The sequence below is a fragment of the Ostrinia furnacalis genome, unplaced genomic scaffold (genome assembly GCF_004193835.3).
Source record: "Ostrinia furnacalis isolate ACB-3 unplaced genomic scaffold, ASM419383v2 OfSCF0588, whole genome shotgun sequence".
Taxonomy (NCBI): Eukaryota; Metazoa; Arthropoda; class Insecta; order Lepidoptera; family Crambidae; genus Ostrinia; species Ostrinia furnacalis.
The window spans coordinates 1-72089 of NW_021130827.1; the positions used below are offsets into that span (position 1 = coordinate 1).

At 36.3% G+C, this 72089-nt stretch overlaps 2 protein-coding genes across 8 annotated transcripts; one reads left to right on the forward strand and one right to left on the reverse strand.

The window, feature by feature from the left end:
• Window positions 1–3888: 3888 nt before the first annotated feature.
• LOC114366234 (clavesin-1) lies at window positions 3889–30793 on the reverse strand. The gene is made up of 7 exons (XM_028323032.1): window positions 30369–30793; window positions 19589–19742; window positions 8525–8619; window positions 7539–7683; window positions 6779–6972; window positions 5709–5860; window positions 3889–4550 (listed from the first exon to the last, which is right to left on the reverse strand). The coding sequence occupies exons 2-7, from the start codon at window positions 19740–19742 to the stop codon at window positions 4406–4408; spliced, it is 885 nt and encodes a 294-aa protein (XP_028178833.1). The 5' UTR covers window positions 30369–30793; the 3' UTR covers window positions 3889–4405.
• An 11574-nt stretch (window positions 30794–42367) lies between these two features.
• On the forward strand, window positions 42368–67436 carry LOC114366235 (clavesin-2). Of its 7 annotated transcripts, none has more exons than XM_028323038.1 (6): window positions 42368–42940; window positions 47334–47502; window positions 51814–51908; window positions 54765–54909; window positions 55585–55778; window positions 56922–57636. In XM_028323038.1, exons 2-6 carry the CDS (start codon window positions 47355–47357, stop codon window positions 57219–57221), a joined length of 882 nt encoding a protein of 293 aa, XP_028178839.1. In that variant the 5' UTR covers window positions 42368–42940; window positions 47334–47354; the 3' UTR covers window positions 57222–57636. The 7 variants fall into 7 exon arrangements, with proteins under 7 accessions (XP_028178839.1, XP_028178840.1, XP_028178837.1 ...); XM_028323039.1 differs by lacking the exons at window positions 47334–47502; window positions 54765–54909; window positions 55585–55778; window positions 56922–57636 and adding exons at window positions 48927–49098; window positions 62485–62629; window positions 63832–64025; window positions 65399–67436 and having other exon boundaries at window positions 42370–42940; XM_028323036.1 differs by having other exon boundaries at window positions 42370–42940; window positions 47331–47502.
• Window positions 67437–72089: the final 4653 nt, after the last annotated feature.

Here is a 72089-nt window from a genome sequence, read left to right on the forward strand (position 1 = left end):
CCGCTGGGGCAGTGCCGTAACTAGGGCGGTGCCAGCGGTGCCCAGGCACAGGGCGCAGACCCTGGAGGGGCGCAGAAATGACCAGACCAGTATCTAGTTTTGTTTCATGCACGCTCTGCACCTTCAAAAAGGTTACATTTTTTTATATTTCTCGCACCGGGCGCATAAAAGGCTAGTTACGGCACTGCGCTGGGGCAGGAAAGTTCTTGAGTGGCGACCATGAACTGGAAGACGCAGCTTGGGCAAGCCTCACACTAGGTGGACCGATGATCTGGTGAAGGTCGCGTCAGGTGCCTGTATGCGAGTGGCACAGGACCGGTCTTTGTGGAAATTCTTGGGGGAGGCCGTTGTCCAGCAGTGGACGTCTTTCGGCTGAAACGAACGACTGAGTCTTTATTTAATTAGATTGGTATATTTAAGATCTAAAAGTGGGTGCCATATCTTAATTTTTGATTGAATAACAAGCGATCTCAGCAATTATTTTGTAATACTTGTTTCATTTACCCCTTGGTCATTTGGGAAAGTTCAACATGAAAGCGTTATTGGCTTATGATAAGCGCAGTATAATTGTATTATTACTGCGCATTTAAAGTTTTGATAAATTATTTTGATTCACACTCCCACTCATAAATGCAGTAAGTTGTAAAGATACGGCGCATATATTACGTTGTAAGAACTAAAATTTAAATCAATCATTTAACACATGTACCGTAAGTAACGAAAACTACTGATAAACGCAGTAAGGAACAATCATACTGCATTCATGGGTAGTAAGTATCGAACGAAATCTTAGTTAATCCATAACATAAACAGTTTTTTAATAATTTTAAATACAAAATATTAATTAAAATACAAAAACCTCATATCAAAATAAACTTTGAGTTTAGCTCTATAAGCCCATATACTGTCAATATCTTTTTAGCTTTTAACGCAAATCTAGTCTTCAAAGCAGTTTAATCGATTTATTTTATTTTCAAAATCGATATTTTATTGTCTATGATGGCCGCAGGAACATCACTATACATGGACTCCCAGCAATAAAGTACGGTAATGCCTCGTACAGATTTTATCGGCAAAAATTATGGAACTTGATAGGTTTTAGACCATGCCACGCACCAAAACGTCCGGAAGATGTAATAGTATTATAGAATAAACGTTAAAAGACTTATTTATTTAATTTTTCAATGCTTAAGTGTCCATTAGAATGAAAGGGTGCTTAATGTATTAAAAAAAATAGAAAATAATTATGATGGGTTAATGTTTTTGGGCGGTTTTTTAGGCGGTTTCTGACAATGTCCTTTGCATGCTGTGTCATCATAGTTAAATAGGTGAAAGCAACATTTATCTCTTTGAAACACCTTTTTGTAAACCCTATTTATTGCAAATAAATAATTTGAATTTGAATTTGAATATATACCTCGATAAATGAGCTACCGAACACTGAAAGAATTTTTCAAATCGGACCGGTAGTTCCTGAGATTAGCGCGTTCAAGTAAACAAACAAACAAACTCTTCAGCTTTAGATGGGAAATAGGATAATGAAAAACATGAATTAATTTTATAAAAGATCTTATTTTTATCAACTTACACTATTGACTAAAATACATTGGAGCAAATATTCATATTATAGACATTATACAAACATTTAAGGCACATGTGTTAGTATGAACCACAATTTTGTTGCTTATTTTTAAATCAAATGCTAACGGTCCAAAAGAACAATAGCTCTTCTACTATAATTTGTATACTATTTTATTTTTCATTTTATTTTATTAGGGATAACAAACAATTGTACAAACGGTTTTACAAAAAGTCTTACAGATATATCTATACTAAATTAAATAAAATTTTAGCAGATTTATTCATATTCTCGAAATGGTCCCATTTGTTATCCTAATCGTATAATTATATAAAAAATAACGGAGTGATATAACTCACCTTCTGGCGCAGTCGGGTAAAAATTGTGGTGAGTTAGGAACTCTAGTATAGTAATAACCTGCATTATATATTAAACTAGCTGACCCGGCGAACTTTGTTCCACCTTAATGGAAATAAATAAGCAGACTTTTTTATTATTTCGAACGGGATAAAAAGTATCCTATGTCCTTCTCCTGGCTCTAAACTACCTCCCTGTCAATTTTCAGCTAAATCGGTTCAGCCGTTCTTGAGTTATAAGTGGAGTAACTAACACGACTTTCTTTTATATATATAGATAATTGGAACTACCCTGGTACCCCGGCTTTATAACTTACAAATTATTATTATAATGATTTGAAAAGCTTTCATTAATATTATCAGAGCACAGGAACCGCTTAAAATGAAACGGTACCTACGATTAGTCTAAAAATATCTATACAAATATAACTTATAGTTATTATTATAGGTATCACATGAATTTCCACCATATTATTGTACCTATATCACTAGCCTGTTTAATGAAACTATTATATCCTACTAATCCTACTAATATAATAATATATGTAAGTATGTACATTTTTGAAGATGGATGTCGGATTTTCATGAAACTTTAGAGTAGATAGGTATTATTGTTTAAACAATTTATTTATTAAAAGAGGTAAGTTACTAGGACGTCCACTCACAAGGTAGATCGATGTCCTCATAAAAGTAGGAACACAGAACATAGAATTTTTGTCTATGTTCTGTGAGCAGGAAGGCGCTGGTTGCAGGTTGCTACCAACCGGTCATTATGGAAATTATTGGAGGCCTATGTTCAGCAGTGGACGTCCTGTGGCTGAAATGATGATGAGTGATGAAAGGATAACAAGTAGATCCTAATCAGCATAATATCCGAGGCTCCTCATGTCGCTGTCGAACTCCTTGTTCTTGTACTTCCTGATCTTCGTCAGCCACTGCTCCAGCGACACCTCGTCTCGGTGTCCTCCGTACCTCTTGGACAGGGACTCATAATAGTTAATTTGATGTAAGGGAGAGTCCGGTAATTTGGACCAGTTTTTTTTCAATCCCATTTTACACATAGTTTTCTTTTGTTTTTGCTAATGTTCATGGTATATAATTAAAGGGAAATTATTCAACTTACTATTTCATAGGTATTAATCAACACAATTGTTGTATATTTAGCACAAATCAACAAAATACGAGTTCAGAGCTTCGGTCCAATTTAGCCAACCGGTTCGATAATTTGTACCACAGGGTTACTAAATTGGATTTCAATAAATTTCAAGCTTATAAAAAAACTATGGCAAAATATTATACGATACACTCTTAACAAATAAGGTAACAAAAAGGAACAGTAGTTAATAACATAGACAATCGATATTGTTTTACACGTTATCACGATTTTGAGTAAAAGTTTTGTAATTCCAATTATCGTAACGCACACTTGTACCTAATCTACTTTGCCAGTCTTTTGCTTTCATTTATTGTTAGTCAAACATAACTACGCTATTATAACTTCAAAATATGATTTACTAAAAAAAAATTCAAAATCCTTTGGTAAATTTCCATACAACTTGATGTGGTACAATTTAGCCGACTAGGTGATAGTGCTTTTAAAAAATCGGAAAAAAATATAGCTTATAAATACCGAAAAATGTTTCAAATAATTGTAATCCACACTAATTTACGCTTCTAAATAATATATTAGAAACACCCTGTGATTAAATTTAACAAAATTACAAACTAAACTTGCATTGTCAAAAGTTACTTGAAAACAATGAAAAAATACTTTTTAAAATAAAACACACGTGTTTGTTGTCACGGCAAAAACCACATGGCCGATATCAGTTGAATTTAGTTGTGTATCACTGAGTGTTGCAATTACAGACATTCAATAAATACTTTACGAAATATGAGGGTGGTACAATTTACCCGGCGGTACAATATACCGAACTCTCCCCTATAAATTAAACATTACTTTAACGTTTCATCGAAATCCGGAAAGAGTAAGGCCCAGAACAGATGGTGAAACGCAACTGCAACGATACTGCAACTTTCTGAAGATTCTGATGAATCAAACTGAAAGTGAAAGTTTCAAACTGGTCGCGTCATGTGTGGTCTCTCAACGGACGCTATGGCAGAAACTTAGATGCAACTCAAAAGCAAGTAGCAGTTGCAGTTTCGTTGCAGTTGCGTTTCATCGTCTGTTCTGGGCTTAAGAAATCAACATTCATCCATCCATCCTTACTAGGTTAGATTAGTCTCGTGGAGCTGTTTGGCAGTTAGCCTTCCGATTGGGCTATGACGCAGTTTCACTATGCGCGAAATTGATCGAATCGCCCATTCTTCTGTGCGGTTTCTCGCTTCAGTTCGATCAATTCCGCGCATAGTGTAACTGCGCCAGTGGCGCATAGTGTAGTTCGTCATCCACACAAACTTTACATATCGTCATTTATGATATTAGTAGCACGGTTTACTGAAGTAGTTCCTAATCAGCGTAATATCCGAGGCTCCTCATGTCGCTGTCGAACTCCTTGTTCTTGTACTTCCTGATCTTCGTCAGCCACTGCTCCAGCGATACTTCGTCTCGGTGTCCTCCGTACCTCTTGGGCAGGCACTCGGGGGCGATGTGTCTGGAAGTGATGAAATAGGTGAGAAAGGGTCAAAAGTGAATCCTACATGTTAATACACATGCCCCCAATATAATTTTCTGCTACGGTAGCAGACTAGGCGAAGAAAAATGGCAAGACTTGGAGCGAGATCAAACGCGAAGCTCAAGACCGAACGCGATGGAGGACTGTTGTTGACGCCCTCTGCCCCATCTAAGGAACATAGGACCTTAAAAGTCAAGTCAATTATTGAATTTTAAACCTACTAATAAGGGATAATAAGGTAGGCCACTGCTGAAAGTAGGAAAAGAAAGGCAGTCACTTTATTGTCAGAAAAAAAACATCTTTCTTCGGAACCTTGGACGAATAAATCGGAACCCTCATATTTTTGGTACGAAGAAGTTTTCTGAAATTCTGACATCTATGGGTACAATAGGTCAACGCCATTACACCGAAAGCGCCAGTTGCGTTGCAAGCTGAGTTGTGTATTCTAACATATTCGCTAGATGGCATTAGCTGTGGCGCCTTTGTATTATGCGAAGTTTCGAACATTGTGTGAGAAAGAGCATTTTCACGGGAAAGTGATTTTCGAGCTTCCGGTCTCAGTCCAATAGTTTTAGTTGGCCGATAGTTGGGCCTTGGGCCCGATTTTTATTTATATGAAGAATCGGGCGATATCAAATTGGTGTATCTAATGTGCGCATTTTCATACATGTCCATCCCAAGACTATCGGCCAACTAAAAGTCAGTGGTTTGCGCCTAGGCTAAAACAGTATAATTGATTACTTCTTTTATCACAACGTATCCAACAACCGGCGCGAACCGGCGGAAGACGTGGAACTATAAAGCTTATTAAAAAAATTGGACACTATTTACAAAGTCAACCTGTATTTATGAACAACTCACCTCTGCAGCGAGCTCAAGTCGTACCCGTGGAAGTGGACGCGCTTCCACAGGTCATCGGCTGGCGCGAACCGGCGGAGCACGTGGAACTATAGAGCTTATTACAAAAATTGGATACTATTTACAATCACCCGGTATTTATGAAAAAATTACCTCTGCAGCGAGCTCATGTCGTAGGTCGTCGGCCGGTGCGAATCGGCGGAACAGGTGGAACTATAAAGCTTATTAAAAAAATTGGACACTATTTACAAAGTCAACCTGTATTTATGAACAACTCACCTCTGCAGCGAGCTCAAGTCGTACCCGTGGAAGTGGACGCGTTTCCACAGGTCATCAGCCGGCGCGAACCGACGGAAGACGTGGAACAGCGTCTCGAAGATGCGCGAACAGTTGATGACGTGCACCCCGCGCTGGTGAAGCGGGAACGCGAACTGCGGACCAAATGATCATCAGCGTCATTTTTTTTATCCACAACGAGGAAGCTCTTGGCTTGTATCTCACCTGATGGTAAGTGATGATCAGGTGGAAGCGAGCTTCACCCGGAATCCTCAACCACAGACGAACTGGCTATCTTACCTCTAACTACCGGAACACAACAATGCTGTTAACATTGTTGTTATGGCGACAGATAAGATGGTGGGAGCTAGCCAGGCGGACTTAGAACAAGCCCTACCACAAACCGAACAGAAAAATCTTCCCCCACCGGGAATCGAATCCGGGACCTCTGCGTCTGAAGCAGGTGGTCTTACCACTAGACCACAAAGGCGGTTACTAGACCACAGAGGCGGTTTCATTCCAGCCTATAAAGTTAATATTCCTTCGGAATAGAGCAACAACCACGAGCTGTCAAACGAAACCAATTTTGCGTGAAACTGGTGTGTCAGTGTCAGGATTATTTCACTGTTTTGTACAATAAATCAATCACTGAACCAGACATCACGTTTCTGAAGCACTTTTCTCATAAACATCCACGATTTCACTCACGTAAAATCTGAAAATATCTGAGAGTTCAAATTTTCAGCCTGCCACTGCATGCCAGTTCAGAACTGTCTCTGAAAAAAATGTTTCTGTTTGACGTGACGACGAAGGCAACACGCATCTCTTCTTATCACACAGTGTTGCTGCTAGTGACATCTCGCTCGCTCAGTTCTTTGTTGCTCTATTCAACCGCCTTTGTGGTCTAGTGGTAGGACCACCTGCTTCAGACGCAGAGGTCACACATTTTCCAGCAGAGGATGTCCTTTGGTGAAGACGAACAAAACTAAAATATTTTTAATTTTTACAATTATACACAGTACTTTTAGCAGCAGTAAGCAGCCGTGGATTAGCCTACAAGACACAGAACTTACGCCCATAACGTTCATGGCCTGCAGAGCGATGGCGGGCGAGAGTTGTCTGAAGTGTTTCATGGTGATGCCCTCGCAGTCGATCAACGCCGTTCCTCCCAGCACTTGCAGCTTCGGCTGCATGATGCCTACTTCCAGCAGTAGTAAGCAGCCGCGGATTAGGTCGTCTACTGGGACCTTGTCGGGGTCCCATCGGCCTGGAATACAAGCAGGAGATTTCAGAAAGGTGCAGCACTGAATTAACTTATCCTATAACAAAAATGAATGCCAAGCTTTTAAAAAACGTCTCTTCAAAAAACTTTTTCTCTTCTAATAACTAAAACAATAACTGCGGTTACAATCTTTGCCCTACAAGGTATGGAATATTTCTATTCTGACAGCCAGGTTCAAGCAGTAGTATCCTCCAGCCGTATAAACATATTCCGAATTTCTGAGAAATCCACTAGACTACAAAGGAGTTAAGTAAGTTAGCATAGACCTGTATGTACGAGGGGTGTCGAGGCAGTGTCCTTTTTAGGCCTTTTTGGAGAGTCAAGAAAATCATCAGACTGGTCGTGGTCAGGTGAATGTAATTCTTAAACGCAATGGTGAACTTAAATGAATTTTTTTACCAGTTTTTAGTTAAGAATTAAACTACCTGCCCAATTTTTTTCAGATTTTTGTGATGGCTTGAAATATCCCATATTCATTACTTTCAGAACACAACTCGTAAGTATCAGAAGATTCACCATCACCACAAAAACAGCGTTGAATGCCAGCTCACCTAGCCTGCAGATGATGAGCCTGCCAACATCAGGTCTGTCAAAGAGCACTCCCTCGTAGACGCAGCCCAGTCTCGTCAGGCTGAACCAGTCCACCTCGCGCCATAAGTGCGGATGCTGTTCCCGGAAGGTGCAGTAGCGGACCAGCTGTTGGAAAAGTAAGAATTTGAATTGCTTCTTTATAATGCCTCCACCACACCAAAGCGTGCAGATCGCCATCGGCGGCGCGATCACGGCGCGATCATAGGCCAATGACAGGTCGCGCGGACAGTCATGGGTCGCGCAACCTGTCATTGGCCTTTGATCGCGCCAGCACCCGTTGGTGTGGTTGAAGCTTAAGATTCATCCATACTAAAGCCTGGTCCGTGAGCACGTAGAATCCCGTCCAATGACCCCAAGCTACCCATCCTTATCGCTCGCGCGTAATTATGTTGCTGTCGCGCTCGCACACTCACTGCGGGCGCGCGTCGCACAGTCGCGACAGCAATATAATTACGCGCGAGCGATAAGGATGGGTAGCTNGCTCGCGCGTAATTATGTTGCTGTCGCGCTCGCACACTCACTGCGGGCGCGCGTCGCACAGTCGCGACAGCAATATAATTACGCGCGAGCGATAAGGATGGGTAGCTTGGGGTCATTGGACGGGATTCTACGTGCTCACGGACCAGGCTTTAGTAATTAAAAGCGATGCGAGGGTGATGGAGCGTGCTATGCTCTGAGTTTCCTTGATTTAATTTGAATTATTGAGGATATCTGCAGGGAAACCAAAGTAACCGATATAGCCCGCAAAACTGCCAGACTTAAGTGGCAGTGGGTGGGGCATAAAGTTCTCGAGTGGTGATTGCATCGGTGGGTCGACAATCTGGTGAAGAGAAGCTCCTGGATGGGGGCAGTGAGGGCCAGTCGTTGTGGAAATAATTGTGGAGGCCTAGGCTTTTTCCAGCAGGGAATGTTCTTTGACTGAGAATATTAATATGGTGTCACTAACCAGTCTGTGCGCCCGCGCGGGCACAGAGCGTCGCGCGCGCAAGAATCGCAGCAGAAATGCGTCGTCCATGCGCGGTGGCTGGCATTCTCCTCTTGCTGGAATATGAAAGAATAGTCTGATTGAAAAACAACATCATTATAATAAATGAGTATAAAATCGTAAATACAAAGTTCGGTCGTTCAAACAAAAGACGGCCACTGCAGCTGACGAAGGTTTCAAGGATTTAAGTACAACGACCGATCTTGCGCTGGTTAGTATCTTAGTAGGCTGGACTTTTTCTTGATTCTAATAATATCCTAAAGGGTGTAGAATAAAATTAATAAATCATATAAAATTGAAATACCAGCATAGGTAGGCTTATTAAAATTAAGGTGTTATTTAAATATTTCTTAAATTCTATTAAAAAATAAATTAATTCTAGAAGTTATTACCAAGATGTTCTGCACAATAATTACGTAATGTACCAGTTCAGTTGCCGTGTCCTGGATATTGCATAAGAATTGTATCTTTTAATTTATTTCTTCGAAGCTAAAAGTAGTGCAAACCCATTCCTTTGAAATTGGCATCGTAAGTAAGTCAACTGATTAGTTATCGAGTATTAGCTAATTATCTTTGGTTCATTACCTCTTTATAAAGTCATAATATTTATAGGTCTCTATAAAATCTTAATACAGAATCTTTGACTCCATCCAAACTATTATTATTTAAAGGGCAAGAAACATGGTGCAAAATAAACACCTAGGCGATGAAGGTTGGATCATTTCATAAGTTGGGGAAATTATTAATTGTGCTTTTAAAGTTTTTACGTGTGACTAGTAACACTTTTGGGAAACTTCCACTTTTTCTGTCCAAGAAATAGCAACGCTAGTAAGAGCTAGTGTTACATACTCGTAAATGATTAGCAAGATTACGGTTAAATTCCCTGCTTGTAAAACTTACGCCCGTATTCACAAACATTTAAACTAACCCTAGAGTAACGTAGGTAGTTCTACTAATTAATAATGTTGTAAATTACTGGGTTGTTTAAGTGAATAAATATTTATTATTAGTTTTCCTAATTTTGTTTATCTCAGCACGGGGCTGGTGTGTTTTAAAACCATTTACGGGCATTGCCAAGTATATGGTCTTACTCTTAAGTCATTGTTTGTGATAGCTCTGAAGAGATTGTCGGTTCATCCTGAAGAAATCGGCGCACTATACTACGAGGTTTCACAGTGCGCTTGGACGTACTGGGTCACATAAATTCAAATTCAAAATTTTTATTGCATATTAAGTGTTTACAATTGGGTCACATACGAACAAATCACAGAGCCCTATTCAACGCTGTGCGTTCGATTTGCTGCTTCACTTAAGCAAGCATCGTTTGTGAATACGGGTGTCAGGCCATTGCACTTCCCTCAAGTTATGTAAGCAGGACGCTACTTCGGAGGTTCATAACTGCACACATCCTCTCGCTGTGCATGCTGTGGTTCAATAACAATTCTATAAATAGCTAACCCAGAAAACCAATCTCAGTCGATGATTATCATTAATTAGGCTAATTAGTCACACGAGATAGTAATGAATTCAAATTGCTTATAATGGCTGATAAACGCTCTAAATTGTGACAAAACTTCAGCATTGGAAGATTTTAGGGAAAGGGGTTCCTATTCTAAGTATAGAGCCCGTATTCACAAACGATGCTTGCTTAAGTGAAGCAAAAAATCGAACGCACAACGTTGAATAGAGCTCTGTGATTGGTTCGTGTGGCACCCTGTGCGTCCACGTGCACTGTGAGACCTTATAGTAATGTTTGTGAATAGGGGCGTATGGCATCTTGTAATGATTTAAGTGCTATTTTGTCAAATAAATAGTATCATGTGCTAAAAACGACTGTCCATTCATCCAAAACCTAAATTACTTTGCAACGCAATGTTCGGGTATTTTTTGAGACAACGAAATTAGTATTCATTACATAGTGACCATGAAAATGAAAACAGTCATCCGCGAAAACATGCAAGAAAAATACGCTATATTATACAGTGGGTTACAGGTGGAAAATGAAAAATTGTATGCGGTTGACTGTACATCCATTTGTTTGATTTTTTGTATGAACGCGAGTATATGTGGTAAGTGCCATTAGTACGCCTACAAAATAATGTTTGCTTTGTGTTATTGTTGAAATAACACTATATCAACAGTTTCTCTGCTGGAGAGATACTTGAATAGAAAATGTTATGATGGTCGGTAAATAAATAAAAACTACTTTCTTTTATGGGCTGTGTGAGGTAATATCAAAGAACGAATGAAGAATGTTTAATACAAGTCTTTTTCCATTTAGCATTTTATCGTTTATAGTATTTATAATTGAGTTGAGTTGAAAATAATATTATAAAACGTCAAATTTATTCTTTAAAGTTATTACATATCTGGAGATCGTTTTCTTTTACATTTTAGTTGTAAAATTTATATGTGAAAATTAGGAAACATGATAAAATACCCAGTGTATTTTTTTGTGTGTATTTTACCGCAAAGAAAAAGGGTCGATTATTTAGAGAAAAGATTATTTAGATAATATTTTCTCTAAATAAGCTTCAAAAGTACCTGACCTAGCTTTATGAAACAAAACATACTTAAGTACTGGAATTTTCCTTGTGGTCTAGTGTACTTGTACTTCATTGAATATCATCACAAGATTTAGTAGTTAGGAATGAAAATTATAATTCTTTTGTGAATAAAAAAAATTCTTAAAAAATCTGATGACACTTTGTCACCGACTGTCCGGATTGCTTTTCTGACATGGATGTAATGTTTGCGCTAAACGCAAAAAACTACAGCGATTTAAACTGCCATCAGACTTGCGCAAGTGTCTAAACGTTGCACGCATACTTGGCCATGAAAAACCTAAAGTAGTGAAAAAATATTTGTTCATAGTTTTTTTACTGTTAAAGTCCAAAACCGAAACAGCACTTAGCATTATTCAATTCTAATTCCCAGATAAAACTTCCTTAAAAACCCTTTATTCTTGCCCTGAAACAGCAATGTCTAAAATCTGTAGTTGAGGATTCCAAGTGAACGTCGCTTCGAACTTCGGCCTGACTTTCCATCGTGTGAGTTGTGGTGTGAGATGCAAGCCGTTTCTCGTTGTGGATAAAAAAAACTGTTTTAGTAATTTTGAAATCAATATGATGTCCATCAAGTTCTCTACCTGACGACGATATAGAGTTACCAATGCAATACAAAATCTTTGGGAGAGTCGCGTTTTTCTTACAGCTCTTAAAAGATATTCAATATCATTACTATTCGTACTTTTCAAAGAACCAGATGGAAGTTACATAACATGATGATAATAATAGTACTGTGTAAAACAGCTCTTTCTAGGACGCATTGTCGAAGCGCAGCGATGCGTTTGACACGGCAACGATATAAATAATTCAGGCAGGGAATGTCTCGCCATTACTATGTATAGTTAGACACCTTTCTGCGCAGTGTGCTTACCATGATACTCATAGTTAGGTATGCTTGCTAGCGAGTGCGTAGCGTGGGACGTCCACCCACAAGGTGGACCGACGACATCATAAAGGTAGCAGGAAAGCGCTGGACGCAGGCCGCTACCAACCGGGTAACGTGGAAAGCATTGGGGGAGGCCTATGTTCAGCAGTGGACGTCCTATGGCTGAGATGATGATGATGATGAGTACGTCAATAAATCTATGAAGATTTTAGTTCTTGAAAGTAACCGCTACGGGCGCTGTACATTACCATACTTATTTACCCAGTCGCTAGCGAGCACACCTAATGTAAACTCACTGATCACGTATTCTTGCAGCCAAATTTGTATTCGAACAAGTGTTTGTTTACGTTACGCTGTTTGTTTAGATGCCAAGAATGAATTTCTATAGTATTGGTTTAGTCATATTCCACCTTGATAACAGGGTTAAGGAATAGTTTTGAGAGAGCCTAAAGTATAGCTCTAGTGTAGCATTTCTTTTTTTAGAATTTTTAAAGGAAACAGTATTTTATTCACATGGCATATACTCGTAATTTATAAAATAAGGGAGGGAATTATCATAATTCATTTTACAATTTTTCGCCAAATTGTCACAAGCACACTGAAATACATAAAAAGTGATTTTCATTTGAAATGTTTCCCCAAAAATGAATAGAATAAAAAGTATTTATTTGTCTCAAAACAGGTTTCATTTACAGTTTACAAAAAGCATAAGAGACAAAAAGGTCTATGACTCAGTGATTGCAGGAAAATACTTGAATTATTTTTATTCGTAGTATTCATTAAAATGTCTACGGAAATAAAAGTATCTTATTTTGCCCCTGGGGACACCCGGCCGGGGACAGAGATTGATGGTCGAAGGTTCTAATGGGATTCTAACGAAGATGTCCCAAATAGTTCAATGTTGAGGGACACTTTTCCCTTTTTGCTAGTCCTAGCTTAATATGAGGATTATAGGGCTTGGTAGGTCGTTTTTCTATTAGATTAGACCCATCAAAAACATAAATGTGAAATGAGAGCCAAGTTCAATATTTTATATGCCTTGGTTGTTGAATTAAACGGCAAAAAAGTGAGACCTAAATGGGTGCCAAGTACAATGGTCAGTCCTGAAATTTATTTATAACAACATATAAAATATGTTTTCTTCTTATGACTTAGGATAATATAATTTGTAGCCTAAGGTCATGGCTAGTTCTCATAATTATACGAATTATTGGGTTCGATGGCTAGTTTCTACCAGCAAGCCAAATTTTCGGAATAATAAATTAAGAACCGGAAAGTAACATGTTTAGAATTTGCGAAGGCAATTTAACGTACCTCTAAAAAACAACCGTTAGATACTTATAATATTAGAGTCGTCCTCCTGCAGTGGAGTCTTAGGCTCAGTTGCACCACCTAACTTTAACCGTGACTATAACGATAACCGGTGTATTTTGTATGGAGTTTGACAGATTTTTGACGTTTGTTAATGTCAAAGTTAGATGGTGCAACCCTGCCTTAATGATCTTATGATAATCGCGCTATGTGAAAGTAGGTAAGTTAGTAATAAAGTATCAAAAGACCTAGATTTGCAAGTTTTGTTTGTTTGTCTAGTTTTGTCTAACGTTTGCGTGGAACTCGCATATTTATAGAAACGTGTAGGTGACAGCTTTCTAGCTTTCTCTGTGTTTACGATAGTGCCACTAAGGCCATTGTAATTTCTGAATAAATATTTGAGATTGTATGGATTCATGAATGGCTGTCGCAAACAGTGTTTATTGGATACATTTACAACCTGGTGGAATTTGAAAGCTACTGCCCACAAAAGTCTCTTACCTTATTTGCTTTATTTTGTCTAATTGAAAGTTACAGGACCCGTAACGATATTAATCTTAAGAAAATATGGTTAGATACAGATCAAGAGTTTATCCGTTTAAAAAAAGAAATTCAAAGCTAGAACTACGAGGTCCCTTCGGTGCAAAGCATAGCTATACATAAATGTTCAACCAAGGTTATAAGTAAGTCTTCAAAAGAGAGAATTACATAATATAGCTAATTTTGCATTGTAAATAATCAAAATTATGTTTATCATCGTAATTTTAGTCTATGGCAGTCCACATGTAAGGACACACACACAAGATCCACAGCTAAGCTTAGATTAGCTTTTCAGCTTGAGCTTTTAAGATTTTCAAATGGAGTGGGCGCCCTACACATCGTGAATAAACACCAAGATGTATTTTCATTAAAAACTTATTTACTCCGCCATATTGCCGTTGCTTGCTTTAGCTTTGCATATTTGATCTTATATTGTTTTAAACTCTCATGGTCATATAGAATAATTATTATTGACGGGATTGCTACCATGTAGGTACCTCCGTGATCATGGCGCTTGCAACAGTGCCGAAATATCGGAGGCTCGTAAATAAGGTACGTGGTAGCAATCCCGTCAGTAATAATAATTATGCTTGATTATAGTGATATACCAACCATAGATCATGTTCCTAAGGTCCTCAATATTCCTGGCAATGGTCTCCGGCCTCTCCCCGCAAAGCGCGTAGGCCACCTCCTGTCCTTCAGGGTCGTCATGGCGGTCCAGCTCTGCCTTGTACGCGATCTCCTTGAACCAGTCCGATAGTACCATCTGGAAGACAATGAGGAAGGTTTTAAGTGAGGAGTTAATTTTTAATTAGAACCATGCTAGTCACTGCAAACTAGTGTTTCGCGAAATACAACCAGCCGGGATAGGATGCGCGCCATGATATAAAATCCTATCGATGATTTTAGACAACAAATGTATGGGCTTATCGCGTAAAATCTAGCGGGCCTACTGGGCAAAGTGACATATTTCGTAACAGTTTTAATTTCAAATTAGCTTCAATAAGCACTGTAACTGCCTAGTTAAAAAAACAACAGAGGTAAGCAATTCCAGAATTCTAGGGCCATTGGACTTCTAAGTCAGAGGTCGCGGGTTCGAACGCCGTTACATCAGTCATGTGCATCGAATCTCTTAATGGTTTCCACGCATCAAAGGGATACCATGGCAAGTTTACTTCAATCAAGGTAGCGGTATACCAAGACAATTGGGTAGTGGAGCCGACCAATTAAAGAAGTACTATTTCAAAACATGATTGTCCTCTATACTTTGTATAGAAAGAGGAACATAGAGTATTAATTGATCCAATATCAGATGCACTGGTTCAGATAATAATATAAGAACAAATATTTAAAAAAAAATGACAGTCCACGGTTGGACCTAATTGGAACTGATTAAATAATCAGCTTTGTTGAGATGAAGCGGATTAAGCGCCAATTTCCTTGATGGGTCTGATTTATTATCGTTTTGAGGTTTGTGTGTGTTACAAATGGCATGAACCTGGTGAAACAGTGTCGTCATCATTTAACTTTTTATGAAATCACATTAGAAAAACAAATAATGACACTATAAAAAACCCTTAATTACCGACATCGTAGGTTTTAGGGTGTCTTAAGTCGTTAAATAAAAATATAACTATTTAGTGACAATTCGACAAGCTACTATCGCCACAATGGTGCAATACTAGTGCATAACCATAGCTATTAAAGTAATTTGTGGCACACCAGCATGGCATAACACTTTATTACCTGCTAATGCCATAATAACCGTGGATACTGTACAATTTACTGTATTATGATGTAATTGTGAAGGATACTCATTAGTTTTATCGTTATATATCATTGATGGCCAAGCCTGATGGCTTCAATGTGAGCTACAGTCGTGGATTTTGATCCTTAATGGCGCAAAATTTCGTTATAACCAAAGCCGAGGTAATTTTTATAATGTTGTTTATTTCGTTTGTTTTAGCCAAATGACGTCCATCATCGTCATCATCATCATCTCAGCCATAGGACGTCCACTGAACATAGGCCTCCCCCAATGCTTTCCATGTTGCCCGTTTGGTAGCGGCCTGCGTCCAGCGCCTTCCTGCTACCTTTATGATGTCGTCGGTCCATCTTGGTCCCACGCTGCGTTTTCCGGTACGCGGCTTCCACTCCAGAACCATGCTGCCCCATCGGCCGTCAGTTCTGCCGTCTACTACTGGATAAAGACCAACCCCAAGGATTCTCCGTGGTCGCCACTCGAGAACCTTTCTGCCTCCAAGGCTAGATCTATATTAAGAGTATTTAGGTACCAGTAAGAAAGGGAGCACACAAAAGTCAAATATTAGCACTTTTCGTTCGTTCGTTTGTTTCAGCCAAATAACGTCCACTGCTGGACAAAGGCCTCCCCCCAAGGTTTTCTACAATGAACGGTCCTACGCTGCCCGCATCCAGGCTCTTCCCGCGACCTTTACTAGATCGTCGGTCCACCTAGTAGGAGGCCTGCCATTTTAGTTAGGTGCTATTTTAGAAAAGTTTGACGTACTGTCGACGCTAGACGTTCAGCTATGTAATTGGCTGACCTTGAAACTTTTTTGTGTCTGAGTGTGAAGTTCAGTGGAATTAAATACATAGATTTAGTACGAGAACAACATCAATGCCATGCCATAATGTGATTAGATTAGGAATTCTAAGAAAATAATTAAAATGTACTTAAGCACTGTCACGACGAAGGCTTTTTGCCTCTATAGCGCTACACAGTCATTAAAGAAAGAAAGAAAAAATATTTATTTGGTATCAAAGATATTAAATAGGATTAGTAATGTATTTTACACATTTAAGGCTCTATTAACCTTTGTTAATGAATATTTGGAAAGATTGTGGGAATAAAGCAATGCTTGCTTGTTTTAGACACATAAAATATTTTTTTGGATTGCTTCGAGTTTGACTCTACAATGTAGAGATCCTTTTAAAAACTTGTATTTTGCTAGAACTCGTTTTTCGTTAACCATTTCGGACAATCAAATTAAATTGTTACAAAATACAAATGTTTCCTCATCAAGCCCTTATGTTTTACAACATGTAATTACTTATGTAGTTACGACCGAAACGAAATGATATGTTTAGCGCAATACACATTTTTCTTGTAGTAAGGTTTTTTCAAATTGCACATCAGTGATTCTCAACATATGGCCTAGACGTCCCCAATTTAAAAATCATATGTTAGGTTTATTCTGTACACCTTTGGATGAGAATCGCAGGCAGAACTACTTGTATAAAACGATTGTAATCATGTTTAGCTCTTTCTCGTAATCTAAATGGGATTTTCTACGAATTATAGTGCATAGATATTTGTTTGGTTGTGTCACTAAAGGCCTATGTGAATTCGTCGATAAAAAAACATAACCCCTGGCGCATACAAAAAACGGGCAGTTACTATATTTTGTTGTTGAAATCGATACATTTAACAACCTGAATAGGATTTGTGGGGGAATTGAAGACGTGACTCGAAATGTTGAGAAGCTATGAAATTGTATCAAATGTGTATTACATGTTGCAAGATGCAAGCAAGGTCTGTCCGAAAGTCAAGTTAATTTATTAATTGTATTACAACAGAGTAGTTACAATTTTGGTTAACATAACAAAAATTAGATTAGCGTATCTGTATACGTACATTATGTTGTTTTAGAAATAAAATAAATGTGTTGTTAGGTATGAGTAGGATGATGGACACAACTTTTCCTTGCAAATTTAAAACCTTACCATTAATTTTTCGATCGTAATTGTAGCGCTGTGAGTGGTGTAATAAAATACATTGCTTGTTATTCAGTATCTAGAATTCTAGAGCTCTACAGACAAAATAATTTTTTTGTAGCACTTTTACATGGCATACATAAAATATCATATACTTATCAAACGACTTGCCACGTATAGTCTGGCCGCTTCGAAACCCGTTCCACTATACTTGAACTTGACACGCTACCATCTCTACGCCCGGAAGGCAGGGCTACCAACTTCTTAGTTTAGACTCTACATTAATACAGACAATTTTGTACCAATAGAAAATAAAAGACGTTTAGGACAAACCACGCAAATGAAGTCTTAGGCTGAGTTGCACCACCAAACTTTGACCGTAACTATTATAACGATAAGCGGTGTTTTTTGTATGGAGTTTGACAGACTTTTGACGTTTGTCAAAGTTAAGANATAAGGCTTAGTAAGTCTTTTTTCTTTAGATTAGACCTATCAAAAATATAAATGTGAAATGAGAGCCAAGTTCAATATTATTATATGCCTTGGTTGTTGAATTAAACGGCAAAAAAAGTGAGATCTAAATGGGTTCCAAGTTCAATGATCATGGTCAGTCCTGAAATTTATAACAACATCATTTCATTTCAAAACTTAGGATAATTAATTATAATGTATATTGTAGCCAGTAGTTTGACATGGCTAGTTCTCATAATTATACGAATTATTATGTTCGATGGCTAGTTTCTACCAGCAAGCCAAATTTTCGGAATAATAAATTAAGAACCGGAAAGTAACATGTTTAGAATTTGCGAAGGCAATTTTAACGTACCTCTAAAAAACACCCGTTAGATACTTATAATAGTAGAGTCGTCCTCCTGCAATGGAGTCTAAGGCTGAGTTGCACCACCTAACTTTGACCGTAACTTTGACGATTACTGGTGTTTTTTGTATGGAGTCTGACAGATTTTTGAAGTTTGTTAATGTCAAAGTTAGATGGTGCAACCCTGCCTTAATGATCTTATGATAATCGCGCTATGTGAAAGTAGGTAAGTTAGTAATAAAGTATCAAAAGACCTAGATTTGCAAATTTTGTTTGTTTGTCTAGTTTTATCTAACGTTTGAGTGGAACTCACGTATTTATAGAAACGTGTAGGTGACAGCTTTCTAGCTTTCTCTGTGTTACGATAGAGCCACTAAGGCCATTGTAATTTCTGAATAAATATTTGAGATTGTATGGATTCATAAATGGCTGTCGTAAACAGTGTTTATTGGATACATTTACAACCTGGTGGAATTTGAAAGCTACTGCCCACAAAAGTATTTTACCTTATTTGCTTTATTTTATCTAATTGAAAGTTATAGGACCCACAACGATATTCATCTTAAGAAAATATGGTTAGATACAGATCAAGAGTTTATCCGTTTAAAAAAAGAAATTCAAAGCTAGAACTACGAGGTCCCTTCGTACAAAGCATAGCTGTTACATAAATATTCAACCAAGGTTATAAGTAAGTATTCAAAAGAGAGAATTACCTAATATAGCTAAGTAGAATTGCATTTTGTTATTGTAAATAATCAAAATTATGTTTATCATCGTAATTTTAGTCTATGGCAGTACACATGTAAGGACACATACACAAGGTCGTTAACTAAGCTTAGACTAGCTTTTCAGCTTGAGCTTTTAAGATTTTCAAATGGAGTGGGCGCCCCACACATCGTAAATAAACACCAAGATGTATTTTCATTAAAAACTTATTTACTCCGCCATATTGCCGTTTTAGCTTGCTTTAGCTTTGCATGTTTGATCTCATATTGTTTTAAACTTTCATGGTCACATAGAATAATTATTGACGGGATTGCTACCATGTAGGTACATCCGTGATCATGGCGCGTGCAACAGTGCCGAAATATCGGAGACTCGTAAATATGGTACTTGCTAGCAATCTCGTCAATAAAAAATATTGTATTTGATTATACTGATATGCCAACCATAGATCATATTCCTGAGGTCCTCAATATTCCTGGCAATGGTCTCCGGCCTCTCCCCGCAAAGGGCGTAGGCCACCTCCTGTCCTTCAGGGTCGTCATGGCGGTCCAGCTCTGCCTTGTACGCGATCTCCTTGAACCAGTCTGATAGCACCATCTGGAAGACGATGAGGAAGATTTTTAGTGAGGAATTTATTTTTAATTAGAACCATGCTAGTCACTGCAAACTAGTGTTTCGCGAAATACAACCAGCCAGGATAGGATGCGCGCCATGATATAAAATCCTATCGATGATTTTAGACAACAAATGTATGGGGTTATCGCGTGCCTACTGGGCAAAGTGACATTCGTAACAGTTTTAATTTCAAATTAGCTACAATAAGCACTGTAACTGCCTAGTTAAAAAAACACCAGAGGTAAGCAATTCCAGAATTCTAGGCCCATTGGACTTCTAAGTCAGAGGTCGCGGGTTCGAACGCCGTTACATCAGTCATGTGCATCGAATCTTTTAATGGTTTCCACGCATCAAAGGGATAACCATGTGAAGTTTACTTCAATCAAGGTAGCGGTATACCAAGACAATTGGGTAGTGGAGCCGACCAATTTAAGACATACTTTTTCAAAACATGATTGTCCTCTATACTTTGTATAGAAAGAGGAACATAGAGCATTAATTGATCTTATATCAGATGCACTGGTTCAGATAAAAGAAAGAAGAATGTCAGTCCGTAGTCTTTATTGTTCTTTGCTGATTAATCAGCTTTGTTGAGATGAAGCGGATTAAGCGCCAATTTCCTTGATGTGTCTGATTTATTATAGTTTTGAGGTTTGTGTGTGTTGCAAATTGCATGAATTTGGTAAAAAGTAACTTTATATGAAATCACATTAGAAAAACAAATAATGACACTATAAAAAACCCTTAATTACCGACATTGTAGGTTTTAGGGTGTCTTAAGTCGTTAAATAAAAATATAACAATTTAGTGACAATTTGACAAGGTACTATCGCCACAATGGTGCAATACTAGTGCATAACCATAGCTATTAAAGTAATTTGTGGCATACCAGCATGGCATAACACTTTATTACCTGCTAATGCCATAATAACCGTGGATACTGTACAATTTACTGTATTATGATGTAATTGTGAAGGATACTCATTAGTTTTATCGTTATATCATTGATGGCCAAGCCTGATGGCTTCAATGTGAGCTACAGTCGTAGATTTTGATCCTGCATGGTGCGATTTTTATACCCGAAGCCATAGTAATAAATTATTATAATGTTGTTTATTTCGTTTGTTTCAGAAAAATGAGTCCACAACTGGATAAAAACCAGCCCGAAGGATTCTCCGTGGTCGCCACTCGAGAACCTTTCTACCCCAAAGGCAATAATAAGTATATCTACCAATACGGAAGGCGGCACACTAAAGTCAAATATTGTGGCATCTTTAGCACTTTTCGTTCGTTCGTTCGTTTCAGACAAATAAAGTCCACTGCTGGACAAAGGCCTCTCCCAAGGTTTTCCACAATGAACGGTCCTGCGCTGCCCGTATCCAGGCTCTTCCCGCGACCTTTACCAGATCGTCGGTCCACCTATTAGGAGGCCTGCCCTTTTAGTTAGGTGCTATTTTAGAAAAGTTTGACGTACTGTCGACGATAGACGTTCAGCTATGTACTTGGCTGACGACCTTGAACGTTTTTTGGTGTCTGAGTGCGAAGTTCAGTGGAATTAAATACAAAGATTTAGTATGAGAACAACATTAATGTCATGCCATAATGTGATTAGATTAGGAATTCTAAGAAAATAATTAAGACGTACTTAAGAGGGCTTTTTGCCTCTATAGCGCTATACAGTCATTAAAGAAAAAATATTAATATTAAGGCTCTATTAACCTTTGTTAATGAATATTTGGAAAGATTGTGGGAATAAAGCAATGCTTGCTTGTTTTAGACACATTAAATATTTTTTTGGATTGCTTCGAGTTTGACTCTACAATGTAGAGATCCTTTTAAAAACTTGTATTTTGCTAGAACTCGTTTTTCGTTAACCATTTCGGAAAATCAAATTAAATTGTTACAAAATACAAATGTTTCCTCATCAAGCCCTTATGTTTTACAACATGTAATTACTTATGTAGTTACGACCGAAATGAAATGATATGTTTAGCGCAATACACATTTTTCTTGTAGTAAGGTTTTTTCAAATTGCACATCAGTGGTTCTCAACATATGGCCTAGACGTCCCCAATTTAAAAATCATATGTTAGGTTTATTCTGTACAGCTTTGGATGAGAATCGCAGGCAGAACTACTTGTATAAAACGATTGTAATCATGTTTAGCTCTTTCTTGTAATCTAAAGGGGATTTTCTACGAATTATAGTGCATAGATATTTGTTTGGTTGTGTCACTAAAGGCCTATGTGAATTCGTCGATAAAAAACATAACCCCTGGCGCATACAAAAAACGGGCAGTTACTATATTTTGTTGTTGAAATCGATACATTTAACAACCTGAATAGAATTTGTGGGGGAATTGAAGACGTGACTCGAAATGTTGAGAAGCTATGAAATTGTATCAAATGTGTATTACATGTTGCAAGATGCAAGCAAGGTCTGTCCGAAAGTCAAGTTAATTTATTAATTGTATTACAACAGAGTAGTTACAATTTTGGTTAACATAACAAAAATTAGATTAGCGTATCTGTATACGTACATTATGTTGTTTTAGAAATAAAATAAATGTGTTGTTAGGTATGAGTAGGATGATGGACACAACTTTTCCTTGCAAATTAAAAACCTTACCATTAATTTTTCGATCGTAATTGAAGCGCAGTAACTTAGCCTAGGCGCAGACCATCGATTTTTCGTCGGCCGATAGTTTAGTCGGGCAGTTGATCAGTATGGGCATGTATGGAAGTGCGCACAATACGCAGATTCGATTTGGCCGATTCTTCATACAAATTAGAATCGGGCCCAACTATCGGCCAACTAAAAATCGATGGTTTGCGCCTAGTCTTAGTGTAATAATATACATTGCTTGTTATTCAGTATCTAGAATTCTAGAGCTCTACAGACAAAATTATTTTTTGTAGTACTTTTACATGGCATACATAAAATAGCATACTTATCAAACGACTTGCCACGTATAGTCTGGCCGCTTCGAAACCCGTTCCACTATACTTGAACTTGACACGCTACCATCTCTACGCCCGGAAGGCAGGGCTACCAACTTGACCAACTTAGGCCCGATTCGACCAAACTTTTATTCGAGAATAACTCCTGGTATAACTGGCACACTGACATTTTCAGTATGGGAAATATTATGTCAAAATGTAGAATAACTGACAATTTATTCTGAGATTTATATTTACTCTTGTTTGGTCGAATCTACCCAAATACAGACAATTTTTATACTTATAATGTAAAGAATTTTATGTGACGTTTAGGACAAACCACGCAAATGAAGTCTAAGGCTGAGTTGCATTACGACTTTAACAATTACTAACGATAACCGATTTTTGTATGAAGTTTGACAGATTTTTGACGTTTGTCAAAGTTAAAGTAAGATGGTGCAACCCAGCCGTAGTTTTCAGATTTTTCAAGATATAATTTTTAGAAAGGATGGATTTATGACGATATGGGCTGATGCATTCGATGACCTGTTTGCTACCACACATCTTGTTGGTGTTTCGTTACTAGTGCGGGTAGTTATCTACTTATTATAATATGGTGATAGCTAGTTAGATTCCCGTACATTTACTTATGTTATATCTTTTGTCCGATACCCGATATCCGATAGTACAAGTTTGCTTAGTCTGGGACTAGCCGACGCTGTGTAAAATTTTAATAAAATATTTACCATTGTTTATTACTTGAACAATGAAGAGGCAACCCTAAATAACGCCTGCGGTAGTTGATTAATGTAACCAGCGATGTTTGGTGAAAGTATCATAACTGTGCTTTCTAAAGTCGACTCTATCTTCATAGGTGAACTCGTAAGTACTCGTGGATCTTCCCAGGTCGGATCGGAGGTATTTGGTGTAAAACTTTAATATGTCGTTATGTTGAGGTAGGTCGGAATACCGAGGGAACCAAGTAAAAGATGAGCGCATTTTTTTTTTCGTATGCAACTTTACTTTATTCAGAACAACAAACTAAATTTGTACAGGTATTTTACAAACTTAAAAACTATACTATATACAAAAAAAACAATATTTACATATTATGTGGAACGTAGTTTTTAAACAAGCATTACAAACTTTGTTGTTCATCGAATAATGTTGTAAATCAAGTAGCTCTAGAATTATGTAACTTTTGTTGTTTGGCCGAATCCACCCTTTTCGGCCAAACAACAGTAAAAATTAATCTCAGAATAAAGAGTCAGTTTTGACTTATTTCCCATACTGAAACTGTCAATGTGTCAGTTAGTTATACCAGAAGTTATTCTCAGTTAAAAGTTTCGGGCCTAAGTATTAAATGTTACAGGTAAAGTCTGAACTAAAGTATGTAGGTACTTTATATGTAAATACGTAAAGCTTGTGTGTGTGGTTACTAATACGAGTATGTAACATATACTTTCATCTACAAACGACAGAAAGTTGCAAAATGTATTGTTGCGGTATGAGAAGCAACTTTCTATAGTTTTGTGTATTCTCACGACACTAATAATTTACGAATGCCACTTTTTTCACAATAACGAATGGCAAATACCTGATCCCCTGAACTCTTCAAGCTATGTTAATGACTTTGGCTTCCTTTTACACAATGGAGCTATGGAAGTGCTATTTCCTACTTCAATATGGTTGTAGCGTGATGTGAAGATGGGAATAAGACTTAAAGTTTTTAAGTGCGTTCGATGTTCAAGCTAAAAATCTTGTAGTCGTTTTTATTTAAAAGTCAGTGTTTGCATTAGTTGATTTTTTATGCAGGACAAGGCAGGTATTTGACCGCAATCGTACTTGGTGTTAAGTAAGTGATCGATGACCTGATAAAGGTTGAATTGGTTTAGATCCACCTACCAAATGATGATTCTTTCGTCTCAAATCTAGAAGACAGACTAGTTCAAAACGCAGTAAGTGATCCATTTTAACAGTCATAAGTAGGTATGTGATGTGAGCGGCGAAGGACCGTTCGTTGTGGGAATTCTAGGGAGGCCTTTGTACAGCAGTGGATGTCATTCGGCTGAAACGAAGTACGTATGTAGTGAAGTTGATGGGCCTAAATCAATTATCTAATAGGGTGAAGNAGCCTTAGTTTTAATTTAACGAGTATCCAGATTTATCAAGATACAATTTTTAGAAAGGATGGATTTATGACGATGTGTGCTGATGCATTCGATGACCTGTTTGCTACCACACGCTTATTTACTTGGTGTTTCGTTACTAGTGCGGGTAGTTACTATTATTTGGTAGCTATTTAGATTCCCGTACATTTACAGTTATATATTTTGTCCTGTACCTACATTATAAACTTTGCTTAGTCTGGGACGAGACGACGCTGTGTAAAATGTTAATAAAATATTTACCATTGTTTATTACTTCGACAATGTAGAGGCAACCCTACAATAACGCCTGCGGTAGTTGATTAATGTAACCAGCGATGTTTGGTGAAAGTATCATAACTGTGCTTTCTAAAGTCGACTCTATCTTCATAGGTGAACTCGTAAGTACTCGTGGATCTTCCCAGGTCGGATCGGAGGTATTTGGTGTAAAACTTTAACTCTATGTTATGTTGAGGTAGGTTGGAATACCGAGAGAACCGAGTAAAAGATAAGCACAGTTAGGTATGTGGAAGGTTGTTTTAAGCAAGCATTACGAACTTTGTTGTTCATCGAAGTACAAGTAGCTCTAGAATTAGCCCGAAACTTTTATCTGAGAATAATATCTGGTATAACTGACACATTGACAGTTTCAGTATGGGAAATAAGTCAAAACTGACTCTTTATTCTGAGATTAATTTTTACTGTCAATATGTCAGTTATACCAGATGTTATTCTCAGATAAAAGTTTCGGTCCTAAGTATTAAATGTTACAGGTAAATTCTGAACTAAAGTAAGTAGGTAATTTATATGTAAATATACATAAAGCTTGTGTGTGTTGAGGTGGTTACTAATACGAGTATGTAACGTATACTTTCATCTACAAACGACAAAAAGTTGCAAAATGTATTGTTGCGGTATGAGAAGCAACTTTCTATAGTTTTGTGTGTTCTCGTGACACTAAAATTTCTAATGCCACTTTTTTCACAAAAACGAATGGCAAATACCTGATCCCCTGAACTCTTCAAGCTATGTTAATGACTTTGGCTTCCTTTTACACAATGGAGCTATGGAAGTGCTATTTCCTACTTCAATATGGTTGTAGCGTGATGTGAAGATGGGAATAAGACTTAAAGTTTTTAAGTGCGTTCTATGTTCAAGCTAAAAATCTTGTAGTCGTTTTTATTTAAAAGTCAGTGTTTGCATTAGTTGATTTTTTATGCAGGACAAGGCAGGTATTTGACCGCAATCGTACTTGGTGTTAAGTAAGTGATCGATGACCTGATAAAGGTTGAATTGGTTTAGATCCACCTACCAAATGATGATTCTTTCGTCTCAAATCTAGAAGACAGACTAGTTCAAAACGCAGTAAGTGATCCATTTTAACAGTCATAAGTAGGTATGTGATGTGAGCGGCGAAGGACCGGTTGTTGTGGGAATTCTAGGGAGGCCTTTGTACAGCAGTGGATGTCATTCGGCTGAAACGAAGTACGTATGTAGTGAAGTTGATGGGCCTAAATCAATTATCTAATCATACTGCCTACCTAAGCTGAGCCCCTGCGATGACATGGGTACGTATTGTGTAATATGGACTTGACAACCTCAAACTAATCTAGGCCGAACCCTTTGGGAACTAAAAGACTACTTAACCCAAAACACAAAGGTCAAGTAACGCTAGAATATAAAGTGGCCCACTTTATGGAGTCCCACGTTTAGAAAACTTCATAAAACTTTACCTTGCATGTAGAGGTCAAGTTGTACGTTCAAGTAGCAAACCTAAGTTCGTGTTATTTGATTGCGACAATTGCAGTGTTTATTCCTTCGTTTCGGTGTCGAAATGTTTTGCTCCTATTGTAAACCTATTGCCATACTAATTTAACGTTTAAGGCGCTCGCTCGTTTGAGCGAATATGCATAGATTTATTTAGTAGTGCAAAAATTGAATGCAATTCTAAATTAAACTTATCTATTCATGACTGCGATATTATGTACTATGGTATATGACTGTATTCAAACTTTTTTAGGACTTTACTTTTTAGGTTCAATGCAGTCACAATGTTTGGCAGTTATTTAAACGTAAAAATTGCATACAGATTTTTAACTTGCTAATTAGCAAGTTCAAGAAGCGCTAAGCAAGTAACTTACTAAGGCTGGGTTGCACCATCTTACTTTGACTTTAACAAATGTCAGAAATCAGTCAAACCCCATATAAAATACACCGGTTATTGTCATAGTTACTGTTAAAGTTGGGTGGTGCAACTCAGCCTAAGATTTGCACAACAATAAGTTTGAGTTAGTACTTATAGTATGATAAGTCTGGTTCAAGTACGAAGTTGCATTCCATCTAGTTGAAGGCTACTGAACCTGCGTGTTCATATGAGAAGGTTAGGTTGTTGCACTATACAATGTCCCGTTCATCACTCCTACTTTAAGATAGGTGGTAAAAAGTTGCAGTGGCACATTAATTTTAATCGTGAGTATGGCATATCGGGTAAATAACATTCATTTTTAAGTTTTCTTAAGTTTTTGTTAATTGTCTTTGGTCATAAAAATGGTAATAAAACAAAATTCCTCTTAATAATACTCTTAACGTTACACTTCTCATCGTATTTTGTACCGATATTCTACATTACACTTCAGTTGACAGTCACCTTTTGTTACTTTTATTCAGAAATTCCGTCACGCAGCTGTTACGGAAGAGTGATAGCAATTACGAACTATATTTTTGAACTATTTCAATGTAAATTCGCTCTCATAGACCCTTACCTCTACTTAGGGATNACTTTAACTTTGACGAACGTCAAAAATCTGTCAAACTCCATAAAAATCACCGGTTATCGTTAGAGTTAAAGTCAAAGTTAGGTCGTGCCATTCAGCCTAAATGTAGAGTTAGTCAGAGTTAGCCTTTAGGGTTTTTATGCCGTTTAATCAAAATGTGTAAATTAACACTTTAGAGTGCTTTATCTAAGTAATTACACATTTTAGATTTATTTTATAGCGTAGTAGAAGGCTAATAGGCAATAATATTAAAACATTGCCTGTGGTTCATTAATTTTCATACAGGCATTCATTTGATCTTTAACATGTTTGTTTGTGGAATCATTAGTAATCGAATATCTGTTATTTTACCAAACCTTATAACTTTGCGAATTTTAAAACTCTGGCTGGGTTGCAAAATCTTACTTTTACTTTGACAAACGTTAAAAATCTGTCAAACGTCATACAATAATCTATAACTTTTAAAAAAAATATAACCGACTTCAAATGCGTGAACACAAAAAAAAAAAACTAAAAAGCATCGTTTATTTTCATTGTTACGGTTAAAGCTAGGTGGTACAACTCAGCTTTCGTGTTGACAATGTTTTGGATTTTAAATACGAAGATCAAACAAGTATTACAGGCAGATATTAACTATCAATTGGCTATTAATAGAGTGTTAACTTGTAAAACTAGTTGGCNAAACTTAATGGCGAATTAAAAAAGTATGCCTTAGTTGTGTTATGGTAGCAATTAGGAACTCTATTTTATTTAAATAGCTATTGCAAAATAAATACGCGGCCACAGGACAAGGCCCTCTTATGGAGTGCCTGCCTGGCCAAGCCTAATGGTGCATTAAAAAATAGTAGATGCTTAAGTCTCATGACCTACTGTTAACCCAAGATTCTTCGACAATTATTGTCGCAAACTAGTTGTGCGATCGCTATCGAGGCATAACGGTATGAAACCACCATTGGCAAACTGTTTCTGTGCGGCAACGTAATACAAAAAGTAGATAAACATTAGGCCTTCAAAATGTACGCGCCTGAGTTTGCGTCAAATCTTAGATAATCTGTCTAATTTGATAAAAAAATTTACCTATTTCGTTATTGTTAAGTATTTAGACATAAAATCAAAACTACATTAAGTTTATTTACTAGGGCTTCGCCCTGTCAGATTTTGATTAATTAAGACCTACATAGTTCTTTCTGATGTTTAAAAGATAAAACATTGTAGAGTCTCATAAGAATCCGTCTAATAGTTTTGAGTGAAAAGTAGCAAACTATCCTCTTTACAAACTTTCTTATTTATTAGCATAAGTTAGAAATGCACGCTAAAGCTAGCCTTCGTAAAATGATTTATCTTAGTATCATTATATTAAAGTGAACGTACGCAAAAGGAATTAATTTAATCTCTAATTGGATCTAGATAATGCTTTAGACCAGGGTTTCCCAAACTATGGGTCGCGACCCAGTATTGGGTCGCGAGCGAACATTGAGTGGGCCCTGCCTGTAGAACGACACACCACCCTACCGATCCAACCTTTTGGGCAGCGGGCGAAATTTCCTATAGGTCGAGTTTGGAAACCTGTATTAGATTAATCGTAGCCCAGACAACTTTGGGAACCACTGCTTTAGACTAAATGTTAAATACGCGTTTACTGCGTGCTAAAATGAGGCTAATGGTAGTGCACCAGGAAGACTATGGGTTGATTGGATCCACTGAAGTTAGATTACTATGATGCGATGGTATAACTACATAGAAGGCAGCTCTAGGTGTGGTGCCAATCAAGATGAAATATGTCTTTCTAGCACCATCTTACTTTAACTCTAACAAAAATCAAAACAGATTTCCGCCAAATAAAAAGTCAAAAGTCTGTCAAACTCCATACAAAAACACCGGTTATGATTAGAGTTACGGTTAAAGTTAGATTGTGCAACTCAGCCTAACACAGTCACATAATCTTCCAATATTGAAATTGATGTTAGTTACGTAGGGAGGCTGAAAATTAAATGATATTAATTAAAGCTTGCGTGAAAACAGATTATTTTTAAGCCTGTCTGGGCGGCTCTGATGAAAGTTTAAAAAATAATATGGAAATAAAAAAGAAGTAAAGGTAGAGTTAGTCTGTTAGCCTTTAAGGTTTTATGCCGTTTAATCAAAATCTTAAAATTAACACTAGAGTGCTTTATCTAAGTAATTACACATTTTAGATTTATTTTATAGCGTAATAAAAGACTAATAGGCAATAATATGTATTAAAACATTGCCTGTGGTTCATTAATTTTAATAAAAGCATTCATTTGATCTTTAATACAATAAAGTTTGTGGAATCGTTAGTAATCGAATATCTGTTTTTATTTACCAAACCTTATAACTTTGCGAATTTTAAAACTCTTAGGCTGGGTTGTACCATCTTACTTTAATTTTGACAAACGTTAAAAATCTGTCAAACTCCATACAAAAAGCATCGTTTATTTTCATTGTTACGGTTAAAGCTAGGTGGTACAACTCAGCTTTAGTGTTGACAATGTTTTGGATTTTAAATACGAAGAACAAACAAATGTTATAGGCAGATATTAAGTATCAATTGGCTATTAATAGAGTGTTAACTTGCAAAACTAGTTGGCGAAGTTTCATCGAAAGACGTCAGTCGAACAAAAAATAATAAGATGATTTATTGCTGTACCTATTGATTGCGATTATTTTCTTAATATTCAGTCAAGTGCCAATATGTTCTGATCTTGCTTTAATAATAAAAAAAATTACCTTGTTTTATGATAAATCCAATTCGTAAACTAGTCCACAGGTCAGCACTAGCTTAGTGTCTAAATAACTAGCTGAGCCCTATTCCCTAGGACCCACACAATCGCCTTTCAAATCTGCGCTCCTGGTAATAAACTAAATTGCACAACACATTTTACTCCGATTTTGTTGCAACAACACTAGCACTATAATAGATCACAGATAATCAAAAACTATGGCCATTCCCGCCAATTTGATTTTATTTTTCACGCACAGTGCAGCCAGCCAGCAATTTTTTAAATAAAAACTTATCGAAGAGTAAAAACTTTTTTCTTTTTTTCTGGCTTCGCAATTCACGCGCGAAAACTTTTTTCTTTGTCTTACTTTTTTTTAAATAAAGCAATGAAATTAAAGCTGCTAGCCGATGACAGTAGTCGGCCGCGCGCGCGCACGATAGATACGATTATAGTGCACTACTATAGCCTATGAGCGGTTGACGACCCGTTAGGAGTGTGGTCCATTCATAAGCGGATAGATATAGTACATAAAGACTCCGAATATATTGAGACAAAAGGGAATATCGCTTTGTTAAACTCTATAGGAAATAACAAAGCAATATTCTTTGTTTGCGACCCACTTACCAGACTGTAAGATGACCTTACGCGTACATGTAGCGTCATCTCAGTGGTTACTAAATAAATAACTAATTTAATTGATTTAAATATAATTAATTGAATGATAAATGTAGAGCTCGATTGTTTGTATAATTTTATTTATGACGTGGCACATGATATATTCCTTTTGCAGCACTGGAAAGCGTCCAGTGGACGGGGCATACATAGTTGGAAAAAAAAAATTGGCCATTGTGTCAGAAAGTTTCTGAGCAGCGACCACAGACTGGATGACGTAGGGAAATACCTGGATGCAAGTAGTGCGAGCGCCAAGACCTGTCGTTATGGAAATACTCAAGAGGAGGCTTTGGAAAAATGATATAAGGAAGTACGAATAAAATAGTGTCGTAAACAAGAACGTAGCATCAATAAAAAGTCTACCTGATGAAATTGAATGTTTAAGAACTGTTGAGATAATAAGTAGTTAATTAACAGCCGCTCCGTTCACATAACTTGCACCGCCACCACGAACAGCTCATAGAAAACCACAACAAAGATAAAAACAGTTAATATCCACACGCTCTCTTGTGCTGATTTTATGACCAAATTGCCATTCTCGGGGAGACTTTTGAAAATGAAGAAATTGTCAACGATATAAATGAGCATCGTTAAAGTTTCATCGCTTAATATAGGTAATATTCTATTTTATAGACCTTTCCACTGGCTTTCGTTTAACTCAATCTAAAACAGGTTTCTTAGCTAGGTGCCACCATCTTACTTTAACTTTGACAAACGTCAAAAATCTGTCAAATTCCATACAAAAACACCGGTTCATTAAAGTTACGGTTAAAGTTAGATGGTGCAACTCAGCCTTAGGATATTACGTTCGTTGATCTAATTCTATATATATTAACTTATTACCTCTCAGTGTCTTGAGGCAACTTAAAAAAGTACATCCTGTGTTTTTATTATTATTTAGGCAGTTAAATACTGCACAGTATTTAGTACACCATTTTCTTTATTTTCTTCCATCATACACAAGANGCCTTAAGGCTGATGTACACGTGTTAAGTAGTTATGTAGGTAACTTTTTTACTTGATTTTTCTGTCAAGTTGGTGGGCGGGGCTGGTCACTTGACACGTTTTGACAAGCAGTTTCATAGTAAACAAGAGTTTGACGTTTGAAATTAAGTTAAAATTTAGTTAGGTACGATACAATTTGATCACTTAAAATTAAGTTAAAATTTATTTATTTATTCATGAATAGAACGGTAGTACCAATTACACTATTCAAACAAGACGTAACAAAGCTCAGAATAACATTTAAGTAATTAAAAACAATTTAACTTAAATTAATTTAAAAATGTCGTACGTGTAAACCAGCCATTAAAGACTTACTTGTTAATTCTGCCACGCAACTGTTACTCAGTGATTAGCGATCAGGTAATTAGTAATTCTATTTTTAGTATAGCTATTTTTAACTGTTTCAAAATACTGTCGCGGTCACAGTTCCAGTCTAGACACTTACTAAGCTAACACTAGATTGTAAATTGTGAAGTGACAAATATCAGTATCACCAAGGACAACGTTTCAGTAGAGCTATATTTGATACATTTAGTAGAAAATATACAGAGGGAATCGCTTTTGGCTAGTTTATTTTAAACTCCCAAGTTAATCTTTGGTGGTGTTCTTTGCAATCTTAAGTAGTAAGAAACTCATAAAGGGATCATAATCAACACAAACGCGTGGAAATTGTTTGAATATCATTTCCCGTTTTTGCAAGATTTTTCTTTACTGCTCCGCTCCTATTGGCTGTAGGGTGATGTTTTAACGATAAAATGACGCAATGAAAGCATACCACGGCGCGCATCTTGGGTCTACCCTGCAGGTCGATCGTCAGATCTACATATATTATTGGAATGCCAAACCCCATATACAGCGCCATTTTTGAACAATGGCCTGGTCCTGTGGGGCAATTTTGTGGATATTGAAAGGGTGTTAAGCTCTAAAAAAATGCATACGGCCTATGACCTATGCACTGCCTACGGACAGCTGCAGACCATTATTTAGAAAACTTAAAATTCTTCCGCTGACTTGTATGTTTATACTGAAGGCGTGTTTAATGGTAAAATCACACCCAGAATACTTTCAAAAAGTAACAGAGGTCTCTGTCCGAGCGCAAAGAGCGCAGTACAGTTCGTAAATCTCCTGTACCAACCACCATGTCGTTCTTATATCTACAAAAGAAATGCATATAACTGACTATATTAAGCTGCTACAGGGTAGTGAATTTAAAATAGGGTTGACAAATTGGTTGCATGCAAATTGTTTTTATTCACTTAAGGAATATTATGACTGGAGGGGATTATTCTGACTAAAAGCAAATTATGTAGATATTATTTAAGTAGAAACTAAGTAAATAAAATTATGAACAAAATTGACTTGTATAGAACATTTGCATGCTAGTTTAAATCTGGTGAATGTGTGCAGAATACTTATTATGTAACATCTAATGTACCACATTCAGCAAATAAATAATTTCATTTTCATTTTTCGTTTTCATTTTCAACAATATTTATTCATAAAAATCCAAATAAAGTGCAACATTAATTCTTTCTGATAATCTGAATAATAACTAATTTTCTTTCTTTCAAACGAAAAGATACTTTTCTTTTTTACCAAAAGCACTATTTACCTAATTGGATTTTCATACCTAACATGAAAAAATATTTCGCAGGTATTTTTTTAAAAACTGTAATTGAAGAAAAAGAATTAATCATTATCACTTGTGGTTTAAATACTATTTTATTGCAGAGCTGTTATTTAGCTCTTATTAATCTTACAGGCGTTAGAGAACTTCACCAGCAACTTCTTTAGCAGATGAAATGTTACTGAATTTATTTGTAGGCGTTCGATCAATAGCGCCTTTCATACTTATTTGTACTTTTGTCGTAACTTTTTCAGTATTTAGTATATTTATTTATTGCAATGAATATATTGTACATTAAGGAACCTAAAACAAGTTTAGGTAATTTAAATACAATGATGCACACTCGGTTATTAAAATTTAAACATTAAGGAGTTTTAGCTCACAAGATATTTTTTTTAAAACGATTGCCATTTTTTTTGTTTGTTCGTTTCAGCCAAATGACGGCCACTGCTGGACAAAGTCCTCCCCCAAGGCTTTCCGTAACGACCACGGTCCTGCGCTGCCCGCATCCAGGTTTTTCCCGCGACCTTCACCAGATCGTCGGTCCACCTAGAAAGAGGATTTTTTTTGTAATTATCTGTATTTGTTGCCCTATTTATTTTATTTCATTTAAAAAATCGTAATTGGCTAATGGAAAGCGACGTAAGTGACTTTTTGTGTTGGTTTAGATTGTAGTACTCAGAATAAGTGGGAACGAAATTTGGAGAACATGTTTTTCCACTCGCGTGAATAATTAAATTAATGAACACCTACATAATTGTTAGGTATTTCATTAAATGAAACTCGTGTAGAGATGCCTACTCATTAAATAAGACAAACACGAATAAACACGAAGATAAATATTTAATTTGGACTAAGAGAATATAATTTAACTTTTTTTTCTGTAGATAATAATATGTACAGTCCTGTCGTCAACGTAAACACTGTGGTATCTTTCTTCTTCTCAGTAGGTACACTCTTGTCAGAGTGGTCGTGGTCATCATTGTGAATCACGAGTCAGAGTGATGTTCCTCGTAATACGGCGCCATTCCTCGCGGACTGCAGCTTTCCGGGTACTTTCGCTAACCGAGCACTTAGTTGCGGCCATGATCTGGTCCGTCCATCTCATTGGTGATCTACTGTGGTATCTTACGCAGTTGAGATAGAGACGACTTTGCAACGAAAATGTATAGCTTGATGTGCTGTCGACTGTACCTATGTTTAGTCTTAATCATAATGTTTTAATGCATATAATGTAAGCACACACAATTAGGTCAAAACATGAGCCCTGTAAGGGTATCGCAACATTTAAATAATTAATTTATTATAGGATCTGAAGAGTTGAATATGAAGTTTCAAGTTCCATAGTTATTATGTTATTATTATATTATGTTACATGTCATTTCGTTCTATAAAGTTCGGGTCCGAGCTTAAGATTAGTCCAAATTATGTTAATTAGCTCAATTCGGAGTTCTGGTATGGGACTAATTTCAGCAACAATATAAATCTACTGCTTAAAATTAACAAATTAAGGTTTAAGTAAGTCATGAACTTCAAAAATTCAAATTCAAATTGTTTATTGCATGTCACATTACAAAAGGTGTTAGTGGGTGTTAGTACTTATATTAAATTAACTCAAAATTTTAATTAAAGACTGATGATTTATAATAAAGAATTTGAATTTGATGACGAATAATGAATATTTTCCACTAGATCCATTCATTAGCTTCATGGTCAGGGCTCATTACCTACTGTCAGTACTTCTGACATAACACCTGAGACTTCTTTTTAGATCCCATTTTAGACCAGTTCTAGTTATTCTAGAATAGTAGTCAGCCCTCAGTAGAGTCTAGACCTTTGATTACATAAGCGACATAACCTAATTGCAGACTTAATGTTTACTTTGAACGAATATTCTAGAAACGTTTATAATTTAGTAATTAGACATGATTATTTTAAACTGATAGCTAAATGCTAAGGGTCAAACCGCGACTGACACATTATCCTAGTTAATAAATAACGTTTGCTAATAAATTTTAATAAGAAATATAATTTACACTTGCAGTGCATGCACAACAATGTTGTCATCCATCCACTTGAAAAACGTAATTTACTTGAGAACTAGCAAGTAACTTAGCTCTGGCCTTAACCTAAAGTTTACAGAAGACTACATAAACCTTCCTGAATTTATAATTTTAAAATTCACGACAATGCCACGTGCTCTTTTTGATATCCAGAAATAGGGGTATATTCTATGAATCAAAACTAGTTAAAATGTCTTAAGGAACATGTGTTCCTAAACGCATATTTTCGAAGATATATATCATTAATCTTAGAGTTTTTTATATGTCGAAAAAATTGTTGAAATGAAAAAAAAAATTAGTGCCATCCGATTGATTGATTTTTGATTTCTTTGATCTTATTAATACCTTAGAGTTCCAGGAAATAAAATAGAGCACGTTGTATTAAGCTACAATTATTATAAAACTAGCTGTGCCCGCGACTNTTATTTCATTAAATCAAACTCGTGTAGAGATACCTACTCATTAAATAAGATACACGAATAAACATGAAGATAAATATTTAATTTGGACAAGAGAATAATGACGATTTTTCAAGGAATTTCTTCTACGATCTGGACAGTTGAATATGAACTTTCAAGTTCCATTAGTTATTCCTCCAACCAAAGGTTCACGTGTTTTTGTAAGCTCTATTACTTAATGCGGAGTTTTGGTAGAGCAAGTAAGTAGGTCGATACATCTAAAACTTTTTTATTTTAAGAAGTTAGGCGTGGGATTCGTTTCAGCAACATACATCTACTGCTTTTCATTGACTCTACCAATGATTTCCAGATTGGACGGTTCTAAATATAGATTTAAAGGCTTATTAAATAACTGGCAGCTGCCCTCGACTTCGAACGCGTGGACCACGTTTTACCCCCTTAGAGGTTAAATTTTGGAAAATCCCGTCTTAGTGAGCACCTACGTTCTAAAAGGAACCCACATGCAAAACACCAGAGAGAGAGTTAGTTTAGTGCGTTAGTACCTATCTTAAATTAACTCAAAATTTTAATTAAAGAGTGATGATTTTTAAATAAAGAATTTGAATTTGATGACGAATAATGAATATTTTCCACTAGATCCATTCATTAGCTTCATGGTCAGGGCTCATTACCTACTGTCAGTACTTCTGAGGTAACACCTAAGATTTCCTTTTAAAAAATTATCCTTAACACTGAAAAAAAACCGGTAAGTATTTTTTAAAGAACTTTAAGAGAATATGTATGTGTTTGGAACCATCTATTTTGTTATTCAAGCTATACTGACTTCGGGGTCGACGAGCCAGTTCAGGCCCATTTTAGACCAGTTCTAGGTATTCTAGAATAGTAGTCAGCCCTCAGTAGAGTCTAGGCCTTTGATTACATAAGCGACATAACCTAATTGCAGACTTAATGTTTACTTTGAACGAACATTCTAGAAACGTTTATAATTTAGTAATCAGACATGATTATTTTAAACTGATAACTAAATGCTAAGGGTCAAACTGCGACTGACACATTATCCTAGTTAATGAATAACGTTTGCTAATAAATAAGAAATATTATAATTTACACTTGCAGTGCATGCACAACAATGTTGTCATCCATCCACTTGAAAAACGTAATTTACTTGAGAACTAGGAAGTAACTTAGCTCTGGCCTTAACCTAAAGTTTACAGAAGACTACATAAACCTTCCTGAATTTATAATTTTAAAATTCACGACAATGCCACGTGCTCTTTTTGATATCCAGAAATAGGGGTATATTCTATGAATCAAAACTAGTTAAAATGTCTTAAGGAACATGTGTTCCTAAACGCATATTTTCGAAGATATCATTAATCTTTGAGTTTTTTATATGTCGAAAAAATTGTTGAAATGAAAAAAAAAATTAGTGCCATCCGATTGATTGATTTTTGATTTCTTTGATCTTATTAATACCTTAGAGTTCCAGGAAATAAAATAGAGCACGTTGTATTAAGCTACAATTATTATAAAATAGAGAGACACGGGTCTCAACGCGACATTTTTCCTATGAGCTACAATTATGCAATCACGTTTGAAGCTATAATTAATGCGAGCACGTGAGCTTTAACTATTGTTGATCAACAAACGTTTCTAAGGCTGAGTTGCACCACTTAACTTTAACTATAACGATAACCAGCGCTTTTTGTATGGAGTTTGTCAGATTTTTGACGTTTGTTTAACTTTTAAAGTAAGATGGTGCAACCCAGCCTAAGAGCCTATTTAACTTTTTTAAAAGAATTAAATTCCTAAACATTCGGAGTCAGGCCTTTCTCACCAGCCAGGAATTTCTTGGGCTTTATTTTTTCATAATTTCTGTTATAACCTCCGTCGTTATTTTCTCACCAGCCTGTATTATTATAATAATTTTCATTGTTTTCCGTAATAGGTATTCCAAACAGTCACGTGTCGAGACACTCGCACGGTAGATTTTAGATACATAAATATTGTCTTTTATTCTATTATTATTTCACTACAAATTATTATTTTCAAAGAAGAACGGTCATCTGTGACCCAGGCCCGACAGAAACGAGACATACCTCAGTTTATTTGTCATGTCCTAATAAGTTAAATTATATATTTTTTATATTCGAAATCTATGTATAACACCAAAATATTACCCTTTGTTTTTGTTCAGGCGTTATACAAAAACTAATACAAAATGCCTATTTATCACCAAAATTAGTAAATGTATGTACCTAAATGTCTATTACAACTGCTATGGAATTTATCTAGGTGACCTGGAGATACAACCGGATTATACAGGGTGGAAACGAGAAGTTACAAAATTCAATGTTACCAGCTTCCATAATCTGTAACCTATTATTGGTACCATTTTTGAAAGAGCTCGTGAAGCACTTTCAGTATAACCACCCTGTACAATTCGGCTGTATCTCCAGGTCACCTAGATACATTCCATAGCAGCTGTAATAGACATTTAGGTACATACATTTACCAATTTTGGTGATAAATAGGCATTTTGTATTAGTTTTTGTATAACGCCTGAACAAAAACAAAGGGTCATATTATGGTGTTATACATAGATTTCGAATATAAAAAATATATAATTAAACTAATTAAGACATGACAAAAAAACTGAGGTATGTCTCGTTTCTGTCGGGTCTGGGTTTTTTTTGTATGGGGCGTGACCGTTCTTCTTTAAAAGACGTGTACATAGTAGATAAAACAATTTTATGATAATTATCATCGTAAAGAAAAATAAAACGATAAATAACAATCATGTTGTCTGCTTAAAGAAAAATCGTTGTAGGAAAATGGTCGGAAAAGGCCGAAATTACAGGCTTATTCTATCATAATCAAACTAGACCATTAAATTCGTCTACCAGTACAGTTTTTTAGTAATATTATATTGAAGACTAGCTTTCCGCCCGCGGCTTCGCGCGCGAGGTCCCCTGAACCCTATTTTTTTCCAAAATAAAATTTAGCCTATGTTACTCGTGGATAATGTAGCTTTCGAATGGTGAAAGAATTTTTAAAAACGGTCCAGTAGTTTTTGAGCTTATTCATTACAACCAAACAAACAAACAAACAAAGTTTTCCTCTTTATAATATTAGTGTAGACAATATACAGAGTCTTTCGTAGCAATAAGTGCGTGTAAGTACTCTTCAATAACGTCTTAAAATAATTGTATATGCCGATCGTATGTACCCTTTCGCTTTCATACAAGATCATAGACTCGCCTAGACCACGTTTGTATGGTTGTATGTATGTATGGATAGATAAATAGGCGGCTAAATGCCGTGGAGTACCAGGCGAGCATAGGCGCCGAGAGCTCACGCGGTAAGGTCCAAGTCAAGGTGAGGCAGGCCATAGGGTTGGCAACACCAAGCATCGATCAACAGATGGGTGTTAAAACTGTTGAGATCAAGTACCTAAAAGATGAGGCGACCTTCTTTCGAATGAAAGAACGCATCGAATGAGAATGTTATTGTAACAAAGATAAAACACCGATAAAACCCCGACGCAGTACCCAATTAAAAACAATATTTTGTTGACAACACATTTTATTGCAAAGGAAATTATCTACCATTTAGCTTCGTCAAAATCTGTTTCGTCTAATTCCTTGTATAGTTTCTCTGACTGGAACGTAACTAAATTCCTCTTCGATATAATGAAAGTAATGAAGTCACATACTTAATCGGAATTCCTACTAAAGGTTTAATCTACAATTCTTGTGTCAAAAAGTTACAAGATCAGAGGACAACATCAGGCTCCCCCCCCCCCCAGCCCGTCTGGATAGCATAGGGAGTGTAGGCAAAATCCTTCGCTGGACGATCACTGCTGAACATAGGCCTCTCCCAATGATTTCCAGATTGTACGGGACTATTCCCACCTCTCGTTCCCACCGCTGCAACTCCTGTGTACTTGTAGTCAGGATCTAAAGCTTGACCGCCAATAAAAACCCAACCAGTGATGGTCTTTGTCCCGGGGGAAAATTAAACTGTCATTGGATCCTCAACCAAATTAATCAGAAGAACATAGGAGGAGTTCGAAGTTAAGTTTCGACTTCTCTCCATTGCAAAGCGGATGACAGGTGACAGCATTGTTGTATTCTGGCAGTTAGAGGTAAGATAGCCAGTTCCTCCGTGGTTGAGGATTCCGGGTGAAGCTCACTTCCATCTACGGCCTGATCATCACTTACCATCAGGTAAGATACCCAGGCTAGGATGCACGCCGTGATAAAATCTTATCGACGATTTTAGACGGCAAATGTATGGGCCTATCGCGTAAAATCGATAAAACGGCGTGATAAAAGCTTATCACGGCGCGCATCCTAGGTGAGATACAGGCTTTTACCCGTATTCACAAACGATGCTTGCTTATGTGAAGCAGCAAATCTAACGCACAGCGTTGAATAGAGCTTGTGATTGGTTCGTGTGTGACCCTGTGCGTGCACGCGCACTGTGAGACCTCATAGTAATGTTTGTGAATACAGGCGTCTTCCTCGTTGTGGATAAAAAAACCATGATTTAATAACATTTAAGAAAAGCTTTCGCCTTTATAGTGGGATTTTTATTATTTTTGCAGGTAACGGCAGCCCTGCACTCACCGGGCTATGACCCCGTTGGCCGGGCGGTCAGCGTGTACCCAGCCAAGGGCGTACGGCATTCAATACACCGTAGGTTGTGTAGCAACTCATGCGCATACACACGTTTTGTGGCAAAATAACACGTATTACGACTGGGTAAGGTTTTAGGTTAGGTGCCATCCATCAAAAGAACTGTAACGGCTTCGAACGGCTGATAAGTACGAGTAAATTATTTACGGCACGATGTGTTACCGTTTTTTTTAAAAAATGGTTGTAAGAAAGCCAAGGGTCTATTTGATTGTTTTAATATAACATGTTTGTTTGTTTCAAAATAATTGAAATAAGAGATGAATGTCAAGGCTCCCTTTATAAAGTCGGATGTTGAAGGTAGTTAAAGTTCCGCCACTAGGTACTTTTCAGCACCAATCGATATGCTGTACCGAGTAAAATATAATGTCACGGTTATATTATTATTTTACCAGATCGTCGGTCCACCTAGTAGAAGGCCTGCCCACGCTACGTCTTCCAGCCCGTGGTCGCCACTCGAGAACTTTCCTGCCCCAACGGCCATCGTCTCTACGAGCTATGTGCCCCGCCCACTGCCACTTGATTTTAGCAATTCTGCGAGAAGAGCCTGGATGCGGGCAGCGCAGGACCGTTCATTGTCCGTCTCTTAAAGGAGCAGAGCAATAAAGCTCCCGCCACCCATCTGAATCAGACGCAGCCGGAGCGGGATGATTTTACGCGTGACATCATCAAATCAATCAATGCATTTAAGTCTGATCGCCAACGCTCCACGCCGGCTGATCGCGTGTATTCGCGTTGGTTTGACTGAACCTTAAAACGAAATGGAACGCGAAAGTTTAAAAAATATAGGAGGAGTTAGAAATATGAATTATTATACTGTATCTTATGTTGTTCTGTTATTGTGATCACACAGCTCAAGGAAATACCTGTTAATACTAATTGGCATTAGCACTTTGACTCAGTGACGAATGAATTAGCAATGACTGGCGCATACATTGTTCCGGACTGTGATTGTTATTTTATAAGACATCAGACTTAAGTACCTATGATTTATTCACAAACAGAGAAAACGAGATGTGTGTTTGAAAAATAAAAATATCAAAGTTAAAGGCTTCTAAAATATGAAATGTACAGTGGGGACTGGGGACAACAAATTTTTTGTAACAAAATTTTTGGTAACAGATTTTTTGTAAAAAAATCTTAATGTGCCGTACTAAGTCTGTGTCTATTATTATGGCTTTACAAATGAAGGATTTAAAGCCCAAGGGGTATCAAAAACCAACAACGTTTGCCATCTCACGATGGAAAAAACTCCCTGAAANCCCCCTGAAAAGGAATTTCTACGTTGAACGTGAAAACCAAAGAAAATCTTATGTAGCTTATGTAACTAAATAAATGTATTTATACTGTAAATTGTTAGTCCAACAACTTGAATACACAACTTATGATAGATTTACTTAGCGTGTAGGATATTTATAGTACACATTAAACGGCAATGGGACGAGTGACGTAACGACAATTTGCCGATACGCTTTATCATCTCGCGGAAAAACAGTCGCTTGTCAACAACCGTAATATCCATACGTATCATTTTAAAAACAATAAACAAACTGCTTTTAAAAAGTACGAACCTGAAAGAAATTAACACTGGCCAGATAAAAGATGTGAGGAAAAAATAAACAAAGAACGAGGAACGTCAAAAAAGGCGCCATAATTTTCTCCGTTCGAAACAATTGAATTGCAATCAACAAATTAATACATCATTTTAAAAATAAAAGACTCGCGATGTCAAAAAAGGCGCGATAATTTTCGCTGTTCGAAACAATTGAATGACAATTAATAAGGTTGTATTTTAAAAAATAAAGAAAAGACGCACTGTGTCAAAAAAGGCGCGATAATTTTCAACGTCCGAAACAATTGAATGGCAATTTAGTATTTAAAGTAACGGCAAGGCGTTGCAGTAACATACGAGGTTATTATGGCGAGTTTTTGAGACGGACCGTGACGCGAACCGGATTGGTCATAGTACTCGTATCGCTATGAACTTGCGTCGGTGTAGTAGCGATTAGATAGTTTTTGTTGTGGATCGCGCATGCGCGGGCGCACAAACAATGCTGTGACACAGTGACGATTTATTTGGATTTTGTTTGACACTGGTACGTATTTTTACTTTGTTTTATTTTTGAACTATTTTAATTTTCCTTTAATACCTATCGCATTTTTCGGTAGTTAAAATATTGCGTTATTTGTTGTTTTACTTGATAGATAACATATGTTACGAAAAAGATAATGATACCGAAAAGTAGCCTAGGTACTTCATTTTTATTTATTTTGACTGTTATCAATAGTTTGATAATAAACACGATTCCAATGATGTTAGTTCATAGTTATTTAATTTTTAGCGTTAAGAGTCACATCTCAACTATTCCCGCCTTAGGCAATTCGATTTTTTTCAAGTTATTTATAATTTTCATATTAGTTCATGTCGAATGATTTTACCGGGTGAAAATATAAGTTAAAAATGGATTACATTTTTCGTGATTAATAAATATTATCAAATTCTGGAAGAAATTTATTTATTACTAGCTTTCCGCCCGCGGCTTCATCCGCGTGAAAAAGGGCTGTTTCTAGGGTTTTCCCGGAAATTATTCGAATTTTTCTCGCCTCAAAAACCATCCTTAAACTTCAACGAACATTAAAAAAAAGAATTGGTCCAGGCGTTGTTGAGTAATGCGCTTACCAACACATTTTTCGATTCATTTTTATATTATAGAAGATAATAAGGTCACATTTACTATTTTAGCTTTTTCCTTAACTAGTGCATTAAAAGTACTTAATGATTCATATTATTTTATCTTCGGAGTGTTACAATTCTGCTCTACTTACTCACGACATTAGTAATTTCTGCGGTCATGACATGTGGTCATCTAAAAATAGTTTTAAAAACATCAGGGACGTTCAACTTGAAGCTTTCAATATAGTCACTTTAGCTATTTTAAAAGGCAGTTATCTTGGACCAGAAAATATACGTCACATAATTTTGAAGATGTAGGTAAAAATTCCGCCGCGTACCGGAAAACGCAGCGTGAGACGTCCACCTACAAAGTGGACCGACGACATCGTAAAGGTAGCAGGGAAGCGCTGGACGCAGGCCGCTACGTTAAGCACTATGTTCAGCAGTGGACGTCCTGTGGCTGAAATGATGATGATGATGATGAAAAATTCGGAATTTTAGATGCGATTTAAAAAGGGAAGAAATAGTAACGCTTTAAACAGAAAGGGGAAAACAAGGTGAGAAAAACACAAGGTAAGTAATTGTCTGGGGTCACATCGGTTAACTAACTATAAAAATAACACATTAAAATCTAATTACCGTGTCTAGACGCAAATTATCTTCATACTTTCCCATTTATGGAAGGTTACAATAATAAAGTTGACCATAAAGTTGTCTAAGTACCATACGAAATACGGTTTTTTGGTAAAACTTAATTGAATGTCTCTTTTCTATTTCTGTTTAGAAGTTTCAAATCTACACTTAATCTGACTAGACACTAGCCACGGTTGTAATTAAATAATGATTTTACATGTTTAGGTAGACAAAGGTAAGTAGGTAAATTCAGTGATAGAACTTTAGGCCCGGTTTCCACCAAGGCGGAGCAGAGCGGAGCGGAGAAGTGTTTTGAATAACCAATCAGATTTCATTATTTCCACTTTCCTCTCCGCTCCGCACAGCTTCGCTCAGCGCTGCACCGCCGTCGCTGTTAAACTTTATAGAAAAAGTAACGGCCGCCCGCGACTTCCCGATCCCGTTTTTCCCCCTTAGGGGTAGTGTTTCGTAAAATCCTATCTTAGCGGATGCTTACGTCATAACATCTACCTGCATGCAAAATTTCAGCCCGATCTGTCCAGTGGTTTGGGCTGTGCGTTGATAGATCACTATGTCAGTCAGTCAGTCACCTTTGAGTTATATATGTCACCGTAAAATTGTGAATTCCGTCAGATTATACTCTGATGTAGTTAAATTACAATCTAACTTAACCTAACCCACTGTTAGTTTACAATCTAACGCGTTATATTATAAACTGACAGAGTTCACAATTTCACGTTGACATATACATATATTTAGATTTTACGGCGCGACACTTCTCTGTTCTGCTCTGCTCCACCTTGGTGGACACCGGTCCTTAGTTAATATCAATAACAAGCTTATTGTTTAGACACTAAGCTTCATCATCATCATCATCATCATCATTACCAACAGACCGTGATGTACCACTTATTATATTACGCAACAAACATAAACTCCGTCTATATGTTACACAACGACTCAAAACGTTTTCTTCACTAAATATACGGCTATAGTCAAATTCATCTCATGCTATAATATGAAAGGCGATATAACCTCTGGTGATCGGATGAGTTACGAAACCCGGCCTAGTCCAAGGCAATCAAATGCACTCTCGGCTAGAACTGACTGGTTATAAAATAGGTAGTAGGTAAGTAGGTTAGGATCATTGAAAAATAAGAACTAACTATTTGGAACTTAGTAGCTGGTAGAAACAGCTAAGATCAAGGAAAGCAGCAGTAAGTACACATACTATTTGCTACCATGTACTACAGTGGGCCCGTGGTAATGGCCCATGGCTCAAACGTTTTGCAGGGTGGTGTCGTACTATAAGACTGCAATACGGATTTTGTCGAAGAAAAGTATCCTTGGACATTTCCTTGGACATTTTTTACACTGCGCCTCTAGTCCCAAACTAAGCAAAGCTTGTACTATGGGTACTAGACGACGGGATAAACATACTTATATACTTTTTTTTTTGTAAATACATACATATTATACATAGAAAACACCCAGACCCGTCACAGAAATTTAAATTCATCATTTCAATTTCTGCCCGGCCGGGAATCGAACCCGGGACCTCACGGCTTAGTAGTCCGTTCTGAACCACTACACCAAAAGAAAAATAAAAAAAAATCAATGAACAGTTATGCACTCTACATGTTGAAATCACACGCAAGTCGCAATTCGTACTGCTTGTGGTGGTATAGGTATGCATTTTCTGCTTTCATGCTGCTTTTAATCCATCCGTTTCCATACTTAACTCGATACAAATAAATAAAATCTTTCCAGAGCTTCGCATTGATATTTGCTCGCCCCAATTGAGTGTAAATAAAAGTTCAAAATATTTCACGGACGGCGCGCACTTGACCGCGTTGTATTTCCGAAGAGCGCAGTTTAAAGGGCGCCATAATTATTACGGGTCGAGCGCGATTGTCCTAAGTACAGTCAGCTTCGTAAACAGTCAACTTTAGAACAAAAAGGCCCCTATTTTTGTGAAACGCTCAAAAGTCTATTCAAATCCTATTAAAATAGATCCATGTGGTTTAAGATGACTTGTTATAATATTAATATTGAGACTAATCATTCGTTTGAATATTTTCTTTTTCTTGAATGCAGATTCATATTTATTTATATTTATCATTACATGAGGGGCAATAAATTCTCGCAGTAATTATATTTCATTTCTGAAGTTATAAATGTTCAAAACGCAAATGAAATTCCATAAATGTATTAAATCCTTTGAAGAAATTCGTCATTTTCTTTGATCTGCATACGTTGTCCCCATCTGTATCTTATTTCTTATTTTTTGCATATACAGGGATAGATAGATACCTACTTATTGTTTAAGATTTGCACAGTTCTCAGCACGTCATCATTTAAGGTTTTCGTGTTCTGATGATATTTTCCTAATCTGACTGTACTGTAGCTCCAAGCGATGATCTGGATTCCTCTGATGATATTTAAAAATCTTGGTGAAGGAAAACCGCGTCATTGTTAAGAAATTAACAATAATATGTTGCATGTCAATATGTCACTTTAGTCCGAGTACAATTAAGAATTAACGCGGTGTGTAGTAGTGGAAACCTTTAAATGTAGAGTCGTTTTCAGTCATTATGTAGTTGGGAACCATCTCGGGCGAGATTCACACTTATGTGATATTAAGTTTATTTTAAGAAAACTAATAATATACTAAGTTTCAATGTCATATGACTCCTAGCTAAGAGGCAAGAATATTTCCTTTGTTAAATTAAAATTATGTTTGTCTTAAGATAGTAACATTGTAATTCAAAAATACCTATTTCTCAAGTTTCATGCCAATTCAATAGTTGTAATTTTGTAAACAGAAAATCTTTATAATTAATGACATTGATATTTTTCGTAGCATATTTGTTTAGTTTGAGGTCATAGGCTGTGACTAATTGGAAAATTCCAATAAATAACTATGTGCACGAAAACTTATTATCACGTCAGTACAAGTAACAGTGCGTTCTGTGCATTATACATATTTTCCAAAGTATACAGATGCCTATATAGTCGGGTCAAGACGGGTGTAATGTGTAATATAACACGAATTCTACGAGTGGACGACACTACGAACATTGCTTGTAATGCTGCCCATATTATTTCCATTACATTACACTATACATTCCATTACGCGTTACACTCGTCTGTACTGAGAATTTTAACTTTGATTACAGCAGTAGAAGTACCAGGACCCCATAATGTACGATCGGTTCCTGGAAATAGGCTTCGAGGCCGAGCTTAACACGAAGGAGGACCCTGAGCTGTACGAGCTCGCGTACGAACACTGCCATGAGGACCTCAACACCAGGGAAGCATCCATTGAGGAGCTCCGTTCTATGATATACGGTAAGCAGAGAGAAGTTATTTTTTAAACCAGCAGACAGTGGTGACTGAATTTGATGCGGCGCTTTTTTCAGCACTTGCTAAATGTTTCTCTCGAAGCACTGGTAGGGCAAAAAATAATGAGACATACATATAAAGGCTCCTTAAGAGCATTTGACGATTTATCTGTAGTTCTATACTAATAAAGATACTTTTTATTCTTATTTAATAGGGAATTGCTGTAGCTTGTAATGTCTTATGTTATGCCCACCATTATTCAGAGTTATTATTCAAAATCCACAGATAAAGGCCNACAGAAGTTCAATTTCATGTGTCCTCCATCTAGGATAGTTTCCATCGTCATCATTGGCTGCGGTCTCAAATTTGGGCTTAATTGAGGTATTTTTTGGGTGAGAGGCATAAGAACTAATGCCGTTTTATATCAAAAATTCATACTTAGAGGTACTCAACCAGGTACAAAGTATTTCCTTGTATGTTAGTCTGCCACTCTTTAGTAAGTCCCTAAATCCCCGCTTCGGCTCCCCTACTAACCATTCTAACCATTGTACACAGATAATATCTTACATGCAGCTTTTCATGTTACTACGTCACATTTTCAAAATCCGCGCGGAAAATCGCTCCTAGCGGAAGAGCACACTTTGAGCTTGAATATTTCAGTCATTTTTAAAGATATCAAAAAAGTAAAAATACAGTATTCATTCAAATTTTTTGTAGTTTATTTTGGCATCTTCAACAAAAATCGTGCGCCATGTTAAGAATTAACGCGGTATGTAGTAGTGGAAACCTCTAAATGTAGAGTCATTTTTAGTCATTAAGTAGTTGGAAACCATCTCGGGCGAGATTCACACTTGTGTGTTATTAAGTTTATTTTAAGAAAACTATAACATACATAAGTATGAAACTACATAGTTTCAATGTCATATGACTCCTAGCTAAAAGGCAAGAAGTTTTCCTTTGTTAAATTAAAATTATGTTAGTCTTTAGATAGTACCTAACATTGTAAGTCATAAATACCTATTTCTCAAGTTTCATGTCAATTTAATATTTTGTAAATAGAAAATCCTTATAATTAACGACATTGATGTTTTTCTTAGCATATTTGTTTAGTTTGAGGTCATAGGCTGTGACTAATTGGAAAATTCCAATAAATAACTATGTGCACGAAAACTTATTATCACGTCAGTACAAGTAACAGTGCGTTCTGTGCATTATACATATTTTCCAAAGTACACAGATGCCTATATAGTCGGGTCAAGACGGGTGTAATGTGTAATGTAATCTACCGTGCAATGTAACACGAATTCTACGAGTGGACGACACTACGAGCATTGCATGTAATGCTGCCCATACTATTTCCGTTACATTACACTATACATTCCATTACGCGTTACACTCGTCTGCACTGAGTATTTTCACTTTGATTACAGCAGTAGAAGTACCAGGACCACATAATGTACGAGCGGTTCCTGGAAATAGCCTTCGAGGCCGAGCTTAACACGAAGGAGGACCCTGAGCTATACGAGCTCGCGTACGAGCACTGCCATGAGGACCTCAACACCAGGGAGGCATCCATTGAGGAGCTCCGTTCAATGATATACGGTAAGCAGAGAGAAGTTATTTTTTAAACCAGCAGACTGAATTTGATGCGGCGCTTTTTTCAGCACTTGCTAAATGTTTCTCTAGAAGCACTGGTAGGGCAAAAAATAATGAGACATACATATAAAGGCTCCTTAAGAGCATTTGACGATTTATCTGTAGTTCTATACTAATAAAGATACTTTTTATTCTTATTTAATAGGGAATTGCTGTAGCTTGTAATGTCTTATGTTACGAGTATGCCCACCATTATTCAGAGTTATTATTCAAAATCCACAGCTAAAGGCCTCAACAAGAAAAAAAATAAGCAATGGGAACTCTACACGTAACAATGTCTCATTTCGTATTTGATGCTAATTTTATTTATTTATCGATAGAATTAAATTTAAAATGCAGTGTTTAGCTAATTGAAGCATTATTATTTAAGAGGTTCGTTCCTTCCTTGTTGTATCATCTTTATTCTGTTGTTATACATCTTGATATTTTGGTCGAGATAGATATTGTATTTTCTACTCTCAGTTCGCCTAAAAATGTAAAAAAATGTAAATAATTTATTTTCAATCATCGTGGTAAAGTTTATTTTCACTTAATTACCTTTATCTTTCACAAAATCTCTATAATATTTTCGAATCAACCCATTAACTTCTGCTCTTAAATTCATAACATGATTGTTATTTCTGTTGCCATCCCTATAAGAATCATGACCCAAGATCATCTCAAGAATATCTTTGTCAAATTAATTCTAAGTCAGGCGTTATTGTTCATCACTGACCCTTTGACTCTAAAATCCTTTGTTTAGAGTTTTGAAATGTGACAGCACATATTAATATGGATGTTAATTTCTGCGTATTGCATATTTTTTCACGTGAAAATGTAGACAAACCATATTTTGATGTGTGTTTACCAGTTCTACAGTAGTGAAATCACTGGGTATTGCAATATTTAAAAGAAGCATTGAAACATTTTTTAAATATGCAATAGTACCGATACCAAAGTAACAAATTCCAATCAAAGTCACCTACGATTTTACTGAATTTTGTATTTGACCGAATCACAAGCTTCAATTTTGTTTTTAGTGTAGATTCTTAAACCATCGTCGTCGTCGTCGGTATGGTTTAAAATGACTCCGAAAAATCCATGACGAATCGGTAAAGAATCGGTTTTTGCTGTGTTGCGAATACGCATTATGGCCTTGCCAAAATTGGCTGCCTGATATTCTGCGTTGAATACAGTTTTTGATTCGTTCGTTCGTTCGTTTCAGCCAAATGACGTCCACTGCTAGACAAAGACCTCCCCCAAGTTTTCGATTTAAAGGCCTCAACAAGAAAAAAAATAAGCAATGGGAACTCTACACGTAACAATGTCTCATTTCGTATTTGATGCTAATTTTATTTATTTATCGATAGAATTAAATTTAAAATGCAGTGTTTAGCTAATTGAAGCATTATTATTTAAGAGGTTCGTTCCTTCCTTGTTGTATCATCTTTATTCTGTTGTTATACATCTTGATATTTTGGTCGAGATAGATATTGTATTTTCTACTCTCAGTTCGCCTTAAAATGTAAAAAAATGTAAATAATTTATTTTCAATCATCGTGGTAAAGTTTATTTTCACTTAATTACCTTTATCTTTCACAAAATCTCTATAATATTTTCGAATCAACCCATTAACTTCTGCTCTTAAATTCATAACATGATTGTTATTTCTGTTGCCATCCCTATAAGAATCATGACCCAAGATCATCTCAAGAATATCTTTGTCAAATTAATTCTATTTTTCATTGGCGTTATTGTTCATCATTGACCCTTTGACTCTAAAATCCTTTGTTTAGAGTTTTGAAATGTGACAGCACATATTAATATGGATGTTAATTTCTGCGTATTGCATATTTTTTCACGTGAAAATGTAGACAAACCATATTTTGATGTGTGTTTACCAGTTCTACAGTAGTGAAATCACTGGGTATTGCAATATTTAAAAGAAGCATTGAAACATTTTTTAAATATGCAATAGAGTACCGATACCAAACTAACAAATTCCAATCAAACTCACCTACGATTTTACTGAATTTTGTATTTGACCGAATCACAAGCTTCAATTTTGTTTTTAGTGTAGATTCTTAAACCATCGTCGTCGTCGTCGGTATGGTTTAAAATGACTCCGAAAAATCCATGACGAATCGGTAAAGAATCGGTTTTTGCTGTGTTGCGAATACGCATTATGGCCTTGCCAAAATTGGCTGCCTGATAGTCTGCGTTGAATACGGTTTTTGATTAGTTCGTTTGTTCGTTCGTTTCAGCCAAATGACGTCCACTGCTGGACAAAGGCCTCCCCCAAGTTTTCGATAAACTTTCAATAAAATTATATTTAATTATTTTTTAAATTTATCGCTACAATTTCGTATCTTCGTTAGCCTCTTTAGATTTTAAATTACTCATCATCATATTCTAGTATATCTAAAAATAATAACATGGCAGCACCAGAAAACGAGGAAGTATTCCAGTTAATATGGTTAGTTATTTTTCATGAACAAAGCTCATCATGTTTCTGTTATAGAGAAAAGTTCATACAATATTAATAAAAAATATAATGCTTCACAGCTATTGCCCTATTAGGCACCGAAGGATGCTTTAGAATGAATAAATTTCAATGATCTTAACATTCTACCTGTGTACGCGCAGGTTGAGGTTAACTATGTTTATTTGCATGCGTTTCAGAGCGAGGCGAGTGCTTGCCCTTCAGAATGGATGACTCGTTTCTGCTGAGGTTCTTGCGAGCCACCAAGTTCATAGTTCCTAAGGCTCACAGACTGGTAAGCATACAAACTCAACTAGTCATTTAGCTTCACTTAGCCTTTCCTTTGACAAGTCAACAATTCCTAATGACAAGGATTTCCACAACGACCCGTGCTGGCAAGACGGGTTGCATGCACTTGTCATTATTACTATTTAGTCATCATGCAGGTGCTAAGACATCTTGTTAGTTTCATACACTCGACTTTGCTCAGCAAATACAAGTGTTTTGTCAAAACAAACATTATGTGCAATTTACAAGCTTCATGACGTAACAATGTAAATACAAAACTTTCCACACATATTTATAAATCATTCAGTAGATTCAGAAGGTTATTTAAGGGGACAAATGAACTATTAATAATATGCCAAAAGTGTAGCAAATAACACATGACAACTTTTATACTTCACCGTATGCGAACAGTTAATATGAACTCCAAATGTTATTCAATCTTTGAAGCAGTTAAGTTATCTGAAAAATCCCAACATTTTGACCAAATTTTGTGAATATAGGCAGTCGCGATTTACACTCCAAAGTCTATGTAATAGAGTCCAAAAAAGATAGACCATCGGAGAGTAAGCGACCGAGATAATCATAGAAGAATATAGCATGTTATGTCGATTTACTAGTACAGTTATGAAAATGTAAGTTACATTTCCTGACGGATAGTTACTATACAATTATGGTAATTGCATACCAAGAAGAGAATAATATTATAAACTAAGAGAATAATGCCCGTTTTCACCATCAATCCCTAATTTTTAAGTGACCTCTAGGTATGGTGACAAATAACAGGAATTTTGTTGACATAGGGGTCACTCAAAAATTAGTTATTGATGGTGAAAACGGGCATAAGAATAATAATATAATTTATGAGACTGAGGATAAATTACTTTTTTACGTCTGAATGAATCGATTTAGATTCAGAACCATAGTTTAGGTTGAGAACCAGGAAAAAATATAAGCTCGTTACTATCCTGATTTTTTAAAAGGATAAAAACTTGCTTAAATTATACAGTGTGAGTCACGTTAAAGTGTACATATGAAAATAGATAAAACTAGACCTATTTTTATCGACAAAAAAGAGGTCAAATTTTTTTTTTATTTTTTTTTAATTTTTTATAGAATTTTTTTTCTTCCAATTACTTATTGTAAAGAAAACGTAATAACTTTTAAACTAAGGGGTATATCCTGATAAAATAAAAACATTAATAATGCTAAATAACAGGCGATACTGAAAAAATACATAAAATACCCAGAAAAAGCCAACAAATAATAAAAAAATAGACTTTTTGAAAAAAATCTGCTAAAAATTTCGTATTTTTTTGGTTATTTGATAAATTTCTCAAAAAATGCCCCTATAACAGGTGGTTTTTATTACTTTGTATTATTTTCCATCGTATTATCTTTGTAAAAAAAATCGCATGTCTCTACCCCTATCACAACATTTGCTATGATCGTTTGAACAAAGGCCTGCCACAACATTATTCTCCGCTACAGGTAGAGACAATTTTAATTTTACCTAAAAAGCTTATTTTACTTCGAAATCTTTTGTTTTTATTTGCAATCTAACTTGTTTTTATCAAAATTACAAATCTAGAGCCATTTTCATTTTCGTTGTTAACGAAGCGTTGAATGGCGCGCCCGGAGAGGCTTAGTTCAAACAATCATTGCAAACGTTGTGATAGGGATAAAGACATGCGATTTTTGGTTTTACGAAGGTAATACGATAGAGAATAATACAAAGTAATAAAAACCACCAGTTATAGGGGCATTTTTTGGAAAAAATTATCAAATAACCAAAAAACACGAATTTTTAAGCAGATTTTTTTCAAAAAGTATCATTTTTTATTATTTTTTGGCCTTTTTTGTGTATTTTATGTATTATTAATATCGCCTGTTATTTAGCATTATTACTGTTTTTATTTTATCAGGATATACCGCTGAGTTTAAAAGTTATTACGTTTTCTTTTCAATAAGTAATTGGAAGAAAAAAAATTCGATAAAAAATTAAAAAAAAATCTCAAAAATTTTTGACCTCTTTTTTTTACCTAATTTCATATGTACACTTTAACGTGACTCACACTGTATACGCGTGCGTAATAAAGAAAAGTCTTTATTACGCACGCGTGTATAATTTATAATGTAGTTGTGAGTGCTGTGACAGGCGAAAACTTATGAGCCGATTAGCTCCGTAACCATTCAACACAACAAAGCTGCTTCTACACAACAAAGCTACTTCTATGTGTTGTCGTACACAGGACATACATTGTATAAGATACAGATATTCGCCGTTAGAACGTGTGTCAGCTGGCGCCCATATTACGTATAGACCGGTTTGTTGCATAACTGACCTTAAACAAATATGCAACGGTACGATTATTCTAATAGCGACCTCTAAGTACACAACCTGTTCGTATCCTCGGCATTTTATGACACATGTGTTAGATCTTTCTAATTAGCAAGTTTTTGGGATTGCGTTTAATCACAAAAACCAGCTTGAGCAATAGCAGGTTCAAAGATTTAGTTAGTTTGAGAGAACTTTTGAAATATCATGGTATTTTTGACTGCTTGCGACAAATGCCTATAGAAGCACTTTTTATGTAGTTACTTTTTTACCCGATTTTGTTTCGTAATTTTTGGCACTAGATATGTTATATTTCATTAGAAAATTAGGTACTTCATTACTCTTAAATGAATTATGATATAAATTAACAACTAACAAGTATATTTCTCAATACTGCTGAAAGGGATAAATTGTAAATACATTCACACAATACGTTACCATTTGGATTTCTATAATCCAAATGGGAAAAATGTTAACCTTAATTTGTTTCATACATTTATTTTTATTTACCAATTCGTTTGTTTCCAGGTAGTCCGATACTGCGCGTTCAGAGACCAGTACCCATACCTCTACAAGGATGTGGACATGTGGGAACTGGTGAAGGTCAAGGATGCCTACGAGGGCTCCATGCTGGACCGGCCTGACGTCGGCAGACTGTCCATCTTCAGATTCGGTGAGAGATCCTCATATGTAGAGTTTATTTGCTAATAATTCAGCGAGTAGTAGAATTACAAAACATACCTCTACAAAGATGAAGACCTGCGGAGACTAGTTTAGTAGTCGGTTGACTATAAACTGATAGATGGATTTTGAGTCTATTGCACACCACATGAAACTGCAAGACCTATGAGGATTAGCCAATATTAACGACGTTTGATATTGAGAGGCTTCTTCTTCTTCTTCCGAGTTGGTTCTCCTTAAATTCTTGGTATCGTATACTTTTATACAGATGATAAAAGTAGACATGTGGACATGTGTAGGCTAATCAACGTCATTGCAAGACTACGACGGTCTCAGCGGACTCTCTATCTGCAGAATCAGAGACTTGAAAGCAAAATATGTTCCAGAATCTACTTTAATATGCTTTTTACAACCTCTCAATGCCTTCATTAAGTAAAAGGCCTTAAGTAAAAGATGATCCATAAGACTTTCCGATGGTTGCTTTTCATTCCGTAAGGCTTTTACAACTGTTAGAAAGTAGTTTGAACACCAAATAAACTATAGACTCTATAGAATGTATTGTCTATGTGGATTATAAAATAAAAGACACTCGATCTTCGGTTTTCACAGAAATACGTTATTTCATTTCAATTATTCCCATTTTAATAACAACCTCATAAATGTCCAGGAATGTGGGACCCCAGCGAGTTCCCTGTGGAAGACCTAGTCCGTGCGGGCATGCTGATGATGGAGATCGGACTCCGGCAGCCGAAGCTGCAGGTGATCGGCGGCACCGTCATCGTGGACTTGGAAGGCATCACTTTAAGGCACGTGGCTACCTTGACGCCAACTGTGGCGTACCAGATCGTAGGATTACTTGGGGTGAGTCTATGGTATTTAATTTGATTCGAGTATAATAGAACCACTCTTTTCTACACTATCGGCCGTATGGTGTAGTGGTTCGAAACGGACTACTATTCCGGAGGTTGCGGGTTCGATTCCAGCACAATACAAACATTTTTGTGCATGAACATATTTGTTTGTATTGGACTGGGTGTTTTCTATGTATAATATGTATGTATTTACAAAAAAAAAGTATTTAAGTATGTTTATATCCGTTGTCTAGTACCCATAGTACAAGCTTTGCTTAGTTTGGGACTAGAAGCGCAGTGTAAAATGTCCAAGGATATTTATTTATTATTATTATTTATTTTCGTGGATGTTTTAAGAAGCGGCTAAGAGACAATGAGGGCTATCGTTTTAGCGCTCACCAGTTGGCGCCACTGTAGAGGAAGGTCCTGTCACTTGCTAGTAGCGAAGACAGTGGCACCAACTGGTGAGCGCTAAAGTGGTAGGAGGACTATCGCATTTGCACTCATCAAGATGGCGCCACTGTAGAGTAAGGTCCTGTTAATCGCCAGGGGTGCCAACCCAACTGTTAAGTATAAAAACGATAGCTCTCATTATACGAGCATCAGGCCTCTAACCCGTCCGTCTAGTCAGCGTGCAGAGAATAAGCCAAATCCACCTCTGGTAAATTAGAGAGTGTCATCATACATTGGAGAGCAAATAACCCAGTAATACAATAATTTATAGCCACGATAGCCGAACGGTGAAGGGGTCGGAGTGGCCGACTCGAGATCCGAGGAACGCGGGTTCGAATCCCACCGCCGTTCGACTATTGTGGTGAGCCCACTCGTAATACAAGCTTATTTAGCTTACCACGAGGGGCTAACGGGACTATTAGTAATTTGGGCAATATAATAATCTTTTTTTTAAAAATAAATAATAATATTAAGGTAATAAGTCCCGATGCCGGCATCGGGTTGACGATTTGAGACCGGCTTGAAGTTGGCAATGTCTCTCTAAAAATAACAATGCAAAATATAATACTGGAATAATTGGCAGTTAGTCAGATAAATGAAGTGTTTTAATATAAATAAACTGTAAAGTAAGCCAATCGACTCCTAACCGGTTTTTATATTTGCCATCATCATTCATAATGCCAATGTTTAAATTTTTCAGCTAGCAATGCCTTGCCGCCTAAAGGCCTGCCACTTCGTCAACTACTCCTGGATCATCAACACCTTCATATACCTCTTCAAACGCTTCATCCCGAGGAAGTCCTGGGACAAAATCCACTTCCACGGATACAACTTAAAGTCTTTACAGGAACATATCGACCCAGAATGCCTTCCAGTCAGGTATGGAGGCACGTGTAGAAATGTATCCAATTTCGGAATATGGCTGACTAAGATCAAGAAGTACAGAGACAGTACCCTTGATCAGGAGCTGAAGAAAGTAGGGTATATGGTTAAAGAATGATTAGGCTGATTTTAGGCCAGATTTCTTATAATGTTTCGCGTGACCTTGACATATAAAAAAGCTGTAACAAATAAATTTTGCTTGTTTTCGGTAACTTGATCTGCCAAATATGTATAGCTCTATCCGATACCTGTGAAATCTACAGTAATTTATCTGACAATATAAGTTCCTAATAGCCTATCAACTTTGGACTCTGAAAGTGGTGAAGTAATACTAGCCCCTAGCCCTTATATTCATGAACACTGACAGTTTTGTGGCGAAGCTATAACTAAGTTACTGTCTCAAATGCGCGTCATCACTTTCTCAAATATTGATTTCACTGAAATGAAGAAAAAAATTTAAAATCGTACAAATCAGAAACGGTGAATGAATACTTATCGAATATTAATAAAATCAGTGTCATATTCTCTATGACAGGGTACTTACTTATTGAGACGAGAAAGGGCATGCTAGAATGAATATAAATGACATAAATAAATACGATTACCTGATCTCAACAACTAACGAATTCGTAGATAAAATACATAAGAACAGTCATAACAAATAACACATATTAATCACAGAACTAAACGTTCAAATAAATGTGCCACTAAATAAATAATGGAAATGCATTAAATAACCTATATTTCTAATGATAGTTAAAAGATTCAGTCAATGATTCTATTACTTGGGTAGTTAGGTTAGTTGTTCAGTCTTTTTTATTTATATTTAAGTAACTAAGTTTAGATTATAACAAGAACAAAAGTACAAGACAAACATTCAAATCTTTCGAGGGGATATTAAATACAGCAAAAGCTAAAGACGTACGTAGTTCTAAAGGTGGGAATATACTTAGAGCATTATGTAACGTTCTTACGTGTAGTAAAACACAGGTAAATTGTAAGCCCAATGGTACGTGAAAGGCTGAGGTTCGTTGTTCTGTTACAAGTAAGTGCTCTAGCTAGTCTATAATCACCTTGATATGTTCAAAATCAAAATCAAAAATATTTGTTCAGTTTAGACCACAAGTGGCACTTATGAACGTCAAAATATAGTAAATAATAAAAAAGAAATGGTAGCCCTTATGGGGCACTTTACATGTCTCCTTATCTTTTGTAGTTACAATATAAATATACTATAATATATTACGAGTATGTGCTGTTGTAGTCTACAATAATATTATATGTACTGAGATTTTAATTAGAACAAGGGACAATACATGTAATTTTTGGAATATTATAACTACCTTCGGTGCTCGCTCAGATTATTATATCGCAGTGTTTTTCAACCTGTGGGTCGCGACCCCCCGGGGGGTCCGAAGCCTCTAAGGGGGGTCGTAAAATCTGCCTCAGTAAAAAAAAACAGTAAGGTTTTAAGATAGATTTATCCGAAATCTGATTATGCAAACGCGTAAATGTTGTATGGATTGAAATATTCAGTCCCTACAATATCTTTGTAACATTAAACATGACGAATAAATTTCATTTTCATTTTTTCATCAAAAAATGCATGAAAAAAGCAAAAGGTCGGGGGGTCGCAAAATATATTTTTCATAGGTACTTGTCATGAAAAAGGTTGAAAAACACTGTAATATCGTAATGAAATATGTAGGTATCTCCTTTTTGTAACGTAACAATGTTTTCAAACATAATATTTCAGTAACTGAAAATGTGATGTATTTTTGTAAGGCTTTAGGAAAATTTTGCGTTTTGGAAGATGTACAAATGTTATATTTTATGATAGGATAAAAATGTTTTTCGAGCTGTGAATTTGGTGCGACATTATTATAGGTGAAATGTTTTTGTAAAATATAAATATTTTTATGAATGTATGTATACTATGCTTTTTATTTTAATATCTCCATCTGCGTCTTCCAATTTAACTAAGGTAAACAGTATTTAATTGAAGAATGATGACGGCACATCGATGTAAAACCAATGCGATCTTACTCAGTTGGAATAGGGGCTAATTTGCAACAAATATATAAAAGAGAAGGTCTCAAAATAAATTTCATATTACAAGCTTTTTATTACTTTCACATGTCTGGTGTCTGTCGTCAAATCTTGCAACTTAAAATTGACCCACTTTCCGGTTTCCTATTGAGCTGAAATTTTGCATACATGTGTAAGTCCGATGACAATGCAATATTATGGTACCATTGAGCTGGTCTCATGATGGAGTCGGGAGGTGGCCATAGGAACTCCTAAACAAAACGGCGGAAACTCATCGAGTTTGGGTTCGTTGGATTTGTCTTTTCGAGCANAGTTTTTGATTCGTTCGTTCGTTCGTTTCAGCCAAATGACGTCCACTGCTAGACAAAGACCTCCCCCAAGTTTTCGATTAACTTTCAATAAAATTATATTTAATTATTTTTTAAATTTATCGCTACAATTTCGTATCTTCGTTAGCCTCTTTAGATTTTAAATTACTCATCATCATATTCTAGTATATCTAAAAATAATAACATGGCAGCACCAGAAAACGAGGAAGTATTCCAGTTAATATGGTTAGTTATTTTTCATGAACAAAGCTCACCATGTTTCTGTTATAGAGAAAAGTTCATACAAGAATAATAAAGAATATAATGCTTCACAGCTATTGCCCTAGCACCGAAGGATGCTTAAGAATGAATACATTTCAATGATCTTAACATTCTGCCTGTGTACGCGGAGGTTGAGGTTAACCATGTTTATTTGCATGCGTTTCAGAGCGAGGCGAGTGCCTGCCCTTCAGAATGGATGACTCGTTTCTTCTGAGATTCTTGCGAGCCACCAAGTTCATAGTTCCTAAGGCTCACAGACTGGTAAGCATCCGATCTACATTAGTCATTCAACATCATCAACTTCAGTACGGCTAGCACGAAAAACTTTTAAGTTCGAATCGTTTGCGTATTCAAATCGCCATCAAACGATTTAGTACGAAAACTACAACAGCGTTCTTGTGAACGTGTCATAAAGTGAACTTAGTATGAGAAATGGTTGCACGAAGCTTATTTTGAGAGTCAAAATTGTCACGTTATGGTTTCATTCGAAGGTTGAGCATCGAATTTTGTAGAATACGCAAACGATTCGAAGACGAAAGTTGTTCAAGCTAGAGGTACTGGTCATTTATGTCCGTTTTCACCATCAATCCCTAATTTTTAAGTGACCCCTATAGTAACACATAACAGGAATTTAGTTTTCATAAGGGTCACTTAAAATTTTGGGATTGATGGTGAAAACGGGCATTATTCTCTACTTCTAAGTCTCTCTTTAGGAGCACAGCCCTCTCTAATTTGGTTTCAACCAAATGCCGTGCAATGTTGGACTAAGGCTTACCCAAAGACAAGGTGGAAATCTTTGACCTTAACGACCTGTCCTACGCTTCACTAGGTCTAATCTACCAGAGGCAGATGGAGGATTTGGCCTTCACTCCTGACCAGACGGGTTGCATTTGCATGCACTTGTCATTATTACCATTTATTTATCGTACAGGTACTAAAACATCTTGTTACTCTTGTTAGTTTCATAAACTCGACTTTGCTCAGCAAATACAAGTGTTTTGTCAAAACAAACATATGCAATTTACAAGCTTCATGACGTAACAATGTAAATATAAAACTTTCCACACTTATTTATAAACTAGTTTTTGCCCGTGGCTTCATCCGCGTGAAATTTCGTTTGTCACAGATCGTCATAAATTAGCCTATATGTTATTCTGGGTTTTAAACAATAATACTGTAAAGTTTCATCAAAATCAGTTCAGTAGTTTTTGCGTGAAAGAGTAACAAGCATCCATCCAGACATCCAAACTCTCGCATTTATAATGATCATTCAGACGATTCAGAATGTCATTTAAGGGGACAAATGAACTATTAATAAATAACACATGACAACTTTTAAACTTCACCGTATGCGAACAGTTAACTCCGAATGTTATTCAATCTTTGAAGCAGTTATCGGAAAAATCCCAACATTTTGACTAAATTTTATAAATATAGGCAGTCGCGATTTACACTCCAAAGTCGATGTAATAGAGTCCAAAAAAGATAGATCATCGGAGAGTAAGCGACCGAGATAATCATAGAAGAATATAGCATAATTATTATGTCGATTTACTAGTACAGTTATGAAAATGTAAGTTACATTTCCTGACGGATAGTTACTATACAATTATGGTAATTGCATACCAAAGAGAGTAATTGTAAACATTTATGAGGCTGAAGATAAATTATTATTTTTTTACGTCTGAATGAATCCATTTAGATTTAAAACCATAGTTTATGTTGAGAAGAAGGAAAAAATATACAGGGTGTTAGGTAAATGGGTATATGAGCCGACACTAGCCCATGTTAACATGGTCATATAAATGGTATGGTGAAGTCAGAAATTTGATATGATCATTATATTTTTTTTAATTTTCATACAAAATAAATTTTATAAAATCCGATTTGTATGAAAATTAAAACAATTAAAATGAAGATATCAATTTTCTGACTTCACCATACCATTTATATGGCCATGTTAACATGGGCTAGTATCGGCTCATATACCCATTTACCTAACACCCTGTATAAGCTAGTTTTTATCCTGTTTTTTAAAAGGATAAAAACTAGCTTAAATTATACACGCGTAAGATTTTTCTGTGACAGGCGAAAACTCACGCGGGCAAAACCCAATGTAAATTGACTGTACAAATAAATGATGAGCCGATTAGCTCCGTAACCATTGAACACAACATAGCTGCTTCTATGTGTTATCGTATACAGCACATACATTGTATAAGATACAGATATTCGCCGTTAGAACGTGTGTCAGCTGGCGCCCATATTACGTGAAGACCGGTTTGTTGCATAACTGACCTTATACAAATATGCAACGGTATGATTATTCTAATAAGTGACCTCTAAGTACACAACCTGTTCGTATCCTCGGCATTTTATGACACATATGTGTTAGATCTTTCTAATTAGCAAGTTTTTGGGTTGCGTCTAATCACAAAAATTTGCTTGAGCAATGGCAGGTTCAAATATCTCTCATTTAGTTAGTTTGAGAGAACTTTTGAAATATCATGGTATTTTTGACTGCTTGCAACAAATGCCTATAAAAGCACTTTTTCTGTAGTTACTTTTTGTTAGTTACCCGTTTTTGTTTCGTGCGTGAATTTTTGGCACTAGATATGTTTAGGTACTTCATTACTCTTAAATCAAATAAGATTTTTTTTTACTACTAACAAGTTATATTTCTCTATACTGCTGAAAATATTTCATACATTTAATTTATTTTTCCAATCCGTTTGTTTTCAGGTAGTTCGATACTGTGCGTTCAGAGACCAGTACCCATACCTCTACAAGGATGTGGACATGTGGGAACTGGTGAAGGTCAAGGATGCCTACGAGGGCTCCATGCTGGACCGCCCTGACGTCGGCAGACTGTCCATCTTCAGATTCGGTGAGAGTTCTTCATATAAAGCAGTGTATACCTACTTCTATTTCCAAGAGTATTTACATAACTTTTTGGATTCAACGAATGCCAAAGTATTGACTCAAACTTGGCTCAACACCAGTTTCTTGTTGACACTTTACTAGATAGATTCCGTATGTAGAAATGTAGGTCTAAAGTAATAATAAACACTCGTAGACTTGCGGAGAAATCCGTTGCTATGAAGGCTACATGAAATCACCGAATGTAAACATGCATTCGGTGATTTCACGTACTTAGTCTTCATAAAGCAATTATGATTGGCAAACCAAATTGCTCTCTTTTTAATAAAAATAATTCTCCTTTCTAAAGGACGGATAAACTTCCCTACTTACTTCTACTTAAAAATGTCTCCTTAAGTTAAGTGAGCCGTTGATATTCGCTGGACCAAAGGAGTTTCTAATATCTGCCTCTTAGAGCCACAACACACTCTACTTTTAGCAACATCAATCGACGATTTAGCCGCTTTTTAGAGTCTGAATGCAGTAATCACACATTCCACACCGCACACTTAAAAACGCCAAACGTGGCGATTAATTCAAATAAAAATCAAAAATATTTATTCAGTTTAGACCACAAGTGGCACTTATGAACGTCAAAATATAGTAAATTATAAAAAAATAAAAGGTAGCCCTTATAGGGCACTTTACATGTCTCCTTATCTTTTGGGCCCTACCAGCGCTTCGAGACAAACATATGGCAAGAGATTCGGTGAGAGATCCTCATATAGGGTGTTTAAAGCTTTTAGTTCAAGAGTACTTACCTACCTCTGCAGGGGGGTCTTTGGACTTGACGAATGCTAAATAAAGTACGTTACATATTTGGATGCTCGGTCGCATCGATTTGGTCTAAAACAGTCTTTCCCAAAGTGGGCGATAACGCCCCCTTGTGGGCGCTGCAGGCTTAAAGGGGGGCGATAAGAGACCCAGAAAAAAAAATCGGAACTTTGTCTAGAGGCTTGGGAGGCGTCATCTACTAGGAGGACTCTTCTAGACACCGACTGAGCTCGACTCGACTACAAAAATGGGGGGCGCTAAAAAATAATTTATTCTCTAAGTAATAATTTATTCCCAAACTTATTTAGTAGTAGACTAGAACCGCTGGTCTAAAAGTAGCATATCTGCTTTCGTCTTTAAGTAGACCATGGCTGTTACAACTTCTTCAATGTCCAGGAATGTGGGACCCCAGCGAGTTCCCTGTGGAAGACCTGGTCCGTGCGGGCATGCTGATGATGGAGATCGGACTCCGGCAGCCGAAGCTGCAGGTGATCGGCGGCACCGTCATCGTGGACTTGGAAGGCATCACTTTGAGGCACGTGGCTACCTTGACGCCAACTGTGGCGTACCAGATTGTTGGGTTACTTGGGGTGAGTCAATAGCTAATATACGACGACTATACGACCCATGACGCCAGGGGGGGCCCATTTAGTCGCTGGCTAGTCACCGCCTGCCATTTTTTCAGTCAGAGACTATGAACCAGGCAGGTGTCCCGTAGTCTCCATCCATAGCCCAGTAACCAGTCCATCCATCCTTCATCCATAACCCTAGTCCATTCTCCAATAACTGCAATAGCTCCTGTGCACAGGCTGGGGATGGCCTCTGGCTACATCCCATGATATAGTCAGAGACTAGATCCAGCATGTGCACCACTTTCACTTTTGTCGATTATTTTGCGCTTAAAACGGCCTCTACGTGTTGGATCTGTATCCCCACGAAAGCCTTATAAAGGACCGGGCCACTTTTGACCCGTGAGCTCCAAAGCGTACAAACATAATAATAAAATAAATGTTTATTTTCTCTTCACAAAGGTAACAAAGAATAATGGATACTACAATAGGTATTGTGAATGTTACAATAACAGAACCTTTGCGAGAGACTGGTGTCTAAACTAGGGTAATCCCTGTGTGATAGATCACCAGGCCCTCAACTTGCTCCTTGAACTTAACAATCTGACCAAATAAACACGCGCAAAGTGCGAAGAGAGATCACAAGTACTTGCACATCACTATACATAAAAATACGTGATACAGTTAGTATGATACACGTTTTTATGAAGTTAGGTTTCACGCAGCGTGGGACGTCAAGGGACGACAAGGTGGACCGAAGACCTGATAAAGGTAGCAGGAAGGCGTTGGATGCAGGCCAACCGTGCGATGTAGAAGTCATTGGGGAGGCCTATGTTCAGCAGTGGACGTCCTGGGGCTGAAATGATGATGATGATGTTGATATTTAGGTGTGATTCCGGTTGAGTAAGAAGCGATTGTCATCTTAAATTGAAGACCAAAATTTCATTTAATGACCTGATAATTATAATGTGGAATGATATCTCCTGATTATTATAATGTGGGAGTTTGATCCGAGCAATCCGATATGCGTGAGCACTCATGGATAATTTAGCGTGCACCGATAACCGATAAAAAAAACATTACATAGATTTTTATTATATTATATCTTTTTATAACCAAAGAATAGTAATTATGGTATATTTTGGTATTTATTATTAAAGTCTTCTTAATGTAAACGCAAGTTGTGTTCGCCAGTAAGTGGCTTTACATTTAGTAAGATACTGTAGAATAAGTTTAAAATTATCTAATATGTATTAGTGTATAAGCTGTTGGTGAACCTTTTTTATAAAATAAAAAAAAAAATAAAAAAACACTCAAACATTAGCGGAAGAATGGTGGGGCGCGTCTTCGTGGATGAAACGATATATGTAATCGCCAATGTTTCAATTTTTCAGTTAGCAATGCCTTGCCGCCTAAAGGCCTGCCACTTCGTCAACTACTCCTGGATCATCAACACCTTCATATACCTCTTCAAGCGCTTCATCCCGAGGAAGTCCTGGGACAAAATCCACTTCCACGGATACAACTTAAAGTCTTTACAGGAACATATCGACCCAGAATGCCTTCCAGTCAGGTATGGAGGCACGTGTAGAAATGTATCCAATTTCGGAATATGGCTGACTAAGATCAAGAAGTACAGAGACAGTACCCTTGATCAGGAGCTGAAGAAAGTAGGGTATATGGTTAAAGAGTGATTAAGCAGATTTCTGATATAAAAAAGCTGTAAATAAAATACAAGATCTGACATATATTTCTATGAGACATCTATGAAATCTACAGTAAATTATCTGACAAAACAAAATAAAAATAAATAATATAAGTTCCTAAATAACGTATCAACTTTGGACTCGGAAAGTGCTGAAATAAGATATTTAATTACATACATACTAGCTCTTATATTCATGAACACTGTCAGTTTTATAACTAAGCGAAGCTATATGAAGTTACTGTGCGTCATCACTTTCTCAAAGATTAATTTAATTGAAATGAAGAAAAAAACTGTGTTTTGGCTAAAAAGATTTCGTAAAATCGTACAATTTAGAAACGGTGTACGAATATCTAATATAAAAAAATCATAGTCCAAATTTTCTATGACAGGGCATAATAAATCAAATCAAATCAATATTTATTTATTCAGTTTAGACCAATATTTTGGCACTTATGAACGTCAAAACAAAAAAAGGTAGCCCATAAAGGTAAATAATGAGACGAGAAAAGGGCATGCAAGAAGAAAATATAAACAACATAATAATACTATTATACTACCTGATCTCAACTACTAATGAGCTTGTAAAAATAAATAATATAATCCATAATACCAGTCATAACAAATAAAACATTAATCACAGAAATAAACGTTCAAATAAATGTGCCACTAAGTAAATAATGGAAATGCATTAAATAATCTATTATTTTTAATTATAGTTAAGATTCAGTCAATGATTCTATTACTTGGGTAGTTAGGTTAGTAATTCAGTCTTTTTATATTTATATTTAAGAAACTAAGTTTAGATATAACAAGAACAAAAGTACAAGACAAACATTTAAATCTTTCGAGGGGACATGAAAAACAGCACAAGCTAAAGACGTACGTAGTTCTAAAGGTGAGAATATACTTAGAGCATTTCCATGTATAATGTAACGTTCTTACGTGTAGTAAAACACAGGTAAATTGTAAGCCCAATGGTACGTGAAAGGCTGAGGTTCGTTGTTCTGTTACAAGTGCTCTAGCTAGTCTATAATCACCTTGATATGTTCAAAATCAAAATCAAAAATATTTATTCATTTTAGACTACAAGTGGCACTTATGAACGTCAAAATATAGTAAATAATAAAAAAGAAAAGGTAGCCCTTATGGGGCACTTTACATGTCTCCTTATCTTATCTTTTGTAGTTACAATATAAATATACCATAATATATTACGAGTATGTGCTGTTGTAGTCTACAATAATATTATATGTACTGAGATTTTAATTAGAACAAGTGACAATAAATGTAATTTTTGGAATATTATAACTACCTTCGGTGCTCGCTCAGATTATTATATCGCAGTGTTTTTCAACCTGTGGGTCGCGACCCCCCGGGGGGTCCGAAGCCTCTATAGGGGGGTCGTAAAATCTGCCTCAGTAAAAAAAATAGTAAGGTTTTAAGATAGATTTATCCAAAATCTAATTATGCAAATGCGTAAATGTTGTATGGATTGAAATATTCAGTCCCTACAATATCTTTGTAACATTAAAAAATGCATGAAAAAAAAGCAAAAGGTCGGGGGTCGCAAAATATATTTTTCATAGGTACTTGTCATGAAAAAGGTTGAAAAACACTGTAATATCGTAATGAAATATGTAGGTATCTCCTTTTTGTAACGTAACAATGTTTTCAAACATAATATTTCAGTAACTGAAAATGTGATGTATTTTTGTAAGGCTTTAGGAAAATTTTGCGTTTTGGAAGATGTACAAATGTTATATTTTATGATAGGATAAAAATGTTTTTCGAGCTGTGAATTTGGTGCGACATTATTATAGGTGAAATGTTTTTGTAAAATATAAATATTTTTATGAATGTATGTATACTATGCTTTTTATTTTAATATCTCCATCTGCGTCTTCCAATTTAACTAAGGTAAACGGTATTTAATTGAAGAATGATGACGGCACATCGATGTAAAACCAATGCGATCTTACTCAGTTGGAATAGGGGCTAATTTGCAACAAATATATAAAAGAGAAGGTCTCAAAATAAATTTCATATTTTATCATAATCTTTTGTTTAATATTCGCTAAAATACTGGTAATTTTTCTTTATTCTGTTTAGTTAACTAAAGTAGCATGGCTCTAAGCTTGTATTTATTTTACAACGTAATAACTTGTTATACTCTAATGAGCTTCAATGTTCGTATTTGTTTTTCGAGTTTTTCTGAACTGAAATGTAAATATCTAACACCAAATTAGTACTTCAATATTTTTTATCATTGTTTTAGGTGTTTTAAATAAATTTATCAACACTAATTTAAAGAGATTTCCAAGTAATTCGCACGAATTTGATAATTACGCCTCCGCACGGTTAGTGTATGGAAGCGTGATTTTCAAACGCTTGGATTTGTGTTCGTAAGTTGTATACGAATTCGTACTAAAATTACAACAAATTGGGTAAAATCATAATGCTAATTACGAAAACAGAATTTACTTTATAAATACTCCAGTGCCGAATAGCAAGGGAGGTAAGCTATAATTAATTTCTCTCTCTATCTTAAAATATGGCTTCTACGATTGTAGCAATTGTAAATCACTTTAGATCCTTTTTAAATAGCCAAGGGGACACCGGAATGCTATCTCTATCTACCCCAATCTACGTTCAAGGGCAATATCCCTACTAATATTATAAATGCGAAAGTACCACCTCTCTCTGTCTGTCTGTGTCGCTTTCACGCCTAAACCACGGAACCGATTTTGATGAAAATTGTCATAGAGATAGTTTGTGTCCCGGGAAAGGACATAGGATAGTTTTTATCCCGGTTTTTGAAACAGAAATTTCATGCGGGCGAAGCCGCGGGCGTCTAGCTAGTCTTCCATAAGTACTCGTGGGAACTCATGTACGTAACAGGTACTCAACAAAAGGGACAAAGGTGACTGAGTTTCTTCCACCACTTCTTCTCAGCACCAGCCCATATGTTGTCCCGAAGTGGTGGTAGGGCAAGTTATATTTGGGACGTATAGTGCCCTGGAAGGGGCCTATGCACTGAATAAACTATTTATGTTTATCTTTATCAAGACAAAATGTGCTCTTACGTTTGAAATTAAATCCAGCGAACCTTACCCACCTTATAGTGTTGGGTTATTCACCAAAATGTCCATGGGTTGTCAATAATTGGATCACTATCATCATCAATCATAGAGCCATCCCGCTTCAAACCAATCTATCAATTTACTACGGAATACAAACTTTAGTTTACAAGAACAATGGAGTACTCGTGAATAATATGATATAGTGATATTAATATGGCTCATGTAATATGAGTCATGTTACTTTAACTCATAATGCACTTTCCGCTATTGTATATTAATGTACAAGGAGATGCTCTGTAAGACTAATGCCCGTTTTCACCATCAATCCCTAATTTTTAAGTGACCCCCATGTAAACAAAATTCCTGTTATTTGTTACCATAGGGTTTACTTAAAAAATAGGGATTGGTGGTGAAAACGGGCATAAGTATTCTTACATTTAAGACACGACTGTACGCGCTCGAATCCGCGTGTAAAACTATGTACTTAGATAAAAATGAGTGGGCAGTTTCTGGCTTAAGCTTAAGCCATATTAAAGAAAAATAATAATACCTGGGTATTATCTATTGTAATACTCTATTTTCGTAACAATAGCCTTTGAAAAAGTGGGTTAATCTGGTAAATGTTTGGCCCTAAATATATGTAGATAGCTCGCAGAATTGCTAAAATCAAGTGGCAGTGGGCGGGGCACATAACTCGTAGAGACGATGGCCGTTGGGGCAGAAAAGTTCTTGAGTGGCGACCAAGGGCTGGAAGACGTAGCGTGGGCAGGCCTCCTACTAGATGGACTGACGATCTGGTAAAGGTCGCGGGAAGAGCCTGGATGCGGGCAGCGCAGGACCGTGCATTGTGGAAAACCTTGGGGGAGGCCTTTGTCCAGCAGTGGACGTCATTTGGCTGAAACGAACGAACGAACGAACTAAACTAGACCTAAATATATTATCATTATATTTTTACAAAACTTGTCCCAAAAGACAGTCCCTTCGATAGAATCACTGAGTACTTAGACAGATTAAAAAGGCCATAATATATGAACGCGGAATATTGTGTAATTAATTACCTCTGCTATGAGGTCAACGTTCAATTCGCAAAAATAATTCACTTACACCGTATGTAGTACGTACGGTGTCATATGAAACGGCCAGGGTTCATGCGTTGGTAAATTAATTATTATAATATCTCTGTGTAAAGTCAAGCAATGAATAAATTAAAGAATGAATGAATGTTTGTAACCGTGCTACACAATATATGGAATTACCATTCATGGAGAGTAAAGTCAAGGGGAGGCGAGTGACATCCTCCATTTATTTATTTATTTATTTATTTTATAGAAACCAACAGCGATACATTGAAAATGTTAGTTATAAGATTTAGACTGATAAGCCAATGAAAGGTTTCCCTTTTTATAAAAGTACATTGTTGTTGGGAAAAAATATGAATAAAAGATCGTTTCAGCCAAATGACGTCCACTGCTTTGTCCAGCAGTGGACGTCATTTGGCTGAAACGAACGAACGAACGATAGATTCTTCTGTGTTGAGTCCAAACTAAGTCTTGTTTTCAAATTGTTAGGTAGTAATAAGTTAGTATACGGGGTGATTTTTATAAATTAACCGAACATAAATTTTACTACTCAAATACAACTACTTTTCCTACAGGACCAGTAACTAATCTAAAAAAAAGATTACGTCCTCATATTAAATGACTGATTTGCTCATGATAAGGTGTGTGAATTACGCCCGTATTCACAAACATTACTATGAGGTCTCACAGTGCGTGTGGACGCACAGGGTGACACACGAACCAATCACTGAGCTCTGTTCAACGCTGTGCGTTCAATTTGCTGCTTCAATTAAGCAAGCATCATTTATGAATACGGGCGTAAGTTTTTTTTATTATTTAAACTTGGATCCCATAAGGAAAGGTTGAATTTTAGAATTAATCCTTTCTGTTTGATCAAGTATACCTACTTCTGTATAACGTAGGTAACTTTCACTAGTCCAAAAACTCCACTGTAGTCTAAAAAGTTGTTGTGCAAAAAGCATAAGCGTGGAGAGGTCGTAAAGAGGGCCCGAGCACTCTTGTGCACGTCGCTTGAAAGCCGAACAGTCCTCCGACCCTCAGAGGTCGAAATATTTCATTCATGTGCCGAGTGCTTGACTTTCGTGTCATGTAAAAAGGTATTTTGTATAGATAGGCACTACCTAATAAATTATTAGAATTTTATTATTAGTAATAATAATTATCTCGTATGTATCTGGAAGTATTAGATATTTAAAATTGCTCTTTGTATAATGTACCTACAGAGTTGGTTACAATCATTTAAATAAATGATAATTGAAAATAAGAGTCTAATTTCCACTTGATTACATACTAAAACAGCATTCGTACGAGTAGTTAAAAACAATTTCTTCCATTAGATACTAATTTCTTTATGTTAAAAACAGACATAAAGCGTGTCATATCTTCTGAGTTTGAGTGAGTATTAATAGTACACAGTACTGATGATGTGCATGTAATTAACATTTTCAGTGAACGAATGAATTAATAATCCCACGTATCTCCAAGAATTGTTTTAATTTCATGGGTAAAATAAAGCGTACGGTTTCCAGGATTCGCAGAATTCAAGTTAAAATGGCTATAATCTTAATTGGTTCCGCGGCAGGCATCGTGGAACCGACAGTGACAGGAAGGTAATTTTGGAACGGAGTAATGGATGGATTACCAGGTAAATATTGGGGGATAATTATTCAGGGTGGAATTTTGTAATGCCACCTGGAGGGAAAGTACTCTTATTATTGTAGATAGAAAATGTTACACAAAGACAACATTCCTTTATTTTTGAAAAGAAAAAGAACTGCATTCAAAGATTTTCGAATTTTTTTCGAAAATTTACCTCCATACCAATCCATTTTCTGTAAATAATTACAATTATTTATGATTTCATGGTTTTCCTTTCATTTGATTTATCAAGTTTGTTAGAGTGATTTCATCCTTATACTGAACCCTAACGATTGATGCAATAAAAATACAGGATGTAATTTAAAAAAAAAAATAGTTGGTTCGATTCCCGGATGTAGCAAGCAAATTTTTGGGAATCTTTGAATACAGTTCTATTTTTTAATAAATAAAGGAATGTTTTCTTTGAGTAAAATTTTCTATCAGTATTAAGAGTACTTTCCCTTCAGGTGGCATTACAAAATTCCACCCCGTATAGAACAGAAGACAGACTACCCGACGGTAAACTTGATGAGAATTCCTTATGGCATAAAGTTCGCCTAATGTTAAAATTTTGGCATTA

What these genes read in the sequence shown, in the direction of transcription:
- LOC114366235 (XM_028323038.1), top strand. Translation starts at nt 47,355, where the DNA reads ATGTACGATCGGTTCCTGGAAATAGGCTTCGAGGCCGAGCTTAACACG. An exon ending in ACTGTCCATCTTCAGATTCG is followed by an intron (nt 54,910 to 55,584) that starts GTGAGAGATCCT and finishes ATAAATGTCCAG; the next exon opens with GAATGTGGGACCCCAGCGAG. An exon ending in AGATCGTAGGATTACTTGGG is followed by an intron (nt 55,779 to 56,921) that starts GTGAGTCTATGG and finishes TAAATTTTTCAG; the next exon opens with CTAGCAATGCCTTGCCGCCT.
- LOC114366234 (XM_028323032.1), bottom strand. Translation starts at nt 19,742, where the DNA reads ATGGTGCTATCAGACTGGTTCAAGGAGATCGCGTACAAGGCAGAGCTG. An exon ending in CCGCGCGGGCGCACAGACTG is followed by an intron (nt 7,684 to 8,524) that starts GTTAGTGACACC and finishes CTTTTCCAACAG; the next exon opens with CTGGTCCGCTACTGCACCTT. An exon ending in GCTCATCATCTGCAGGCTAG is followed by an intron (nt 6,973 to 7,538) that starts GTGAGCTGGCAT and finishes CTTGTATTCCAG; the next exon opens with GCCGATGGGACCCCGACAAG.